The sequence below is a fragment of the Ovis aries genome, chromosome 23 (assembly GCF_016772045.2).
Source record: "Ovis aries strain OAR_USU_Benz2616 breed Rambouillet chromosome 23, ARS-UI_Ramb_v3.0, whole genome shotgun sequence".
Taxonomy (NCBI): domain Eukaryota; kingdom Metazoa; phylum Chordata; class Mammalia; order Artiodactyla; family Bovidae; genus Ovis; species Ovis aries.
This window is the reverse complement of record NC_056076.1, coordinates 22117928-22190016: the sequence shown is the minus strand read 5'-3', so window position 1 is coordinate 22190016 and position 72089 is coordinate 22117928. Positions and strand designations below refer to the sequence as shown.

Below are 72089 nucleotides of genomic sequence, written 5' to 3'. Positions count from 1 at the left end.
CAGCCGTAGGTTCAAGTCTGTTCTGCCACTCACTTCCTGTGTGACCTTAAACAATTTGTTTAACCTCTCTGACTTTCTTGATCTGTGAAATTGTCTAATACTACACATCTCTTGTGGTCCAAGTTAATGCCAAGATTAGATGCTGAGATCAGATTAAGAAACACGCAAGACTTTGGCCTCTCTTGGAGGCAGCTAGTGCGAGGCTGTGGAGCACTGAGCCAAGCGTCCTGCTCTGCGCTGCCCAGATTAGTGAACAATACAGTCAAGATGGCTAAAGGTGATCCCAAGAAACCAAAGGGCAAGATGTGTGCTGATTCCTTTTTTGTGTAGATGTGCAGAGAGGAACATAAGAAGAAAAACCCAGAGGTGCCAGGAGCCAGAGTGAGGAACTCCGCCCATGGCAAAGGTCATGAGGAAGGAGGCTTCAGCATACGCAAAGGCGGGATCGAGCCTCAGGAAACCCCCTGTTCCCGAGCATCTACCCCCAAAACCAGAGTCTGCCTACTTTACTGCTTTATGCTCTCACCTACACCTCTGACTTTATGGGGGGCTGTCCCCCACTTCTCTTGGAGAAGGGGTTAACCTATAGCTCCAGTTAATAAAAATTCCTGGGAGTGACAATGGTGTCTCAGGTCATACCTCTCTGCTGGCACACTAGCTTGTGTGACAGGATTATCCACACTCTTGCAACTATGTACATGATTGTTTACAACCTTTCAACCATAAACAGCACAGAGTTTGGAGTATTTTGAAAGTCTTAGTTAGCATTGGGTTTTTCTAAAGATAAAAATCATGTTGGTGAAGGGTTTTTCATTTATCGAGCCAATGTTTGCTGCTAAATCCCCTGCCCTTATACATGTTAATAAATATATAACTAGCATATAGGAGAAATAAGTATTAACCTTTAAGATTAATCATGTTAAACCTTAGGCTAAGTAAATTCCTTTCTTAATTGTAACCCACTACACCCTCACCGTATTGGAATGCAACTTTATCTGGTACCTTCGGTGCCTGGTTTAAGAAAAATCACCCTTGGAAAATAAGTTTTTTGGTTGACTGACCATTATCAGAAAGAAAGGATCGTAAAATGTTAATAGGCCCCCTGGCCTGAAGATGATGTAAAACCCCTAAAGACCTTTTTGTATACATTTATATGAAGCACCTGATTTTGATAAAGGTCAGGACTGCTGACCCCCATATGACTTTAAAATTTCCATTTGTCTCTATGTGTAAAAAAAGGTATATAAGCGAACCTGAAAATAAAGAAAACGGATCAGTTTCTGGAAAGACTGATTACCCCGTGTCATTCTTTCTTATTCTGTTTTTCTGGCTGAATTCCCATCTGGAGCGTGGGTGCTCACCAAGCCTGCTAATTTTGCCCTGGCTTTTTAAGATCCACGTGAGAGGGAGCCCAAGGAGGGGCACCCTCTGATATTCATGTGGGCGCCAGTGGCCTACGTAGGTGGTGCAAGCTTCTTGTCTCGAAACGTTATGGGTATCCCACGTAAACCAAGTTATTCAGCCTCTTTTTCTCCACTAATATTCCTACTACACTATTCCTTTCTAATCTCCCTCTATATCTTTAACTAAGCAATTAATTCCTAGGACGCTGACTCCGTCCCCACTTTGAATTACCCTGGATCCACTGGGGCTGGACCCCGGCACAGAGGTCCCTGTCAATCTTGCTGAATTTTCCAAGAAATGCTCCTAGAGGTGGAAGACCATGTCCAGGAAAGAGAAGTCTAAATTCGATGAAATGGCAAAGGCATGTAAAGTGCACTATGATCAGGAAATGAAGGATTACAGACCAGCTAGGGGAGGCAAGAAGAAGAAGGACCCTAAGGCCCCCAAGAGACTGCTGTCTGGATTTCTCCTATTCTGCTCTGAATTCCACCCCAAGATCAAGTCTACACACCCTGGCATCTCTACCGGAGATGTGGCAAAGAAGCTGGGCGAGATGGGGAATAACTTAAGCGAGAAGCAGCCATACATCAAGAAGGCAGCAAAGCTGAAGAAGTATGAGAAGGGTGTCGCAGACTATAAGTCTAGAGAGAAGTTTGATGGCACCAAGGGTCCTGCTAAAGTTGCCGGGGAAAAGGTGGAAGAGGAAGACAGAGAGGATGAGGAGGAAGAGGAGGGGAGGAGGAGGATGAATTGAAAACAACTGTTGATCTGTCTCGTGAATACCTTAGGGTAGGGAGTGCCGTGACTGACACACCTCTCACCCGAGATGTGTCTGTTGCCCTCATTAGGTTTAATTACCCGACTGGATCATGATCATATGGTAGTCTCTAAAAGCGCCCCAGCAGTTGTCAGTGGTTTACAGGAAGCGGCCATGGGTGTCCGGAGCACCTGGAAACTGTATCAAAGCTGTACATATTTCTAAACATTTTTAAAATGAAAAGGCTCTTGTGTTCCCCTCACCATGGGCACTTTGCAGTTGGTGTGACAAGGCATTTAAAGACATTTCTAGCATTTTTGTTTTAATTTGTAAGGTGGTGTATTAATTCTACAGTCATTGACTAAAAACCCCCGAGTTCTCAACTGTACATATCTATAGTTTGTAAAAAGAACAAAGCAACCGAGACACACTCTTGATGCTCCTTGCTTAATGTGGAGGCTGTGGGGGTGATGCCTGCTGAAGGGGCCGTAGCTCAGGGTATGCACTGCAGGGCTGGACCTGTGGACACTGCAGTGGGCATCCATTCAGCTTCGGGTTGTCTTGTTGTTTGTATATAGCGACATAGCATCCCGCTGCCATTCTTAGCTGTGGAAAAGGGGGGATGGAGTCAGCTAGCATAAGTGTTTTGGATCCTTTTTAGTTGAAGTGCGGTAGTTTTAAACTTTTTTTTTTTTTAAACAAACCATAGAACTCTTCATTGTCAGCAAAGCCAAGAGCCACTGTACCAGTGAAAGTTCAAGAACCTTCTGTACTAAACACAATCTGCAATCTTCTGGTTTTGTTTTGTTTTTTTTTTTTGGTATGTTTAGAATGCTGAAATGTTTTTGAAATTAAACAATATTACATTAAAAAAAAGAAACATGCAAGACTTTGGCATATAGTAAGTACTGGATAATGGGTGATGTTACTATATTATTCTTAGTATTTTTCAATAAACTGGTTATCTAGCACAATTATGGACGTTTATATTCTAATCAACAGATAGTTTTCAAATATGTATTTATTATTGTTGAAATATGCAGTATTAAACCATGGAATTTTTGCCCAAAACCAAAAGGAAACCCAATCAACTGGATTACTTATTTTTAAGGAATTGGAATATAGTGAAAATGCTTAAAGAGGAAATCATGTGAAGTCCCTGTTTTTAATAATTTGGGAGGATCCTCTGGACTCAGGGTTACACAAATAACCATTAATCATCATTATTATATAACAGATATGCAAAATTACAGAATAAGAGAGGGTTTTAGATAAGAAAATGTCAATTATTCTGTGATGTAGCCTTTTATTAAGAAGTCATCAAGCAGAATTCCCTGGCAGTTAAGTGTTTAGAATCCCTTCACTTCCACTGCAGGGAGCATGGGTCTGATCCCTGGGTGGGCAAATAAGATCTTGCATGCAGCAGTGGAGCAGTAAAAAATAAAAAAGAAGTCATCAAGATTTATTTTTAAGAGATATTGAGAATGTGGTTTGTATTTATTGAATGAAGGTCAACCTGAAAATCACAGATGCCAGAGTTTCATGTATTCTCTGATTATGTCTCATAATTTCCTAGCATGACAAAGATTATAAGCCTACTCTATATTTGAAGCAATTGTGTGTTAGGAAGCTTTAATTTGCCAATGTACACATCTAGTAACTTGTGTGAAAGTAACTAGTAATTAGTACATTAGCATTCCAACCTTGGCCTAACTTCAAACCCCTGTTGTTTTTTCACCATACTCTGCTGCCTGCCAAATTTTACAAGGGAAAAGACATAATTTTCAAACCAGTCAGGAACTCTGCTTATAAAATCATCTTACTCTCTCCATTATCAATCAGACAACCTTCTGGAGGGGAAAAAATGGCAAAGTTTGCAGAATAAATATACAGAATGTACTGTTTCTAGAATAGAAAGATTTCAAACTCAAAAAATAGAAGGTAAAAAATGCAACAGAATTCTGGTCTGAGACAACAATTCAATTCAAAAATATAACACCCTTTTTCCAGCTTATTATCTGGATTCATATGAGAGAGCTGCCATCCCAAACTAATTAGAATACTGTTCTAATTAGTAAGCATAAGTTAGCAATTTGATTACTTGCTAATTTGAATGAAGCATCAGCAAAAAGCACATGAAACCTGGATGCATAAATCAAGGGAATTTCTCCAATTTTAATGAATCATATCTTTTAGGAGATAAGCCACAGTTAAGAGTTAGTTTATGTGCCAATTAAGGAAGCTATAATCATAAACAATTTGTCTGTGCCTGGAATAAAATTTAATCAAGCTAGGAGCATTTCCTTTTCATCTGTGCAGAAAAAGTAATTTATGTAATTATTATCAAGAATTTGGAAAAAATAAAAAACACTGAAATGCAAGAACTAGGAGAAATTCAAACTGGATATCTAACATGGACTAATAATTTGATACTTCCATAGGTGCTACTAATAAGAAATGATACCAGCGGAGCCCTTGAAACACCCTACATAGCCCAGCAGACCAATGATAGATATTTATGAGTCTGCTGAATCTTGCAGAACACAGAGAATGAAGAAACTCAGAAGATTCAATTGATTTTATCACCTCAATATCCCAGGCTTTTCAAAATAATCCCAGATCCTTGTTTTAGGAATCATCTGCCTTAATTTTTCTATTAGGACCAAATAGTCATCAAGAGTCAGAAAGGTTGGTATAAAAGGGAATATAATATCTATAGGTAAAACACTGCAAGCTAAGGCTCAGTTAGAAAAGCCAAAAAAAGCATCCAGGTGCCTTATTTTTTTTATAAGACTGTGCCAGAAATCATTAACAGAAATGAATCATTTGGGAAATCTTAGCCAAAGCCATAGATTTCACTACAATTCCGTCTTCTCTCTTGAGTCTAGCTATATCATGCAATCCAATAATGAGGTTCAGAAACCATATTTTTCATCATTTGATAATGTACAGACATGGTCAATGTTTAAATGACTGTATTCATAGAAGCCAAATCATAGCACTCTGCCTCTGAACATAACAGGGACAATGAACTCTTGTGATATGAACAAGTGTGCTGAAATTTAAGGAGTGCCAGAATTCAATAACATAAGAAGAGGTGGTTAGGGCTTATGAAACCCCTCTCCCAGGGCTGCTTAGGCATTCATTTTCCTCAGTCTTCTTTTTTAAGTTACAAAAGCACTAAAGAATGTTTGGAAAAATGAAGAAAAATCATCGCACACAACCCTGACACCTTGCTTTTTTTTTCACCCAAAATACTTCTTGGAGATGCATTCATACTGGTATTTAAAGCGGTCTCATTCTTTTAATGACTGCATGTTACTTCAGTGTGTGGATGTAGCATAATTTATTTACCTAGTCCCTATAAAATACCAAGTCACTTGTTTGCATTTTTTTGTTGTTGTTGTTACTAAAGACTGCCACAACAAACATTTTGGTATCAACTTTATGTAGATATGAAAGTATGTTGATGGGATAAATTCCTAGAAATGGATATTCTTGAGTTGATGTTTTATGTAGTTAAAGTCACAGTGTCCATTCAATTTTACAGCCTGAACACATCACACTGGATTTTATACACAATAAATATTTTCCATGTTGCTATATAGCCTCCAAGATTAAACTTTTCAGTGGCTTTCAGCTTCTTATTAAGGGGAGACACTCAACCTTCCCTCTATTATTATGCAGTTCAACATTTCTCATTACTTGTTTCAATAAGTAATACAATGCCCTTCCTGTTGCACCATATCATAACCTGAGCCCTGACTCTCGCCCTCCTCTCCACTTATCTTCACACAAGGCATCCTCATTCTAGAATAATTCCAGGTCCCCATGACCCTAGAATTCCTTTCCTAAATGGCATAACATATACTACAATATGGATGGACCTTGAAAACTCTATGCTTAGTGAAGTGAACCTTCAATTGTTTGAAAACTATAAACAGTTTCCCAAACTGGTTATCGTCTTCAGAAATTTCAACTTTTAATGTAGCTCAAATCTGACTTTAAGCTTCCAGGTTTTCCACTTTGCCTTCAAAGCTTCCCTTCTTCACTCCCATATTCCATCCCAACACATTATAGAAACATTTCCCTAGAGCTTCATCTGTTACATTTAAATTCTGAGTTCATCTTATACTCATATTTGTATAAATATAGTAAAAGGGTGAAAACCAAACTCTTCACCAGTTATCTAAATTTTGCCTTTATACCATGTAACTAGATCCTTTGTGATATACATGCATCATTTAATAAACTTAATAAACATCAAAGAATACTATCTAGCTCTTTAAAAAAAAAAAAAAAGTAAATTTAAACACAACCATTTTACTGCCAAGCTGAGAAAAGCAATAAAGCACTTCATTTGGGAGTATTCCAATGGACTCAGCAAAAGTGAACTATCAACCAAGATTCTAAATAACCGGTCTTTGTAAACTTTATAGAGTGACAACAGTTTTTTAACATTTTCCCTCAAATGGTTAAACCAAATGGAAGAATAATTAAACCCATATTCCATTCAGGATAAAATGAACCTGTGGTTCACCTAATGATCAAGCTTCAGCTAATTAGTAAAAGTGGCCAGACCAGACAATGATAACCAGCCCAAAGGAAAAAAGAAGCCCATGATTAAGCAAGCAGATGGCCACCTGCAATTTACTGCTTGATTTGGATTGATGGCCCAACTAGGGAAGGCCTTTAGCTTAAGCTCTTCCCTTGAGAGCCCTGGATGGCTGCACTCCAGTGATTTGTTCAGGTCAGAGCCCTTCTCCTCCCAGGATTGCTTCCATAATTCATAAAATGTCTAATGTGTATATCAAACAAGCACAAACCAGGAGTCCACACTCCTTCCACATGGCATGCTAACTAACTCTTTCCATCAGCCTCAGGCAGGCAGAGTCAAAGAGGAAAAGCATCTTTTTATCTTCCAAAGATCCTGTTTAAGACGCAAAAAAGATTGGGAGGACTCATACCCTACTTAAATCATTTTGTATATATACCTTAAGCCAATGTTAGCAAAACTCTGTTGACTGCCATATGAAAGTAGAACCAGGCTTCAGGACAGGTAGAAATGGTGAACTCAGGAAATAAAAATGGTACTGATGTAAGATGGAGCCAAAAGCATGTTTCTATGTATTTCTCAACTTTGTTTAGAATAAGCACATCCTGTACCACTCATGATCAGCTCTAAAAGGAACTGTCCAACCAAGTAAAAAGTATCTGTTTACTAGGCTGCAGGTGGCTATAAAACAGAAAGATCTCAAACACCATGTATAGTTCTGACAAGGTTTAAGTAGAACATATACATCTTTAAGTTTTTCCTTTTTCACGCAAACATATATTTCTAAAAAAAGTGAAGAAAGAGACACGGATTGGGGAGGGGGAATATGGCTTAGTTTTCAACTCAAAAAACATTTAAATACATAAAAATTGATAGCTCTTAAAGTTAGTCTTAAAGTCAGCTCTTAAAGAGGTTGCTGCCATTGTGTCTTGGGGTTTCATTCTTATGTTTTCTTTTTCTAACTAAAGAGACAGAGAGATAGAGAGAGAAATCTGTATTAATCCTTTATAAGCCAGTTTTCCAATTACTATATCTTGTAGCTTCAGTATCCTTTTCATTAGCAGAAAGTTACTTTGCATTAAATTGAAGGTTTACAAATTAAAACTCAAATCTTTTTATTTTTTCCTAAATAACTCCATAAAGACGTTAAACAGGAAAAGGAAGTTGGGAGTTACGAATTGGGAGGCTATAAGAATTTTTTGTTTCTAAAGGATTGGCTGCAACTGCCAACAATTTCGTGGTTTCAGATGCTTTCAAAAGGAAGAATGTGATAATAGCTCCTGGGTGGAATAATTTTGGCTGTACTTGATTAAATCTAAGCTTAAAACTTAGAGAACAGCTTGGACTGCATTTTTTTTTTTTTTTTGAAGAAACAGCTATGCATTTCATCTTACTGTGGCCTTGCCAAATTCAGGGACTTTGGGGAGTCTGGCACTAGATTAGACACTAACAAAGCAAGCTAAATACCCTGGGTAATATGAGTTACATAACTGCAATCAACACTAATGACTGTGTGTCTCACTAAAACCCTGCACGTGTAATTTTGGAAAGGAGTCCTTTCCTTTCACAAAGGGCTATTTCATTAAGCTCCCAGAAAGTACTCAGTCCAAAAGAGAACAAGCGACAAACCCTGGACATATTCAGCTGGCATTTTTATTTGTACTCTAGTGTCTTTTTCTGCCGGTAAATTATTTTACACTTCCTAGAAATGCATCTAGAGTTTGCATCCAGTATCTTAAGCTTTGTTCTCAACATCACTTTCTGGTGGCTTCAGGAGATACAACTTTAGGATCACTGACAATAATTCTAGAATACTTAAAAAAAAAAAAATCAACTACATGTTGGGTAACTCCTGGAGTCTTCATTTTCCAAATTCAAATACAAACAATATTAAATACTAAAAAGTGTCCCCATGGGTTTCTGGTTATGGACAATATGGCATAACTGTACCCCTCCCTATTCTTTCTGCTAACCACCACTAAAATCCTGGGCCATTATACATAAAGAAACACATAAAAAGATGCTAAATATTTTTGAAGTAGTGAAAGAAAAGAATTCTATATCCATGAAAATATCCTTCAAGGATAAAGGGAAAATCAGACATTCTCAGATGAAAGAAAAGTAAGATAATTTGTTGCCAGCAGGCCTACCCTAAAGAATGGCTAAAAGAAGTTCTTAAATCAGAAAGGAAATGATAAAGGAAGGAAATCTGGACCATCGGGAAGAAGAACAAAAAAGAATAAAAATTTAGGTAAATACAATAGATGTTCCTTCACCTCTTGAGATTTCTAAATTGCATTTAATTGTTGAAGCAAAAAAGTTATTATTTGATGTGGTTCTTAATGCAAGTAGAGGAACTAGTTGACAATTACATTATAATGGAGGAGGTAAGGTTTCAAACTACAAAGACCAGTAACAGTAGATCATGATAGGTTACATATATGTAATACAAAGCCTAGAGCAAGCACTCAGAAACGTATACCAACACATACACTCAAAATACCATAGATAAATTAAAATGGAATTCCAAAGAATGTTTTAGTAACCCACAGGAAAGCGAAACAGAAACAGAGAACAAACAGAAAATGAAAAGTAAATGGAGTGCTTAAGCTCTAACATATCAACAATTACATTAATGAAAACAGTCTAAATTCACCACTTAAACAGAGATTGGCAGAGTGGATAAAAACCATGACCAAAGCTGCATACAATTTGGATGGCACTCAAGATCATGATGCTGAGTGAAAAGAATGTCCTCAGAAGTCCACATACTATATCTTTCCATTTATATAACACTTTTAAAACTACGAAATTAAAAATACGGAGAACAGACTAGCAGTTACCAGGGTTAGGGTTGGGTTGGGTGTGACTCTAAAGGGATGCTACCCCAAGGACTGCAGCCAGCCAGGCTCCTCTGTCCATGGGATTTTTCAGACAAGAATACTGGAGTGGGTTGCCACTGCCTTCTCCAGGAGATCTTCCCTGTAAAGGGACAGTATGAAGGAAGTCGTTATGGCAAAGTAATAGTTCTGTATCTTAACTGTAGTGCTGGTTACACAAATCTATACCTGTTATAGAATGGTATAGAATTGTACACACACACTGTACCATTGTCAGTTTTCTAGTTTTAATACCATATTATGGTTACATAAAACCACCAGTAGTTTCTGCAACTTCCAACCGATCTTAGCTTTTGAGGCTTTCCTCATAGCGAAGTCGGCAAAGAATCTGCCTGCAATGCCGAAGACCCGGGTTCGATCCCTGGGTTGGAAAGATCCTCTGGAGAAGGAAATGGCAACCCACTCTGGTATTCTTGCCTGGAGAATCCCATGGACAGAGGAGCCTGGTGGGCTGTAGTCTATGGGGTCATAAGAGTCAGACATGACTTAGCCACTAAACCACCACCATGGTTACAAAATCCTTTCATAGGCATACTTCAGAGATAATGCAGGTTCAGTTCAGATCACTGCAATAAAATACTGGCAACAAAGACAGTCACAAAATTTTTAGTTTCCCAGTACATATAAAAGGTGTGTTTATGCCATACTGTGGTCTATTATGTGTGCAATAGCATTATTTTTTAATGTACACCTTAATTTTAAAATACTTTATTGTTTACAAAAACAGAAATATGGATCAATGGAGTAGAATAGATAGCTCAGAAATAAATCCATACATTTATGGTCAATTAATCTTCAACAAAGGAAGCAAGAATATACAATGAAGAAAAGAGTCTTTTCAGCAACTGATGTTGAGAAAGCCGGACAGCCACATGTAAATCAATGAATTAGGAACACACCCTCACACCATTCACAAAAATTAACTCAAAATGGCTTAAAGACTTAAATATGAGACATGACACTGTACAACTCCTAGATGAGAATACAGGCAAAACATTCTTTGACATAAATCAAACCAATGTTTTTTTAGGTCAGTCTCTCAAGGTAATAGAACTAAAAGCAAAAATAAACAATGGTACCTAATCAAACTTATAAGCTTTTGCACAACCAAGGTAACCATAGACAAAACATAAAACAACCTATAAACTAGGAGAAAATATTTTCAACCAATGATACTGACAAGGGCTTGCTTAATTTCCAAAATATATAAACAGCTCATACAACTCAATAATAAAAAACCAAACAACCCATCAAAAAATGGGCAGAAAACCTAAGCAGACATTTCTCCAAAGAAGACAGATGGTCAAAAAGCATACAAAAAATGCTCAACTTTGCTAATTATTAGAGAAATTCATATCAAAACTACAATGAGGTACCACCTCGACCAGTCAGAATGGCCATCATTAAAAAGTTTACAAATAACAAATGTTGGAGAGGGCATAGAAAAAAGGACTCCTCCAGCACTGTTGGTGGGAATGCAAACTGGTATAGCCTGTATGGAACTTCCTTAAAAAATGGAAAATAAATGTTTCCATATGATCCAGCAAATCTACTCCTGGGCATATATCCAAAGATAACTTAATTCAAAAAGATGCATCACCCCAACATGCATAGGAGCACTATTCACAACGGCCAAGACATGGAGATAGCCTAAATATCCATCAACAGATGAGCGGACAAACATACGGTACATATATACAACGGAGTATTACTTGGCCAAAAGAAAAGAATGAAATAATGTTATTTGCAGCAACATGGATATTCCTGGAGATTATCATACCAAGTGAAGTAAGTCAAAGACAAATACCATATGATGTTACATATATAGAATCTAAAATATGACGTAATGAACTTATTTATGAAACAGAAACAGACTCACAGACACAGAAAGCAAGCTTATGGTTACCAAAGGGGAAAGAGGGTGGGGTGGGCATAAATTAGGAGTTTGGAATTAGTAGATACAAACTCTTATATATATAATATATAAACAACAAGGTACTATAGTATAGCACAGGGAACTATATTCAACATCCTGTAATAAACCATAATAGAAAAGAATATGAAAAAGAATATGTGTATGTATGTATAACTGAATCACTTCGCTGTATACCAGAAACTAACACAGTATAAGTCAGCTATACTTCAATTTAAAAAATACTTTATTGCTTAATAATGCTAAACATCATATGAACCTTCAACGAGTTGTAGCATTTTTTTGCCATAGTAACATCAAGATCACTGATCACAGATCACCACAAAAATACAGTAATACTGAAATGTTTGAAGTATTGCAAGAATTACCAAAATGTGATGCAGAGACACCAAGTGAGCAAATGCTGTTGGGAAAATGGCGCCAATAGATCTGCTCAATTCAAGACTGCCACAAACCTTCAATTTGTTTCAAATATATATATATGTAAAACTTAATATATGTATCTAGTTTCCCCAGTGGATACTGGGCTCCAAAATCACTGCAGATGGTGACTGCAGCCATGAAATTTAAAGACGCTTACTCCTTGGAAGAAAAGTTATGACCAACCTAGATAGCATATTGAAAAGCAGAGACATTACTTTGCCAACAAAGGTCCGTCTAGTCAAGGCTGTGGTTTTTCCAGTAGTCACGTATGGATGTGAGAGTTGGACTGTGAAGAAGCCTGAGCGCCGAAGAATTGATGCTTTTGAACTGTGGTGGTGGAGAAGACTCTTGAGAGTCCCTTGGACCGCAAGGAGATCCAACCAGTCCATTCTGAAGGAGATCAACCCTGGGATTTCTTTGGAAGGAATGATGCTAAAGCTGAAGCTCCAGTACTTTGGCCACCTCATGCGAAGAGTTGACTCATTGGAAAAGACTCTGATGCTGGGAGAGATTGGGGGCAGGAGAAGAAGGGGACGACCCAGGATGAGATGGCTGGATGGCATCACCGACTCGATGGATGTGAGTCTGAGTGAGCTCCGGGAGATGGTGATGGACAGGGAGGCCTGGAGTGCTGCGATTCATGGGGTGGCAAAGAGTCAGACACGACTAAGTGACTGAACTGAACTGATGTACTCATTGGAGGGAACTGGGTAAAAGGTACACAGGTCCTCTCTGTATGATTTTGCAGCTTCCTGTGAATCTAGTTATCTCAAAAGCAAAACAAAGAAAAAGCTTTACCTACATTCAAATCCAGGCTCTACCACTCCCTGTATGAATCTGAGCTCATCGACTAATCTGTGCCTTGGGTTTGTTCATCCATAAAATGCAACAACAGTATCTACCAAGTTACAGCAAGAAATAACTGAAACAATACATTATTTAAAAAATTACTGTATGAGTACTAAGTGATTATTCACATATTTCTAATTTTTCCTTTGCTGTAGAGCTAGGCAAGATCAAGTCCTCTTTTTACCTTTGATTATTTACATGATCTATTTCATGTCCAAATTATACAGCTATTATTAAGAAGCCATTATGACTAATAAATGTTTTAAGCATCTCATCAACACATCTAAGAAAACATCGGCCTGCAGGATGAAAGCAAAAGAACTGGACAACTAAGCATGGACAGATCTACCCTCTGACTTTATTCGCCGTCTCTTCTGGAGAATCAAAATACACCTCCCAAAGCACAAGATGTTTACTGTCCATATTATTCATCGAACAAAAGAAAAAAATCTTATTTCAGGTGGCACTAGTGGTAAAGAATCCACCTGCTGATGCAAGAGATGCAGGTTCGATCCCTGGACCGGGAAGATCCCCTGGAGAAGGAAATGCTAACCCACTCCAGTATTCTTGCCTGGAGAATCCCATGGACAGAGGAGCCTGGTGGGCTACAGTCCATGGGGCTGCAAAGAACTGGATACAACTGGGTGACTGAACACAACAGCACAGCACATTATTCACTGAACAAAAGGAAAAAAACATACTGTTTAATTGATCAAAAGCCAATTAGAAAACCTGACACATCTATAGCCAATCAAATCCAGAGGAACAGAATAGGGAGTCAAGAAATACATCAAATACACATGAAAATTTAGTATACGGACAAGATGTTATCTGAAATTGGTCAGGGAAAGATGGGCTATTCAATAAACTGTGCTGTAGCTATTGGACAGCCATCTGGAAATAAAAGGCTACATTCACACTTTGTATCAGGAAAATTCTAAATGGATACAAGACTTAGATGTGAAAATAAAGCAGTGTGATTACTAGAAGAAAACAAAAATTTCTTTTTAACCTTGAAGTGTGGAAGGTTTTCCTTCAGTTCAGTTGCTCAGTTCCTTACCATGATGACAAAGAAGCCACAGAAGAAACAATCGACAAAGCTGACTACATAAAATCAAAAAGTTCTGCATGGCAAAAACAAAATTAAAAAAACTCAAAAAAAAAAAGAGTAAATGAGGGAAAATATTCACAGAGAACAGTAAGATCAAAAATCATATTTAAAATTATATCTGGTTATTCCTATAGCACAGTTTGTAAGAGCAAAAAAATTGGGAACATCAGTAGAAAGCTGATTAAGTTGTTCAGTACATGTTTACATGACAGAATATTATGCTGTTGTGAAAAAGGGAAGAAGTTCTTTAGCTAATACGGACAAATCTCTATTATTAAAACTAGTATTAGTTTTTTTTAAAGCAAAGTGAAAACAGAATATACAGTGTGTTTCCTTTTGAGTAAAAGGGGTAAAATAAGAAATATATTGCTTATATGCATGAAGAAACTCTAATGAGACACTGCTGTTGTTTTTCAGTTGCTCAGTCATGTCTGACTCTTTGCAACCCCATGGACTGCAGCACGCTAGGCTTCCCTGTCCTTCACCATCTCCTGGAGTTTGCTCAAACTCATGTCCACTGAGTCTGTGATGCCATCCAACCATTTCAACCTTTGTTGTCCACTTCTCCTCCCGCCTTCAATATTTCCCAGGATCATATAACAAACCACTTATGTTGGCTATCCAGAAGGTAGGCAGATAGGTTAGAAACGAGTAGATAAGGTTAGAAACAAGTAGATAAAGAACAAATTTTCATTTTATACTTTTTGCTACTGTTTTGAATCACTCAAAAATTAATCTGTTCAAAAAATTGGATTAAAAACAACTCTTAAGCAGACTCAGAAAGGATTGTTTTATTCATTTTAACTTCCATTAAAAAGCATCCCAAGCAACTCATATAGACTGAAAATATTCTGATAAACACCTAATCAGAGACTGGGAGTCTTAAGATACTACCGAGAGCCCCTGGATCAAAGTGCCAAAAGAAGATGTCACACTCATTTCTCACTCAATCTAAAAAATTAAATTTACTTTAACATAGGGACAATAGGGACTACCCTGGTGGTCCAGTGGCTAAGGCTCCATGATCCCAATGCAGGAGGCCTGGGTTTGATCCCTGGTCAGGGAACTCGATCCCACATGCTGCAACTAAGACCTGGTGCAGTCAAATACATAAATAAAAATAAATATTAAAAAATAGGGACAATAATAAAAGTATTTAGCAAATTTTAAAGATATGAACAACTGAATTTTATAAAATTCTGAAGTCTAGAAACGCCACACTACTTAAAGAGACAAATTTTTTAAAAAAAGACAACAATGAAGGTAGGCAATTGGCAGAGGGGGGAAGCAACTTTTGCAATAGAAGATAAGGCATGGGAAATACCAAAGAGTTGCAGCTCATTACAGCAGCAAACTCAGATTTGAGGGAAATATTCCAACAATTTTTTGTCTATATACATATGTACTGTGTGGGATTATTTATCTATTTATTCATTTACTGATTTAGTCATTCATTTAGTCACTCATTCAGTCATTCACTTGTCCATTCATTCTGGACTGGCAAAACTTGTCCTTTCACTCTAAACAAAACAAATTTAAAAGCTGAAGGGAGGGAATTCCCTGGCAGTCCTGTGGTTAGGACTCCTTGCTTTCACTGCTGAGGGCCCAGGTTCAATCCCTGGTCGGAGAACCAAGATCCTGCAAGCTGCATGGGGCAGCCACATAAATAAAAAGGCTGAAGGGCATGACATTCTCAAAGCTTACAGACCTATAGAGCTAAAAATCAACTTAAAGAAGGGATTTTTTACAGAACAGTAACCTAAATTATAAAATGGAAGGGTAGCATGATTACAGTATTGGTAAGTGATCATAAAAAAGTGATCATTCCTAAAACACTAAATATTAAAGCAAGTGAGATTATAGGGCTTTCCTGGTAGCTCAGCAGTAAAGAATCTGCCTATAATGCAGAAGACTTGCAGGAGATGCGGGTTTGATCTCTAGGTCAGGAATATCCTCTGGAGAAGGAAATGGCAAACTACACCAGTATTTTTGCCTGGGAAATCCCACAGACAGAGGAGCCTGGCGGGCTACAGTCCATGGGGTTGCAAAGAGTCGGGCACGACTGAGTGACTAAAACAAGGACAGAGAGGTTATAAGTATACAGCACTCTCAAAGCTTCTAGTCAATTCTGTCTAAGTGTTAGTTATTAAATGACTTACTCTTAACTACAGAAAGAGCACACAACTTTTCCAAATTTAAATATTTTCCTTGAGAGAAGAAAATGAAGGAAAATTTATAGTGAATAACATACACTTTGGATAGAAATCTGATAATATATTAAAACTGGGGGTTAAACCATTTTTGTTATGGAGACACAAATTTAAGCCTGTATTTGTCAGCTGCAAACTAGCACATTGATAAAAGACTATGGACATTAATCTGCTCTGTTATATCCCATAATCCAAGTTGGGGTTTAGAGTTCCTCCTCCTTGCTCCCAAAATACTCTATGCTTACTGCACCTTACTGTCTTCTAGAATCCTGTTGGTGTCTCCACATCAGTCTCTAGATAGATTTTCAGAAGGCAGGAGGACCCTGTGTCTTCTATTTATTATAGTAGTTACACAGAATCTAGTAAAGTGTTTAGTTTGCTGATGATTAATAAATATTGTTAATTAAATATTTAAAAATTAGGTGTTGTAGCACATACTCACTATATTAATGATGTTGTTTCATAGCCCACTTTTTCATTTAGGCCAAAGTTCTTTGGGTTTATGTATCCATGACTTTTAAAAAGAGATTACAAACTTATAAGACTGAACAAGCATAACACAAATTGAAGCTTAAGAGTTTCACTGTAAAATTCTCCAAGGCTAATTCTCTTTCTGTTCATATAACACAGAGTTTACTCTTTTACAGCATCCTTGTATAATTCCATGGAAAGCATTTCAGATTATTTTGCTCCTTTGGATGTTATAAAATTTTTCTTTATAATTTAAATATTTAATGAATCCTCTAGATGTTGAAAATCCAAATTACTATGTTCTGAAAATGTTAAATGTTAGTGGGAATGAGGAATTTCACGGCAGGCTCCTCTGTGATCGTACAAAAGCTGCCCTACTTTATCAGGCCAAAAGGTGGCAGCATGCAACAGGACAGTGTCTCAAAAATCCTGTGCCTCTTTCTCCTGAGTATTTAGAACCACGGAAGAACTTTACAAATAGCTATGAAAAGAAGAGATGCAAAAGACAAAAGAGAAAAGGAAAGATATATCCATCTGAATGCAGAGTTACAAAGAATAGCAAGGAGAGATCAGAAAGCCTTCCTCAGTGATCAGTGTAAAGAAATAGAGGAAAACAATAGAATGGGAAAAACTAGAGATCTTTTCAAGAAAATTAGAGATATCAAGGAAACATTTCATGCAAAGATGGGCTCAATAAAGGACAGAAATGGGATGGACCTAAAAGAACCAGAAGATATTAAGAAGAGGTGGCAAAAATACACAGAAGAACTATACAAAAAAGATCTTCATGACCCAGATAATCACGATGGTGTGATCATTCACCTAGAGCCAGACATCCTGGAATGTGAAGTCAAGCGGGCCTTAGGAAGCATCACTACAACCAAAGCTAGTGGAGGTGATGGAATTCCAGTTGAGCTATTTCAAATCCTAGAAGATGATGCCATGAAAGTGCTGCATTCAATATATCAGCAAATTTGGAAAACTCACCAGTGGCCACAGGACTAGAAAAGGTCAGTTTTCATTCCAATCCCAAAGAAAGCAATGCCAAAGAATGCTCAAACTACCACACAATTGCACTCACCTCACACACTAGCAAAGTAATACTCAAAATTCTCTAAGCCAGGCTTCAGCAATACATGAACCGTGAACTTCCAGATGTTCAAGCTGGATTTAGAAAAGGCAGAGGAACCAGAGATTAAATTGCCAACATCCATTGGATCCTCGAAAAAGCAAGAGAGTTCCAGGAAAACATCTACTTCTGATTTATTGACTATGCCAAAGCCTTTGACTGTGGATCACAACAGACTGAAAAATTTTTCAAGAGATGGGAATACCAGACCACTTGGCCTGCCTCCTGAGAAACCTGTATGCAGGTCAAGAAGCAACAGTTAGAATTGGACATGGAATAACACACTGGTTCCAAACAGGGAAAGGAATATGTCAAGGCTGTATATTGTCACCCTGCTTATTTAACTTACATGCAGAGTACATCATGAGAAATGCTGGGCTGGATGAAGCGCAAGCTGGAATCAAGATTGCCGGGAGAAATATCAATAACCTCAGATATGCAGATAAAACCACTCTTATGGCAGAAAGTGAAGAGGAGCTAAAAGCCTCTTGATGAAAGTGAAAGAGGAGAGTGAAAAAAGTTAGCTTAAAACTCAACATTAAGAAAACGAAGATCATGGCATCTGGTCCCATCACTTCATGGCCAGTAGATGGAGAAACAGTGGAAACAGTGACAGACTTTATTTTGGGGGGCTCCAAAATCACTGCAGATGGTGGCTGCAGCCATGAAATTAAAAGGCACTTGCTCCTTGGAAGAAAAGCTATGACCAACCTAGACAGCATATTAAAAACCAGAGATATTATTTTGCCAACAAAGGTCCATCTAGTCAAAGCTATGGTTTTTCCAGTAGCCAATTTGAGATTTGGACTATAAAGAAAGCTGAGCGCTGAAGGATTGATGCTTTGAACTGTAGTGTTGGAGAAGACTCTTGAGAGTCCCTTGGACTTTAAGGAGATTCCATAGTAAAAGAAATCAGTCCTGAATATTCACTGGAAGGACTGATACTACGGCTGAAACTCCAATACTTTGGCCACCTGATGCGAAGAACTGACTCATCTGAAAAGACCCTGATGCTGGGAAAGATTGAAGGTGGGAAGAGAAGGGGATGACAGAGGATGAAATGGTTGGATGGCATCACTGACTGGACAGACATGAATTTGAGCAAGCTCCAGGAGTTGGTGATAGACAGGGAAGCCTGGTGTGTTGCAGTCCATGGGGTCACAAAGAGTCGGACACGACTGAGAGACTGAACTGACTAACTGAAGAACTTTACGGGAGACAGAGTGAACAAAGATTTAGCTACTTTATTAGTTCCAGCCAACTGGATGCCCCAAACGGTAGAGGTCACTGGATGATTTCAACCGTCTTACAGCTAGATCCAGTGCTACCACTGTTGCTATCACCTGCTTGTTAATTCACAATAGGTGTAACACAACATAAACTAGCAAGGTTCCTGCCAAGCCAGAGAGGAAAGAGGTAAGGAACAAGGAGCTTGGGAAAGAAATTGAAATAAAGGAAATCAAAAAATGCTTGAATATTCTAGAATACCTCTTATAAACACTTGTGATGACTTTTCAGTCTGTAATAATGAACACGATTAATATGCGATAAATTTTTACATTTACGATGCTAACCCTTTTTATATAACCATATTTTTAACATAGAGACTAACAATAATAATTTGATCAAACAACTACAAACAACTAGTGAGGGTTTTAATGTTGATTAATGTACTACTCATTTTTTGTACAAGTATATGATTTGGTAAAAACAGAAGAATTTATCCCACAGCATAAGTACTGTTTGACATTCAACATTTTCATGTATTTTATTATACTTGTAGGATGTTACTAGCATACGACCCTTTTATAGAATAATAAAATTATGATAAAATATTGGGCAAGTTAGATAATAAGGATAAACAATTACTTGTTTGGGTTGGTTTGGTTTGGTGTGGTTAGATTCAGTCATCAGCAGACTTTATTTCATTCTGCCATATCATCATCATGCTTACCTACATAAGCTGTTGATTAAGTGTCCTTGCTTTTAAAGATGTAAGAGATCCTGACATGCTCTCTATTTAAAGTTATTATTTGAGTTCCTAGTTACCACCCAGTTTCCTAGGAGACTAAGAAATCTGTTGCTATTTAAACACAAAGCTAAACTGACTATACTTGTTTAACTGCAAACTTGACTTGAGACCTGTTTAAAATTATATAAGAGGGTAGCCACTAAGCCTAGAAATGAGTCAAGTGTGAGGCAGGCTAGAACCTGAATCTCATCTGAAACTTGGAGATTTCTGTGGCGCATTATCTTCCCGTGTGCAGTTTCAGTTCGGACTCACCGTGGACTGTATGGTAGCCCAGAACTGGAAGAAGTACAATCACACATCACTCCAGGGCTACTATACAGCTGCCTGAGTCAGTGAGTGCAGGACCAACTGTTAAATCTTCCTGCACCCTAATTGTGTGCAAGTAGTCTAGACATGTTACATGTTTGTCAAAGTGATGATGACAGTAGTGATGATGTTAGTTTAGCTTGCTTAAAAAAAAAAGGAAATTTACCTTTTAAAGTAAAATAAAAATAAAGGGTAATAAAAACTTCCTTTTAAGGATCATTCCTAAAAAATAAGGACTTTTAATTTTAAAAAGAAATTAAGAGGATGATTACAACATCAGATTCATGTTGAGTCTGGCACCAACCTGCAAGATGCATGGGAATAAGAGGACAGATGTAAGTCAAGGAGATCAATTAAGAAGCTATTACTAGAAAGATAATAAAGGCTTGAATTAAAACAGTAAAAAGGAAAAGATGACAAATCTGAGCTATTTCAAATGATGAGTCAATATGACCAAAGTTTTTAAATGACCGATTTTTCCCACTCCCTTCCACTGACCCTAAAATTTCTACTTACTCATGATATGTGAGGGTAAAAAAATGCAAGAAGTAATTATTCTACTATAAAAATTCCACAATATAATAACTGATTTTAATAAGAGTAAAAATGGAGGAAGGTAGTCCAATTTGCTTTGGCTGTATGAATGTAGAAGCATTGGTGAACTGTCCATGACGGATGTCCTCACACCTCACAGGCTGGAAATTAAGATTTGGGGCTTGAGACTTTCCTGGTGATCCAGTGGCTGAGACTCTGTGCTCCCCATGAGTCTCACAGGTTCAATTCCTGGTCATGGAACTAGATCCCACATGAAATAACTAAGAGTTCACACTATGCAAGTAAGAGAGACCCGTTTGCCACAAGTAAGACCTGATGTAGCCAAGTAAATAAATATATAAAAACTATTTTGGGCTTGGTAGATACAATATTGGGACTACCCTGATGGCTCAGATCATAAAGAATCTGCCTGCAATGTACGAGACCTGGGTTTGATCCCTGGGTTGGGAAGATCCCCTGGAGGAGGACATGGCAACCCACTCCATATTCTGGTCTGGAGAATCCCATGGACAGAGGAGCCTAGCGGGCTACAGTCCTTGGGGTTGCAAAGAGTCAGATACGACTGAGCGACTAAGCACAGCACATATATAATTTTGTGATATAATAAGACATACATGTTTGGTCTTCATCCCCAGTTTCTGGCACAGAATGCCTAAATCCCCTGGAATTTCCCAAGTGGTGGGGTGAGAAGAGTACATTTTGTTACATAATATGCCCTTTCAACTATACCTGAGTTTATGCTAATTCCAACCACATGATCAGAGGACTGGAATTTTCAGCCTCACCCAGTGACCTCCAGGGAGAGGAGAGGAACTAGGGATTAAGTTATTAATAACTGACAGTGGTCAATAACTTAATCAGTTGTGCCTATTAACAGAAGCTCCAAAACTTTGGCCACCTGATGTGAAGAACTGACTCATTGGAAAAGACCCTGACGCTGAGAAAGATTTAAGGTGGGAGGAGAAGGGGACGACAGAGGATAAGATGGTTGGATGGCATCCCTGACTCGATGGACACAAGTTTGAGCAAGCTCCAGGAATTGGTGATGAACAGGGAAACCCGGTGTGCTGCAGTCCATGGGTTCGCAGACAGCCAGACACGACTGAGCGACTGAACTGACTGATGTAGCAGAAGCTCCATAAACACCCTAAATGATGGGTTCAGAGAGCTACTGGCAGGTGACACAACCCAACCTCTGTGGGGACAGAAGCTCCCACACTCAAGACCCTTCCTGACTTCCTTTTAAATACCTCTTCATCTGGCTGTTCACTTGTATTCATTATAATAAACCAGTATTTCCCTGAGTTCTGTGAGCCTTTAGAGCAAATTATTAAACCTGAGGGGGAGCTGTGCAAACCTCCAATTTATAGCCAAGTCAGACAGAAATGTGGATAAGCTGGGAACCCACTGCTTAAAACTGTTGTCTCAAGGTGGGGGCAGTCTTGTGGGACTCAAACCTTTAACCTGTGGGATCTGTGCCGACTGGGTAGTTAGGGTCAGAACTGAATTCGATTGTATTAAGTTGTTAATAACTAATGTTCGCAGAGAACTGGAGAATTGCTTGGTGTGGGAAACCCACATATTTGGTGTTCAAAGTGTCATGAATGGAGAAACCGTTTTCCTTTAGTAAACAAGACAGGAATGAAGATACAAATTGGGGGATCATTTATGTACAAGAAGAATGAGATCATTCTCCCAACAGAAAGGATATACATGGAAAGTGATGAAGAAGAGCTCAACAGAAGCCTGAGGCAGGAAGCAGGCAGTGAAGAGGAGCCAGCCAGGCACAGTGTGGCTGGAGCAGGAGAGAAAAATAATATCCTAGAAACTAAAAAAATAAATAAAAATAAAAAAGGATAGGCTATCAGTGACAAAAATACTAGAGTTCAGGAAGGATAAGGATTGAGAAGTCATTGAATTTGGTGATTATAAGATCGCTATCTTCTAAGATTCAACTTCATGGAAATGGTAAGAGAAAACTGGATTAATAGATAAGGATGTATCCTTATCTCCACGCTTCCATAATTCCTCCAAATTGTACTAAAATATCAATATTTTAAACATAAAAGTAAATTACAGCTTTAAAATTCTTCAGTATGCCCTATTTCCGTGGTTATTGTAATGTGCAACTCATTTGGGGATGTGTAAAAATGTGATAACTTTGGCTCTTGAATGGGTAAGCATTAGGTGTCTTAAATGTCACTGTAAAGAATGCCCCCATTGCCCCAACAGTAATGTCCAAAACATATTTTTGCTTTCAGTGTTTGTTTTTTGTACTGTACATAAAGCATAAATACAAAAAGTAGAAAGAGTAGTAAGCCACTTCGTCCAGTGCAGGATAAATGCCAAATGTGAAAAATCAAGGGATAATAGCAGAGACACTCAAGAGATTCAAAGAAAGCAATACTTCACCTTTAATATGTGTGGGTTTTTTTTTTTTTAACAGAAGTAAATAACATTTTTACATGAGTCATAACCCTAGTTTTCTTTAATTTCACTGAAAAACAAACTAAACAAAATAGAGTCCCTGCTTCTGCCCTGACCCTAAAGGGAGACAGGCCACCAGCTGTGTTAAATCGAGCTCCAGTTCAGACCACTGACAAGTACTTTTTGGTATCCCCTGACATAAGAACAGCAGAACTATTTTCAAGGATAAATATGTCCTCTTAGAAGAAGCCATCAACAAAAAAGAAAATATTCCTGGGTTTGATCATACTGTCCTAGAGAAAGAGAAAACTGATTCAGCTGCCATTATTTCCCTTTCAAAGGGCAATTTTGAAGGGATTTGTCAATCTATTAGGCTTGGCAACTAACCAACCAGACAATACAAACAGAAGCCCCAAACCAAAGGAAACTCAATCTGGTCATAATTGCTTTTCTGTGTTTAAGTAGCTCAATTTCCCATTTAAAGGTAAGACCACTTGGTCATTTTCACCACCACCAAACCACCAATGCCACCATTTTTGGTTTTTTCTATTCTAAATTCTTTTACTTAATATGAACATCAGGCCCCTGCACAGCTAAGGATTTCCCTCTCCAACATGAGTTCACTGGACTACAGCTTATAATTTCTGATTTATTTTTTCTTTTAATGAACTCAATGCTTTTGTGACAAGGGATAGAAAAGCTTTTATTATTTAAATTATTCATTCAAGTTACTCCACCAGGCCTCCAGCTGACATTCCCAATAGACTCTAGGATCTAAGAGAACAAAAATCAGAGACATTATGAAGGAATGAGGCTGAAGCTGAGACTCCAGTACTTTGGCCTCCTCATGCGAAGAGCTGACTCATTGGAAAAGACTCTGAGGCTGAGAGGGATTGGGGGCAGGAGGAGAAGGGGACGACCGAGGATGAGATGGCTGGATGGCATCACCAACTCGATGGACGTGAGTCTGAATGAACTCCGGGAGTTGGTGATGGACAGGGAGGCCTGGCGTGCTGCGATTCATGGGGTTGCAAAGAGCTGGACATGACTGAGTGACTGAACTGAACTGATCCACCCAGAAACTAAAGTAGTTCCTGGTGGAAATCTGGACACAGATCCATTAATTAATGGATCAGAATCCACATCTGTCTAACTCTGAAGTCTACACTCTTATCTGCCACATCACAATTTCCCAACCTAATTTGATCATGAGAATCATTTGTCATATTTGTCAAAAGTATAAATTCATTGAATCACCCCTATGCATGGTGCTCAGTCGCTAAGTTGTGTCCAACTCTTTTGTGATCCCATGGACTGCAGCTCACTAGGGTCCCCTGTCCGTGGGATTTTCCAGGATTTTCCAACCCACTGGAGTGGGTTGCCATTTCCTCCTCCAGAAGATCTTCCCCCTGGAATCGAACCTATGTCTCCTGCATCTCCTGCATTAGCAGGCATATTCTTTACCACTGAGCCACCTGGGAATCCAAACAAGGTTTAGCACCCTGAATCATCCTGAGGTATTCTAATTGAAGGCCTAGTATTATGTATTTTTAATAAAGACCCTAAATAATTATTACCAGCAGGCATATCTAGGGACTGCCCTGGCAATCCAATGGTTAAGACTTTGCCTTCAAAGCAGGGGGTTCGGGCTTGATCCCTGGTTGGGAAGATAAGATCCCTCGTGCCTCATGGTCAAAAAAAAAAAAAAAAAAAACATAAAACAGGCAAATCCAGACCCGCAGAAGTGTTTCTTCTGCCAGCTTCCACACTGCTTATCAAGTCAATCTCTCCTTCCCCAAATACCAACAATACACATTCATTGAGCACTGTTCTCAATGTATTCCAATAGCCTTATGAGGTAGGTAATTTAACTATACCCATTTTTCAGAAAAGGAAATGGAGGCATAGAAAATTTAAGAAGCTTGTACAAGGTCACAGAGTTAATCACTGAGACAGCAGGGATTTGAACCCAGTCTTACTCCAGAAGCTGAATTCATAACCATTACAGTATTCTGCATATACCCACTTGTCCCAACCTCCCCAAAGTGCTGGTTTCCTTTGGGTAACACTTCCACATCTGGTAATGAAAGTCAGCTTGTACCCTCTGCATGTGTGGGGGCTAAATCGCTTCAGTCGTGTCCTACTCTTTGCTGTCCCATGGACTGCAACCTGCCAGGCTCCTGCATCCATGGGATTCTCCAGGCAAAAATACTGGAGTGAGTTGCCAAGCTCTCCTCCAGGGGATCTTCCCAACCCAGGGATCAAACCCAGGTCTCCTGCGTCCCTTGACTTGGCAGGTGGGTTCTTTATCATTGTGCCACAAATCTCAAACTGATAGATTATAAAAATAAAAATAATTCCACCAAAAGGCACTCAATTGGCTTTTTTAGTATAACCAAAAGAAATAGCCATTTATAAGGAAAGTTATTATCTGCAGTGGTATAATCCCAGCCACAAAAACACAATATAAAATAATGAAATTGTAAAAGCAAGACAAATCCAGAAGAAAGCAAATTGAATTGGGCCTCCTGAAGATGTTTTAAACATAAGTGTATTTTGGTGTTCAGAAAGCCTGGAGGTAATGTGTGTGTGTACACCCCTGTGCTCAGTTGTGTCCGATTCTTTGCGACCCCATGAACTGAAGCCACCAGGCTCCTCTGTCCATGGGATATTCCAGGCAAGAATACTGGAGTGGGTTGCCATTTTCTGCTCCAGGAGATCTTCCTGACCCAGGGACTGAACCCTCATCTCTGCATCTCCTGCATTAGCAGTGTATTCTTTACCACTGAGCCACCTGGGAAGCCTCCCCAGAGGTAGTATACAAATCAGTCATTTCCCATCATGCTGCCTAACAAAATTAAAAGAAATGACTTTATCATTAGATGTTGCCACAGAAAAAAATGAATATTCAATAAGTTCACTCTTTTGTAAAAAAAAAAAAATTCAATTAAACCCTCAATTTCTTTCTAATAATGATTACTACAACAACAAAAGAATTTAGGCAAATAATACAAGTTTGAGACAACCAAATTAGATTTTAAACACAACCAGTTTAACACAGATAATGGTTATAAGGAAATGACATGAATGTCTTTTAACATCCAAGACCTACAGCTTTAAAAAAGAAAAGCTTCCCCTTCACTCTAAAGTTTCCTACCCATAAAACCATTAGAAAATATTTCATTCAGCTTATTCAGCAGAGTTGTCCTTTTAGTTACTTCCTGAACTTCCAGATGTTCAAGTTGGATTTAGGAAAGGCAGAGGAACCAGAGATCAAATTGCCAACATCCATTGGATCCTCAAAAAAGCAAGAGAAGTTCAGAAAAACATCTACTTCTGCTTTATTGACTATGCCAAAGCCTTTGACTCTAAAGTCACAAACTGTGGAAAATTCTTCAAGAGATGGGAATACTAGACCACCTGACCTGCCTCCTGAGAAATCTGTACACAGGTCAAGAAGCAACACTTAGGACTGGACATGAAACAACAGACTGGTTCCAAGTCAGGAAAGAAGTATGTCAAAGCTGTATATTGTCACCCTGCTTATTTAACTTCTATGCAGAGTGAAAAGGAAAGGAAAGTGAAGTCACTCAGTCGTGTCCGACTTTTGTAACCCCATAGACTGTAGCCTACCAGGCTCCTCTGTCCATGGGATTTTCCAGGCAATAGTACTGGAGTGGATTGCCATTTCCTTCTCCAGGGGATCTTCCTGACCCAGGGATCGAACCCAGGTCTCCTGCATTGTAGACAGATGCTTTAGGTCTGAGCCACCAGGGAAACCACATCATGAGAAATGCTGGACCAGATGAAGCACAAGCTGGAATCAAGATTGCTGGGAGAAATATCAATAACCTCAGATATGCAGATGACACCACCCTTATGGCAAAAAGTGAAGAAGAACTACAGAGCTTCTTGATGAAAGTGAAACAGGAGAGTGAAAAAGTTGGCTTAAAACTCAACATTCAGAAAACTAAGATCATAGCATCTGGTCCCATCACTTCATGGCAAATAGATGAAACAGTGGAAACAGTGACAGACTATTTTGAAGGGATCCAAAATCGGTGCAGATGGTGACTGTAGCCATGAAATTCAAAGATGCTTGCTCCTTGGAAGAAAAGTTATGACCAACCTAGACAGCATATTAAAAAGCAGAGACGTTACTTTACCAACAAAGATCCCTCCAGTCAAAGCTATGGTTTTTCCAGTAGTCATATATGGATGTGAGAGTTGGACTACAACGAAAGCTGAGCACCAAAGAATTGATGATTTTGAACTGTGGTGTTGGAGAAGACTCTTGAGGGTCCCTTGGGCTTCAAGGAGATCCAACCAGTCCATCCTAAAGGAATTCAGTCCTGAATATTCACTGGAAGGACTGATGCTGAAGCTGAAACTCCAGTACTTTTGACCCCTGATGTGAAGAACTGACTCATTTGAAAAGACCCTGACACTGGGAAAGATTGAAGGCGGGAAGAGAAGGGGATGACGGAGGATAAGATGGTTGGATGTCATCACTGAGTCAATGGACATGAGTTTGAGTAAACTCCAGGAGTGGGTGATGCACAGGGAGGCGTGGTGTGCTGTAGTCCATGTCAGTTACAAAGAGTCAGACACAACTGAGTGACTGAACTGAACTGAATCCGTTCATTTATAAAGTCATTGCACTTTTTGTTTCCTAATCTTAGAATGTGTCTTTCTTTGCTGAATCACCCCTAAGGCAGAACAGAATCCTGGTGGAAGATACTTCTGAAGTGGCTGGCAGGATTAAGAGCTAGGATAAGATTTGTATTTGTGGATAATTCGTAAAGGGAAACAAATGTAAAACAATAGTAAGAGCCTGTCTATGGCTTTAACTCTGTTCCAGGCATGGTAAATGCAAGAATGTGCAACTCAAGGGCTCTGATATAGAGGCAAAGAGAAACAACTCAGTAAATAAGGCTTTTGTTTACTGTCTTGGATGCTACAAATAAGCACTGTCTTGTTCTCTAAACAACACTGAATGCAATGCTAAGTTGGTGATATAATAGTAACAGTAATAGAATTTAATAGTGTAACAATTATTCTGGATATTCTGTATTAATGATTTGGCATCTTGGAGTCATGGAGCCACGCTAATAACCAAAGTTTTAACAAACACCTCCAGGCACTCAGAAATCTATCACAAATTCTGCAATCAAAAGCATCAACTGTCTGTTCTGTTTCCCACTCCCACTTTCAATAGGAAACATCCCCACCTAGCTGGCTGCTTCTCAGCACTATAACAAGGTTTAGTCCCAACTCTCTCTACTTCTCCCTGTAAGTGACCCCAGGTGGCCCCCTGTGGGATGCGACACCTCCCATCCTCTGGGTATCTGAGCAGTAAACTCTTCTTTGAACGGTTGCTGTCTGTGTGTCTGTCAAAACTTGATTAAAATAAATTTTGGATTAAATAGTCCAAGTACATTATTCAAAATGTTCCTCTCTGAATGTGTCTTTGAATCCTTCCATTACTATCACTAGTTGTGGTATTGTTAAAAGGTAAACTGACTGAGGTTCTTGAAAATTTTGAAGAGTTTCACTGAGCAAGTGAAGTAAAAGTTGCTCAGCCATGTCTGACTCTTTGCGATCCCATGGACTATACAGTCTGTAGAATTCTCCAGGCCAGAATACTGGAGTGGGTAGCCTTTCCCTTCTCCAGGGGATCTTCCCAACTCAGTGACTGAACCCAGTTCTCCTGCATTTCAGGCAGATTCTTTACCAGTTGAGCCACAAGGGAAGCCCAAGAATACTGGAGTGGGTAGCCTATCCTTTCTCAAGGGGATCTTCCTGACCCAGGAATTGAATCAGGGTCTCCTGCATTGCAGGCAGATTCTTTACCAACTGAGCTCTCAGGGAAGCCCTTCTTTGTGCAAACACTGAAGCAAATCAGGCAGCACCAACTGGAAATGGCTGGGAGCTTTAGAGCAGATGTGGAAGCAACTCATGGAAATTGATGCTTAAGCTTAAGTGATGGCCTCATTTGAGAAAGCCTAGTTGGCTGGCTGTGATAAGTTGTTAAGTTTGTTTCTTAATCTTGAGGCATTTACAAAAATAAACTCTGGCTTAGGTTTTGGTTTGCCTATATAGGCTACCAAGCTGGTTTTAGAAAAGGCAGAGGAACCAGAGATCAAATTGCCAACATTCGCTGGATCATGGAAAAAGAAAGAGAGTTCCAGAAAAACATCTATTTCTGCTTTATTGACTATGCCAAAGCTTTTGACTGTGTGGATCACAATAAACTGTGGAAAATTCTGAAAGAGATGAGAATACCAGACCACCTGACCAGCCTCTTGAGAAACCTGTATGCAGGTCAGGAAGCAACAGTTAGAACTGGACATGGAACAACAGACTGGTTCCAAATAGGAAAAGGAGTACGTCAAGGCTATATATTGTCACCCTGCTTATTTAACTTATATGCAGAGTACATCATGAGAAACGCTGGACTGGAAGAAACACAAGCTGGAATCAAGACTGCCAGGAGAAATATCAATAACCTCAGATATGCAGATGACAGCACCCTTATGGCAGAAAGTGAAGAGGAACTAAAAAGCCTCTTGATGAAAGTGAAAGTGGAGAGTGAAAAAGTTGGCTTAAAGCTCAACATTCAGAAAACTAAGATCATGGCATCCGGTCCCATCACTTCATGGGAAATAGATGGGGAAACAGTGGAAACAGTGTCAGACTTTATTTTTGGGGGCTCCAAAATCACTGCAGATGGTGACTGTAGCCATGAAATTAAAAGATGCTTACTCCTTGGAAGAAGAGTTATGACCAACGTAGATAGCATATTCAAAAGCAGAGACATTACTTTGCCAACTAAGGTCCATCTAGTCAAGGCTATGGTTTTTCCTGTGGTCATGTATGGATGTGAGAGTTGGACTGTGAAGAAGGCTGAGTGCCGAAGAATTGATGCGTTTGAACTGTGGTGTTGGAGAAGACTCTTGAGAGTCCCTTGGACTGCAAGGAGATCCAACCAGTCCATTCTGAAGGAGATCAGCCCTGGGATTTCTTTGGAAGGAATGATGCTGAAGCTGAAACTCCAGTACTTTGGCCACCTCATGCGAAGAGTTGACTCACTGGAAAAGACTCTGATGCTGGGAGGGATTGGGGGCAGGAGAAAAAGGGGACGACAGGGGATGAGATGTCTGGACGGCATCACTGACTCGATGGACGTGAGTCTGAGTGAACTCCGGGAGTTGGTGATGGACAGGGAGGCCTGGCGTGCTACAATTCATAAGGTCGCAAAGAGTCGGACACGACTGAGTGAATGAACTGAACTGAACTGATATTGGCTACCAAGGCATTAGAGCCACCTCAACCAAACACCACCTAAACAACTTTTAAAATCCCTGTTTAATTACTTTAACCAGCACCAATATTCTCGCTTGCGTATTTCTATACTAGTCATTACTGATGAGACAATGGAAAAACAAAACCCCTGCCCTCACTGAGTTTATACTGTAAGAGTTACAGTTATAAGTGAAGTGAGGAAGCTCACCTTTTATTTCATTTGAATCTCTCACTTGTCTTACCAGTGTTTCACATATAATAATATTCAATAATTATTTGCTAAATGAAAGAATGATCTGTTTTCCTTTAAGCATCAGAAGCCATTTTCTCCATCTTTATGACTGAAGAGTGGTTTACAGTTAAGTTTATCTCACTTGATGAAGATCATAAAGTATAGCACGGTTAAATGACACATAATTCAAGCAGTTGGACTTTACTGAATGAATAGCTTTACTCACCAATCACCAGTTTATGAACAAGTGGGTCTTCACAGGACACTGAATCTGATGATGCTGTGGCCATAACTTTCCAACCTCCAGAACTGTAAGAAGTACATTTTTGTTGTTTATAAGCCACTGAGTCTATGGTATTTTTGTTAGAGCAAAATAAACTAAGACACCATGTAAGTGGAGACTGTCAACCAAATCTCTTAAAATGATCAGTTGCCATCCCACTGGGCATTTAAAACAAGTCCTGGGAATTTCTTGTAAATCCTTAGCCTACATCTCTTGCAACTAAGTCATTGGTTTTTATTTTAAATGTCCGTGCCATCTTGTAAGGAATGATAGGGATTTGAATTTTTTTCCTAGGGTCTCACTTTCTTACCAATAAAGGCCCATTACTTATCATAAGATTATCTACTGAAGTAGATGTTCTTGTTGCACTCATCTATCTGTCCCCTTTTTCTGTTTTGTAACATAAACCTAATCTCGCTCACCTTCCCCAGACTGTATCTCTCAGGAGAGGCTGGCCTCTCCTCAGCTCTGGGAAATGAATCTCAATCGGCCAAGCCTATTTTGGAGGGCTCAAGCTGCAGGTGTTACTGGTGGTTAAGAATCTGCCTGCCAATGCAGGAGACGTAAAAGGACATGGGTTTTATCCCTGGATCAGGAAGATCCCCTGGAGGAGGGCATAGCAACCCACCCCAGTATTCTTGCCTGGAGAATCCCATGAACAGAGGAGCCTGGCGGGCTACAGTCCATAAGGTCACAAAGAGTTGGACACAACTTAGCAACTTAGCATGCATACGCTCACCTTGGAGGCCTCACTCCCTTGTTAGTAATAGGCATAGACAGGTGAAGCAATTTTAACTAATGTAACATGAGCGACTAAGGTCCGACTAATCAAGCCTATGGTTTTTCCAGTAGTCATGTATGAATGTGAGAGTTGGACTGTGAAGAAAGCTGAGCGCCAAAGAATTGATGCTTTTGAAATGTGGTGTTGGAGAAGACTCTTGAGAGTCCCTTGGACTGCAAGGAGATCCAACCAGTCCATTCTGAAGGAGATCAGCCCTGGGATTTCTTTGGAAGGAATGATGCTAAAGCTGAAACTCCAGGACTTTGGCCACCTCATGCGAAGAGTTGACTCAGTGGAAAAGACTCTGATGCTGGGAGGGATTGGGGGCAGGAGAAGAAGGGGACGACAGAGGATGAGATGGCTAGATGGCATCACTGACTCGATGGACATGAGTCTGAGTGAACTCCGGGAGTTGGTGATGGACAGGGAGGCCTGGCATGCTGCGATTCATGGGGTTGCAAAGAGTCGGACGCGACTGAGCGACTGAACTAAACTGAACATGAGCGAAAATCTGCTGGGGGGGGGGGGAGCGGAGGCAAGGTTTTCCTTAGTCTTAAAAAGAGAAAATATAAGGGTGACCCCTTTTCCTGCCCCTGGATGTCATCTATAATCTGGAACAGAGACCACTTTAGGACCAAAAGGGAAGCCAGACTGGAGAGCAGGCCAACATGCTTAAACATGAAGAAGCAAAAAGAAGAAAGGGACCTGGGTCCTTGACAATGTTGTCAAGCCATTGAATTAACCAACCCTGTGGATGACCTGACCTCCATATACCTAGCTATGTTAGGTAATAAAAAGACTTAAACATTAAGGATATTTAGTCAGGTTTTCTATCACTGCAACTAAGAGTATTCCTTCTCTCTCAATAGTTGTCCTCCTAAATAGTAGGCTTCTCAGGTATGCATAACAATGCAATGATAACTGCCTATATTTTCTCCTATGTTCAAGCTACTCTTCCTCTTAAAATGCAGAGTCTATTTCAAGAGCCTTCCCATGAGTCTAGTCCTGCCAACAGAATACATAAGTAATATAATGTCAGTTCCAGACCTAAGTCTTAAGAGAGCAAGCATCTTACCATCTTCGTTCACACTGTTGGAAACCAGGACCCCTGTCTCCCTCTTCGCTGAACATACGGTAGGCAAGGCACAAGCGGGGAACCTGGAAGAAGATTTGATGCGTTGTAAGAACTGCAGATAAGCTTATTCTCTCCTGATTGGCACGGTAGCAAGGCAGCAGCAGACATGTTGCATTCACTCATGGTTAACCCAGCGGACACAGCCGCAATGCATGCCAAGGGCTTTTCAGGTGGTGCTTATATAGGCATGATGCACACGTGCAGTGCTACAAACAATTTCAGCCGTTACATAAACATGCAAAGTTATTATTTACAAAACGTGGGGCGAGAGAGCCTGATCACTGCCATCTTGGCTAATCTGCTCTTTCCCTACAACCAGGTAAGAAAGTCTAGGCTAACTCCCAAACTACGGGCCACTAGGAGGAAACTTTATGGAGGAGACTCAATTGGCTCCAGCCAAAAGGCAGCAGCACCAAGACCACAACAAGGTGAGTGACATCATCCTGGGCCTTCCAGTCCCAATTAAGCTAAGTGGACTGACACCTCATAAAGCACCTCCGCTAAGCCCTGTCTGCAGGCCGGACCACAGAATTGTGAGCAATAAAACACCTGCTATTTCAGTCACTAAGTATTGGAGTAGTTTGTTAGGCAGCAACAGCTGAAGTATAAAGCTGTGTTATTTGTTCTCTTGCTTTGTAAAATTGTTCTAGTCTGTGCACTATGATTAGGAGTTATTTAGCGAGCCACTCTGAAAGCTAATGAGTATTTTTTCTTCAAATATGTGTTTCCTCTTAGCTCACAAGAGTTGTTTCTCTCCATGTATCACCTTGTACTAACATTTACAAAACAATTAAATACAAATAAAAGGGGAAATAATTGTGACAAATGAGTTGATATCCTTCTCTCACAAATACAAAAGAAAAATAGCAACACCTCAGTTTTAAAAACGGGAAAAGCCATTTCTTTGAAGAACTACAAATGGTCAGTACACATATGAGGAAAATACATTAACTCAAGCTCACTAATTTAAAAGAAATGCAAATGAAAACATGAGGTATCTTTTTTTAATTTTATTTTTAATTGAAGGATAATTGCTTTGCAGTGTTGTGCTGGTTTCTACCAAGCATCAACAAAGAGGCATCATTTTTTAATCTACTGCATGGCCAAAGAAAAACCTAAACACTAAGACTTAAAGCCAGTGAAAAATGGAAAAAGTTCCTTATTAGAGGCGCCAAGTCGGGGACCCCTGTCCTGGAAATATGGCGACTTCGGCATCTCTGGCCACCAGTTCCCTGACTTAGGGGAGAGTCTACGGCTGTAATGTGGGCAGAAACGGCTACCGCACAAAGTAGTTGTAAGGCTACACGATACGCACAGGGAAGAGCACTATAAATGGTTGTTACTTTTTGTTCAGCTCAGTTCATTCACACGTTCACTTCTGTCGGCAGTACTGGAAATGCACAGGAATTACAGGAAAATTCGAATTATTTTCTGAAAAACTGGAGGTGAGATAACTCGGGAGTGACAAGACATCAAGTACGGAGACGACCGAGGCGATGAGCGGTGCCGACTTCCCACGGCGACCCCCGCCCCTAGAGCATCCTTGACCGGGCGTCGACGTTCCTCGGGTCTAGAGGCCACCACGGGAAGGCGGTGGGAGGACCAGATCCACGCGCTGATTGGCTGCCTGTGAGCACAGGGCGGGGCGGACGGAGGCTCGGGAGAACCGGCGAGCGGAAGGCCGCGGGCGGGTACTTCCGGTCTTTGTGGCTCTCTGCTGCAGGTCCGCGGCTCGCGCCCTGGCCGCTCCCGGGCTTCGCGGTGAGGGACTTGGGACCCGAGGCGGAGGGAGGGCGTGGAGGGCACTCGGCCCCGGCGGCAGGCGCGGGGTGGAGGATCTCCGGTGCTCCGCCTGCCCATCCCTGGGTCTCGGCATTTTGGGGCGGCATCGCCGAGTGTCCTGGGGACGCAGGGGAGGCCAGCAATTTAGCCTCTGCTTTCGGCAGAAAGAGCAATTATTCCCCCTCCACGGTGACTTTTAAGATGATGCGATTTAAGCGAGGTATAAAAATAGACTAGTGCGACGGGGCTGGTAAATAAACTACAGATTTGTAGGCTAAATAGTCTGTTCTCTAAAGTTAACTGTAGGTTAGGTTAGGGTTAAATTGTACTGATCTGTCCTAACTAATTCAAGGGCATACCCTTCCATCGAAATTCTCTCATCCAGTAATCAGATCATGATCGATCTACATTATGAAATTTAAAACACAAAGTATTAGTTGCCATATTTCACTTTTTAAAATGTTTACTCCCCTATGAGTTCTAAGCATTTTGAGAGTTTAGATTAACGTTTTTGCTTTTGTGTCTCATAATATCTGACGTGTTTTTGAGCACGTGGTAAGCATTTAACAAATACTTCTTGGTTAATTCCTGGGTAGACTCTTAGGAGTAAAAACCTTTGTATCCCAATACCTGGCCCAGGACAGAGCCCATAATAAGTGCCTCAGTGTTTGTTGAGGAAGTGCATGAGATAATAAATTTGATCAAATGGCAACTGTCCAACGATGTTTTCATTAAAATCAACTCATGTTTAATATGAATTTTTAAAAATGTTTTATTACTGCCTTAGATGAAAAGCACCATAATTTGCCATGCTGCCGCTACTGCTAAGTCGCTTCAGTCGTGTCCGACTCTGTGCGACCCCATAGACGACAGGCCACCAGGCTCCTCCGTCCATGGGATTCTCCAGGCAAGAATACTGGAGTGGGTTGCCATTTCCTTCTCCAATGCATGAAAATGAAAAATGAAAGTGAGGTCGCTCAGTCGTGTCCGACTCTTAGCGACCCCATGGACTGCAGCCCACCAGGCTCCTCCGTCCATGGGATTTTTCAGGCAAGAGTACTGGAGTGGGATGCCATTGCCTTCTCCATAATTTGCCATAAGTAAAAGATAACTAAAAATAAATTTTTAAAAAGCGTATCAAATCCTAGCTAGATACGGTTACCCATGGAAATCTGAAGCCTATATTTTAAAGAGAATTTTGCAAGTTTTACAGATGATGTTAAAGACAGGCTGTTCTCCCTGATGCAATCAAGATTGAAAGAGAATTGAAGAGGAAATGTCCCAATATGTAATTCAAGTCAGTGCTGCTTTCTTTTGCCTCTAAAATAATTCCTCATAGTATAAATGTGGTAGGAATTCTATAGAATGAGAGACATTGAATGAGGTGAGTGATTTTTAGTTTTGTCCCTTGTTTATTAGTTACGGTCTCCACCCTGATCCCACTGCATATGTTATTCCAGTGACTGATCTTTATTATTACAAGTTCTTAGAGATTTTGTTTCATCACTGTAATTTTAACAGTGCTTTTATATCCTTCAGGAAAGAAGAGATTAACCAAACTGAAATACAGGACACAGTTTTAGTGAGCTTCACGCTAAGCTGTTTCAGCCCAGAATGGCTCTGGAATCCAGAGCAGTTTCAACCCCAGTACCTCAGAATTCTCAGGAACAAGAGCTAATACTGGTGAAAGTAGAAGAAAGCTGTTCTTGGGGTCAGAAACTTAAGCAGAATGGGAGTACCCGATCCTGCCAAGAATTGTTTCGCCAGCAGTTCAGAAAGTTCTGCTACCAGGAGACACCAGGGCCCCGGGAAGCGCTGGGCCGACTCCAGGAGCTTTGCTATCAGTGGCTCAGGCCTGAGTTGCACACAAAGGAGCAGATCCTGGAGCTGCTGGTGCTGGAGCAGTTCCTGAGTATCCTGCCGGAGGAGCTGCAGATCTGGGTTCAGCAGCATAGTCCAAAGAATGGCGAGGAAGCCGTGACTCTGTTGGAGGATCTGGAGAGGGAATTTGATGATCCCGGGCAGCAGGTGGGAACAGGGAGATGTGATATGTTGTGGGGAAAGGAATGTACAGACTCGAGCATGTGGCATCATAAGAATGGGATGAGAATTTATCTCCACTGAACCATAACCCTGAAGTGACTACTAGGGCCATACCCATCTCTGTCCTTCGTAGTTCTTTTGTCCCTATCCCTCATCCCAGGAGATGTTTTTGTTAACCCCTGAGAGATTTTTACTAAGCATTTTCCCTAGGGGTTTTCTCACAGAACTAACTATATTTTACTGATTTCAGGTCCCAGCTAGTCCACAGGGACCAGCAATGCCTTGGAAGGATTTGACCTGTCTTGGAGCAGCCCAGGAGTTTACGCATATTCAGCGCCAGCCTTTAAAGAAACAGCTGAAACCCTGGGAACCTTGCCTTTCCCCCAAGAGTGGTAAGAAATAGAAACTCATCTGGAAACTTATCAGGCCTCTGGTCTCGAGGATACGGAATTAGCTACATTTTACAGCACACTCCACAAGAACCTCATCTTTATTCTAGAAAGGAGGTGCTCACTTTTGCAGCTTTGTATTCAGCAGTCCTGGTAAATTACAGTTAGCCCTCCCTGTGTCAGTTTGCCTGTCCTTTATTCATTTATTCCTTCATTGCTGCTGCTAAGTCGCTTCAGTCATGTCCGACTCTGTGCAACCCTATAGACAGCAGCCCACCAGGCTCCCCCATCCCTGGGATTGTCCAGGCAAGAACACTGGAGTGGGTTGCCATGTTCTTCTCCAGTGCATGAAAGTGAAAAGTAAAAGTGAAGTCACTCAGTCCTGTCCGACTCCTAGCGACCCCATGGACTGCAGCCTATCAGGTTCCTCTATCCATGGGATTTTCCAGGCAAGAGTACTGGAGTGGGGTGCCATCACATGTTGTATTGTGGTGGGCAGTGGTTCTCTATTTTCAAGGAATGTTTGGGTCTAGATGGGGTAGTTGGCAAGCACAAAGGCAATTATAATACAGTGCCAGGTAGTAAATTATAGAATAAAAGTAGATACTGGGTCCTACTACATATAAAGGCACCCAAGTCAACTTTAGAGGTTCAAGGAGTACTTCCTGGAACGAGAGACATCTCAGCTAAGACATGAACTGTGAGTAGAGGTAAGCTGGGTAAATAAGTGGGAGGAGGAGCTTCCACACTAAAGGGAAAAACTGTTTCTCTGCTCACAACACTTCTGATACCGGATATGTGGGGTCTTCCCTCCTGTTAAGCTCTTCTGACACTAACTACCCAGAACCAGTGCAGACCCCACAGGTTAAGGTTTCAGTCCCAAGAAACTGAGTCCTCCCCTGCCCTCTGTCAGATACTAGTCTCACTTCTCACATGTAGTGAATCCCCAGACTACCCACACTTTTGTCCAGGTTGGCTGCAGATTGGAGATTCCACAACTGCATCCTGAGGTTTCATAATTTGCTGTTCACCATTTCCTGTTCATTGTAAGGATACTGATGACCAGCCAGATGAAGAGGCGCACAGGGCAAGGTCCAGAAGGGGCCTGAGCACAGGTGCTTCTCTTCCTGGAGTTCAGGATGTGCCACTGTCCCTGAAGCTCTCTGAACCCCTTTATTTAATGTGTTATGGAGGTTTTGTTAGGCATGATTAATTACATCATTGACCATTGGGGATTAATTAACTCAGTCTCCAGCCCCTCTCTTTGGTGTTCAGGGTGGGACTGAAAGTTCTGACCCCCTGGTCAAACTGGAAAACCTTTGGGAACCAGCCCTCCATGCCCTCTAAGAGTCAACTCATTAGTATAAGCTCCAGTATCCTCTCCTCTCCACCACAGACCAAACTGCAGGGGTTTTAAAAGCTCTGTGCCAGGAACTGGGGTTGAGGCCAAATATATATTTCCCACATAATAATGTCACATAAGCAAGGGCCACAAGGTCCTAAAGATGAGAGAAGACAACCCATTCTGGAAATTTCAGGTAATTTGATTTAACTTGAAGAGAGAATTCCTAGGGAAGAGAGAGAAACTAGAGGGGAAATTGGCACACAGGTTGTGAAAATGTGTCTGTCATCCTAACTGGTTTATACAGTGCAGTGGGGTTCAGCTGAAGGGTTTTAGACAAGGGAGTGACATGATCAGACCTGTGTTTTAAGACTCAGTTGCAGAGAGGAGAATGGATTTGAGAAGGGCAATGCAGAGTCTGGTTAGAGACAGTTGTATCCAAGTGGCCACAGGGAATAAATGAGGATAGGGTGAGAGGTGGGGAACATCACAGCTGAAAAAATACATCTGATGATATAGTTTAGTTTGGGACATTTTGGTGTTTGTGAATTATTTATAAGTAACATGGCCAACTCGCATTGGATATGAGAGTCTGGAGCTTAAGAGAACTGGGTTAGAATTGGCGATCTGGGGAGACATTAATATGTAGCCTAAGTAGTGACTGACGATGAGGAGGTAGTTGGTGGACTGAGGACATGTGAGAGCTCAGGACAGAACTCTGAGGAACTCGTGTTCAAGTGACTGACCTTGAATCTGAGAAGGAACAGCCATAGAAATCAGGCTAATGTGTTTAAAAGAGAGTGTCTCTGGAAGAAAGGTGTAGTCCGCAGTATCAATGCTACAGAAAGGCCAGCTAAGGAAGATCCAGAAAGTAGCCATTGGATTTAGCAGCTATGAAGTTGGTGATTTTGACGAGGGCAGGGTGGAGGGTGCATAGGTAAGGCAGACACCAGATTACAGAATGCAGACCAGTACAGACTGTTGTTTGAAGAAGCTTTACTCTGAGTGGGAGTGAGGTTGCATGAGGGAGATGTATAGCCAAGGAGCTTGATTTAAAAAGATGAGAGAGACTTGAATTTATTTAAGTGGTCAGGAGTCAGCGGAGAAAGATCAAGACAGTAGGCATGAAATAGTGGATAATTGATTTATTGAAGTCTCAGAGGAGGCAGGAAAGGATAAATTTCAAACTATGGATGTAGGCCTTAGTATTAGAATGGAGGAGGGACCCTATTTTGACCAGTAAAGAAAAGGTACATGCAGACAGCTATATCTTGTGGGCAGGAGCATCTATTTTCTCTAACGTAGAAAGGGAGTATTGAAAGTGACTGGAGAAATAAAACATTATTTTTTGTTATTACCATTTCAGGTTGTGAGAATAATGAATTGGCAACAAAGGACATATCAGGAGAGAAATCACAGAGACTTTCCCAGGAGCCTTCATTTGGAGGATTCAGTGAACACAAAAGCAGTTTAGAGTGGCAGCAAGGGAGTGCTCCAGGGGAGACATTGAGAAGATCCCCTTCCCAGGGGGCCAGTTTTAGTCCAGTAATCTTCACACACAAATCGCTAGGAAACAGAGACCACCCCGAGCCCCAGAGAAACCTGATTCTAAGCACAAACTCTGTAACGTATCAGAGATTTCCTAAAGAAGAGAGACCTTACAGGTGTGACATCTGCGGGCACAGCTTCAAACAGCATTCTTCTCTAACACAACACCAGAGAATCCATACTGGAGAAAAGCCCTACAAATGTAACCAGTGTGGGAAGGCCTTTAGTTTGAGGTCCTATCTTATTATTCATCAGAGAATCCATAGCGGTGAGAAAGCTTATGAATGTAGCGAATGCGGGAAGGCCTTCAACCAGAGCTCAGCCCTCATTAGACATCGGAAAATCCACACCGGTGAGAAAGCTTGTAAATGTAACGAGTGTGGCAAAGCATTCAGTCAGAGTTCCTATCTCATTATCCATCAAAGAATTCACACTGGTGAGAAACCCTACGAGTGTAATGAGTGTGGGAAAACCTTTAGCCAAAGCTCAAAGCTTATCAGACACCAGCGAATTCATACAGGAGAAAGACCTTATGAATGTAACGAGTGTGGAAAAGCTTTCAGGCAGAGCTCAGAGCTGATAACCCATCAGAGAATACATAGTGGAGAGAAACCCTATGAGTGTAATGAGTGTGGAAAAGCCTTCAGCCTGAGCTCAAACCTCATCAGACATCAAAGAATTCACAGTGGAGAGGAACCTTATCAGTGTAACGAATGTGGCAAAACCTTCAAAAGGAGCTCAGCCCTTGTGCAGCATCAGAGAATCCATTCCGGGGAAGAGGCTTACATATGTAGTGAGTGCGGCAAGGCCTTCAGGCACAGATCAGTCCTCACGCGCCATCAGAGAGTCCACACTGTAAAGTGACTTGTGAATACATTGAATACTGTAAATATTTCAGTCAGGCTTCTATCTTTGTTTGTCAGAAGGGTTTCATTTACTTTGGAGTAAAACTCCACGGAGGTGGTTATGAAGTACCAGGTCTCAAGTCATCTGACTACACAGCACTTCCCAGTGCTCATGCACATTGTTCCCTGAAAGCTTTCCTGTGACTAATCAGAACAGCAGGCAGAACTGTTGCTTCCAGCTTTTCTCTTGCCATTAGGAATCCTCAGGAAATGTGGAAAATGGGATTATAACATTTAAATCTCATTTTCCACGAGACTTAAAGAGGGCACAGCAATCCAAACTCTTGTCAATGCATCTAATGATCCATGGGCCAGATTTGGGGGATGTCATGGAGAGTATGAGGGACATTTTCTCAGGAATGCAAAAGGTTTTACTGACCAGTTAAGACCAGTGGCAGGGCAGCAAGTCATGGGGAACAGTTTCATCAGTGACTTATTGAGCCCAGGGCAGGCCGGAAGTGAGACAGTGAAGAGAAAATACAAATTACATTATCCCAGCAGTTATTTTTTGAGTGGCTGCTATCAGGCACAAGGGGTACAGTGGACAGTAAGCCTGTCTGCAGTTTCATGGACAAGGCAAATAGGCAGTGATACTGGTTCCATAAGTGCTTGTGTGATGTTAAGGAGTACCTGACCCAACCTTGGATCAGGGAAGGCCTCTGAAAAAAATTACCTGAAGGATAAGTGGGAGTTAGCCAGGGAGGTAGGCCACCAGGAAGAAAGTCTGGCACATCTGAGAAAAGGAAAAGGCTGTGTTAAGTAAAGCATGGCTGTTGAGTTCCTTCTGAAGTAGATTCCTGACTATAAAAGAAACATCGATGTAGCCAGTCTTATTTACTACAGTGTCTGCAGTTAAAACATGAACCAGTGGAAAAGTTTGTCAATAAAACCTGGAGTCTTTGGAACACAGGGCAGTAAGGAGCTTTGTCTTGGTTTGTGTGATCTCGGGGTAAAAGTTAATAGGTCATTTCCTTGTCCATTGGGGGGCCAGAAAGAGCCCAGTCTAGCAGAGTCCTGAGTTTCAGCTCTCCCTTGCAGGCGTAAGGACTTCTTTGGTGCTCTGGTCAGACCTCAGCTTCTAGCTCCCAAGGCTCTGGGCCAGAAGCTGCCATGTTGCCCTGTTGTCTCGGGCTGTGCTTCCACAATAGTGTGCACGCCCACCTCAGGTGCTAAGAAATATTTGTCCATTGAGGGTCTCTTTTTCTTCTCCAAGCACCTCACATATGTTCAGTTCTGTCTTTTTATCAGAAGTATCTCAAAGTCTTGGGAAGTTTGTCAAAGACCATGCTAAAGGGAAGTAACACTACCAGTCATGGTCCATCCAGAGACTGCCCTCTTGAGGGACCCAGCAGGAAATGTCTCCTTAGACAGGTGCTTCTCAGCACAATGCAGAAGGGTAGAGTTTAGTTAGCAACAGGAAGACATGTTGCTTAAAGCTTCTAATAGGTCAGAGGTATAACACACCTTCCCAGCTGGCATTAGTGGTAGGGAACCTGCCTGCTAGTTCAGGAGACATGAGATGCAGGTTCAGTCCCTGGGTCGGGAAGATCCCCTGGAGGAGGGCATGACAACCCACTCCACTATTGCCTGGAGCATCCCATGGACAGGAGCCTTGGTGGGCTACAGTCCATAGGGTCACGGAGTGGACACAACTGATGTGACTTAGCACATCACACCTTAACCAAAGATACAAACCTTTGGGAATCTCATGCCCTGTACATAGGAAAAAGGAGGGTTTTCATGAGGATAAATAGGGAAGTAATGCTCCTACTGGGGCGTGAGCTTGTACTAACCAATAAGAATGGTGGGAGGGCTACAGCCCAGGTTTGGAAAGAATGTAAAGAAGGATCAGTTCCATGTAACAGAATAACATGATAAAGCGATTCAACTCCTGTTCCTCTTCACAGAGGCAGACCCAATCAAACAAACTGGTAGAACAAATGCTAAGTAGGAATTGCTACAACATATTTTACAAAAGGCAGATACTCTTCATAGGGTTCTTAACGTATATTGGTAAGAAACATAATAGGTACGTGCAAAGGCTTTGTATAGATGTGTTACTTCTCAGACAGCCCATATTTTACGGATGAGATGAATGAAGGCTTAGGGTCATGGCTTACTCAAGATCATGTAGCTACAGAGTGGTGAGGTCAGACTGGAAACCTAGGCAGTAGGAATCCAGAACATGTCCATGGAGCCACTTCTCTGTACCGTCTCCCCATGAAAAGGTCCCGGTAGAAGAAATAGTACTGAAATAGGCAAGTCACGAAAGTATCAATGACAATGGACAATAAATGTTAGCCTTGCTAGAATTAAAGATGTATATTAAAGCAAGAGTTAAGGTGGCACTTTTTTCCCTGTCATAAAACTTAACAAAGATTCAGGGAAATTGGGACTCTGATGCTGCTGGTGAGGTGTGAATAGACGCTGTCTGGCAATCAATACCAAAAGCCTTAAACGTTGCCTTTTGTTAAAATTCTACCTGGAAATGTATGCTTCAGAAACCATCATGAATGTATACAGAGTTGTTAAAAAAAAATGCTGCTGCTTAATAATAAATGACAGCATATCTTAAGTAAAAACACAAGACTGTGTACAATATGATTCATTTAAAAAATACATTTATGCATTGAAAATACTGGAAATATATATAAACTGATTTGCCATACTGGTTACATCTGAGTAATAAGATTATAGGTGATTTAATTTTTTCTTGTGCTTGTGTCTTCCAACATTTCCTACAGTAAATATCTCAAACTTCTAAAGTTAGAGGAAAAAAGGTTTAAAAGGGAATGGAAGCCTAGGATAGTTGAAAAATACCAAGAAAAGCACGTGCTTTCTATAGCATCTTTGTACATTCTGAGTCCCAGGAGGTTAGTTAACTCATTAACTATCTGTGACTTCCTCACTGGTAAATGACAATGGCAGATGTGTTCACCTCACTAGTGTACAAAAAAGTCTGCAAATTGTAAATTTCTGTGAAGAACAGTAGCCTTGACATGAAGACTTCTGTTCTCATTGGTGCTTTTCCATGAATTTTGCACCACTGGCAAGTCACCTCATAACTCTGGACCCTTAGTCCAAAGGAGCTGAAGTAGGTGATCTCTTTAAGAGTTAAAGCTTCAACAGTCCTATGGTTATGAAATGGTGGGGGATGGGCACTAAATAAGGTAGATGCCAAAGGTAATTGTTTTTTCCTTCATCAGAATTGCTGGAGGAAAAGTAACCCATCTGTTTCTTTTCTGCTCAGAGCCCTCATTTCTTGGGGTGGAGAGGCAGTCCACTGTTTACCCTAAACAGATCCTGCACAAATTCTTAGATTTTAAAAGATGTGGAATGTAGGCACAGTGCTTAATATATTTTCTACCTCTCCCTCATGTCCACAGGCTAGTTAACACTGTCTAGATGAGAGAATTAGAAATTTAAACACATCTGACCTTGGTCTTAACTCCCCTGTGAATAGCTTTGCTTCTTTTACCCCTTGAAGTGAATCCTCAGAGCAGGGAGACTTGCCAGTCATTTCCGTACAGAAGGAACTCATCTGGAGATCATTTCTGCAAAGTCAAGAGGGAGGGTGAGTAGCTAGACCCACCCCCTGCTTTCTGATTGGCCAGAACCAGACACTGCTGCTCAGTAACTTTATCATTCACAGCTGTCTCCTTGGCAGGCATGAATGATGGCAGATCTAGAGGGCCATGGGGTTTTCCTTCACATGTGATTGTATTAAGGACCTGCTGAGAGGAGAGGGGAAAGCTGCGGCATTCTCCCAGACTCTTGCTCCCAAGGCAGGTGGGGAAGTGTCCTGATTCTGGTGGATGCAGGGCATGTGTGTTCAGAGGGGACTTGCTCTGATTCCCACGTTCTCTCAACCACAGTGCAGCCCCAGATGTCCCCTCAATTTTGTGGCTTCACCTGATGAACTGCATCCCCAGGGACTAGCTAGCGTCTCAGACATGTTTTGGCCATGGAATCAAAGGTGAGATCACCAGCTCCCAGCCTTCCACAGCACCTTCCCCTGTTCCCCCAACATGTCTCCACTTGTCTTATTGTGCTTATTACTGAGTGATCAATTTCAAAGCAAAACCTAAAACTCAAATTTTATTACAAGACATCTTGCATTACATTCTCATACTAAATAGCTGAAGTATAACAACAAGGTCCTATTGTATAGTACAGGGAACTATATTCAATGTCCTGAGATAAGTCATAATGGAAATGAGTATTTTTAAAAATATATAGATATATAACTGAATCACTGCTGTACAGCAGAAATTAACAATATTATAAATCAACTACCAAAAAATTTTTAATGAACAGTTGAAGTATATATTCAAAAGGATAAATGTTAAAAATCAGTTACTAAGAATGATTCAACAGACAAGATTATTACCAAGAAAAAATATATATGTGTGTATATTATATATATTAAGGTTGGTGGGTTAAAAAAAAATGAATAGAAAGTACTCTAAAATGTTAACAATGTTTCTATGGATGATGGGATCCTGGGTGATTTATACTTTCTCATTTCTATGCTATCAACATTTACAGTTCACAATCAGGAAAAGATATTCAATGGTATTAAAAACATGAAATCATTTGATTGTCACCTACAGGAAAAGGCAGCTCTATCCATCTGAAAAATCTTTTTAGATATCTGATTGACCTCACTAGTGATCCTACAGCCTCTGGACACAAAGGCTGTCCCCTCAATCCCACTTCCCCTGTTACCCACAACAGCTTTGATCACCATGTCTTCTCAGAAGTGACAGCATCAGGAAGGGAAACTGGGGTATCCTAGAAGAGGACTCAGACTTTCTCTTAGGTATTAACTGCCCTCAACAATTACTGGTGAGTTAATTACAACTGACAAAAATTAGTGAAGTAGAGTTTTGAGGAATCTGAGAGGGTAATTCAACAAATACTCATTGACCTCAAGTAGCTTAGCATCTGTGAGTCTGATGAAGAGGAGGGCAAGCAGGGAATGAGACATAGTGGAGCCTGGGAAGACCTCCTACGTCCATGTTCCTGTCAGCTTCTCATTTCTGGGCCCCAGGGTCATGAGACACGAACAGTCCAGTCCACACTGTCCCTCTAGCATCCAATATGTACTCCTTCCTAGATGTACAAACATGTCTTTTTCATGCATCACAGCCAAGTCTCCCATCACACTAATTTTCTGAGTACTTCAAGAGATTGGGATTGGCCACCCAACTCAGTGACTAAATAGGAAGCGAGGAACCAACACCTCTCCTGGCTTCTGGACCAGGAGCCACAAGAACAAATTGTTGCCAGAGAGAAGTCAGAAGAAGGGATGGTTCCAGATCCTCTCTTCATGCCATGGAGCATGCAATAACCTCTGCATGTAACATTCTCTTCCTTCTCGCTTTGTTCTGGCTAACCTCTACCCACCTTTTATGTCTGAGATTTCATCACATCCAAGAAGCCTTTGGTGACTCATGGACCAGGTTAGATATCCCTTGCCATCCATGCATTTCAACAGAATCATATATGCACACACACACATATACATATACTCACATATATGAATATGTGTATATGTATTACTGAATATGCATATGTATGTAAGGGCTTCCTTGGTGGCTCAGTGGTAAAGAATCCGCCTGCAGTGCAGAAGCCGCAAGAGATGTAGGTTAGATCTTTGGGTCGGGAAGATCCTCTGGAGGAGGAAACAGCAACCCACTCCAGTATTCTTGCCTGGAGAATCCCATGGACAGAGGAGTTTAGGGTCACAAAGAGTCAGATATAACTGAAGCGACTGAGCATGCACGCATGCATATGTATATAAAACTCACTAGCCCTTAACTCAAGAGCAATGGCCATGTCTGCCCCTGATGAATGGCGCATATCAGGCGCTCAGTAAATAAGCAGACCTCAGCAAGAAGGCCAGGGGTGAGAAGAGAACTGACATGGGAGGAGAATGAGTCACCATTCCCCAGATACTACTAAAGTGATCCAGGGCATAATCCAACATTTCACAACCTCACAACAGAACATTTCAGAGAACTGGATAATTTGGCATGTGCCTTCACCTGCCAAATACAAATGCACTTGCCTGGGCGGGGATCCTTGCCATTGGAGGCATCACCTCCTAGACCATCTTATAAGGAGCTCTCTCAGGATTTCTTCCCTAACCCCAGATTTACTGTGAGGGTGCCCATTCGACACTTCAACAAACATCCTTCTGTGGATCTACTCTTACAACAGTCCATTGCACTGGAAGGACAAGAATTCTGCTCTCAGAAAACCTTTAACTTCTGTGGAGTCTCACCCCCAAAGTGAGTTCCTAGCATTTCACAATTGTACAACTCTTACCCAAAGAGTTACACTCTGGTGTGAGTTCTCTGATGCTGCATGAGGCCTGATCTATGCCTAAAGGTCTTCCTACACTCACTGCACTCATAAGGCTTTTCCCCAGTGTGGATCCTCTGATGCTGGGTGAGGGCTGAGCTTTGATTGAAGGATTTTCCACATGCATTACATTCATAAGGTTTCTCTCCAGTGTGAATTCGCTGATGTTCCATAAGGATAGAGCTTCTACCGAAAGCCTTACCACATTCAGTACATTCATAGCCTTTGTCTCCAGTGTGAATTTTCTTATGCTGAATAAGGGCTGAGCTCCGGCTGAAAGCTCTCCCACATTCACCACATCCATAAGGCTTCTCTCCAGTGTGAATTCTCCGATGCCGGATAAGCTCTGAGCTGCCCCTGAAGGCTTTTCCACATTCACAACATCCATAGGGTTTTTCACCACTATGAATTCTCCGATGTCTAACAAGGTCTGAGCTCAGACTAAAGGCTTTGCTACAATCTTGACATACATAAGGTCTCTCTCCAGTATGAATTCTCTGATGTCTAATCAGCTTTGAGCTCTGGCAAAAGGCTTTCCCGCAGTCCAAGCACTCATAGAGCTTACCCCCAGCAAGAATTCTCGGTTGTGTTATAGCATTTGAGTTCGGGCTGAGACTTCCTATACTTTCGTTACATTCCAGGAAACTCTTTTCTGTGGAGATTTTCTTGGTGAAGCTTGCCAGGCTAAAATGTTTTTCCTGGGAAGGGAACTGACTCAGTTTGTTCCCAGAAGCACTTCCTTTCAGCTTCTCAAAATTGTCCAGACCTCCTAGAGCTTCTTCAAGTATCTGTCCTGAAAGAGTTTCCCCAGGGAGTCGTCTTGGAGGTATTGTGGTTGCTGATGCAACACATTCAATAATTTCTTGCTTTGCTGTCAATACTCTGTCAGCCACCAGCTTGCCATCTAAAAATGTGAATAGAAAATGCAAGTGTCATTTGCTCCCCATGCTGGAAGAAAAAACTTACTATAGTGAGAATAGAAAAGAAATCAAGTGAAATAGGTATTTACCTATTAGAAGGAAAACTCTTAAAAATTAGCTTCCAAACCTAGAATTAAGAGAAGTGACTTGGTTTCAGTTTTATTAAATAAAAAAGAAAATGGTTAAAAAAAAAAAAAGAAAAAAAAAAAAAAACAGAGAAGTGACTTGGGGTAGTGAGAGGTGCCTGTCCCCAGAGAGTAATATAGACTAGAATGAGTCAGCCTGGGAAAGAAGAGATAGTGAACAGTGAAAGACATTAGCTAAAGGAGATGGTGGTAAACAGGAGTAGCAGTGAGAGAGCAGGATGCTGGGAGACAGTCCTGGGTTAGAGGAGAAGGTGTGTTTTTAGGTAATGAGGGAAAGGAAAAGAGAAGATAGGAACAACTAGGCCAAAGAAAGATGTCTGAATCTTGAATCTAGTCCTTCTAGAAAAACAGGAGAGGAGAAAATACAATTAGAAAACATTTCAAGGTTTAGGACTGAACAGAGGTAGGCGGTACAAGGGCTTCCCAGGTGGTGCTAGTGGTAAAGAACCCATGAGCCAATGCAGGAGACGTATGTTCGATATCTGGGTTGGGAAGATCTCCTGGAGGAGGACATGGCAACCCACTCCAGTATTCATGCCTGAAGAATCCCATGGACTGAGGGCTACAGTCCATAGAGTCTCAAAGAGTCAGACACGACTGAATCAACTAAGCATGCACACACACAGGTGGTGCAAAGATAACCAGCAGATTCTGGCAAGTTCTTAGTTGATCAAATAATTACAAACAAAGAGAATATGATATGCAGAGCATAATAAAAGGACTCTTGTGATTCCTAACTCACTCAGGGTCTGGTGGGAGTCTTCCATGTTCACTTTTTTATTGATAAATGGTCAGAGAATGTTGGAAAGGAGAGGCAGATATGACTGCCTGGTGCCAAACCTTCAGCTCTCACACAGCTTGCCCCTCTCGTTTCTAGATTCCTAGTAACTCAAAACAGAAGGCTACTAAATGATGGCTAAGGTAACTTGAATTATTCTGCATGGAGAAAATCTGAAAAACTGTTACTTTCCACCTCCTCAAAGTCCTCTAAACTTATATGCATTCTACAGATCAGGAAATGACGTCTCAGAGAGGCTATATCATTGATATGTCTTGTTGCTGTTGTTTAGTTGCTAAGTTGTGTCTGACTCTTTGAGACCCCATGCACTGTAGCCTGCCAGGCTCCTCTGTCCATGGGATTATTGGAGTGGGTTGCTACTTCCTTCTCCAGAGGATCTTCCTAACTCAAGGATGGAACCCAGATCTCCTTCTTGGCAGGCAGGTTCTTTATCACTGACCACCAAGGAAGTTCACTGATGTAAGGTCACAGAATAAATAATTGGTAGAGTTAGGATTCAACCAAAGATGCTTCATGTCAAGGTTTACAGTTTTCCCTCCATGTCATATGCCTTCCTTATTGGAAGGAAGCATAGTCCATTCTAAAGGAGACCAGCCCTGGGTGTTCTTTGGAAGGAATGATGCTAAAGCTGAAACTCCAATACTTTGGCCACTTCATGTGAAGAGTTGACTCATTGGAAAAGACTCTGATGCTGGGAGGGATTGGGAGCAGGAGGAAGAGGGGACGACAGAGGATGAGATGGCTGGATGGTGTCACCAACTCGATGGACGTGAGTTTGAGTGAACTCCAGGAGATGGTGATGGACAGGGAGGCCTGGCATGCTGCGATTCACGTGGTCACAAAGAGTCAGACACGACTGAGCGACTGAACTGAACTGAACTCATGGCTATAATTGCATTGAGGGGAAAAAAAATTTTTTTTAACATTTTTGTTTTATTTTTTAAAAAAGCATGTTTTTATAGGAAAATAAATACCTTTTCTGATATTCTTATAGTTTATGATACTTCAAACACAATGGTTACCTGACCAAAGCAGAGGGCTATCCAGCTCCTCTTTCCTTCACTCCTTACCAGAAATCACAGATGGACGACACTGCCTCTTAGATTAGGCTGGAACACTCAAATTCACACTGTTCTTGGATCTTAGACAGAAACTTAATCAAGCCTGTGCTTGTTTGAAAAGGGAAAAATTATAAATAAAAGCATAATATATAAAAAAAGGCTGAAGAATAATAAGCACCAACTTGGTTAAAGTCAGAGAAGTAACAACCGAATGAGAAATTTTCTGAAAGTAGTAAATAGATCAAATTATTAAAGAGTATAAAGTGGCAATAAAATTTTATAGGGACAAAATTAGGGCTGTGAACATTAGAACAGCTACATAATTTACAGGATTTAAAATACCTCTTACTCCTTGGAAGGAAAGTTATGACCAATCCAGACAACATATTAAAAAGCAAAGACATTACTTTGCCAACAAAGATCCAACCAAAGTCAAGGCTATGGTTTTTCCAGTAGTCATGTATGGATGTGAGAGTTGGACTATAAAGAAAGCTGAGTGCCAAAGAATTGATGCTTTTGAACTGTGGTTTTGGAGAAGACTCTTGAGAGTCCCTTGGACTGCAAGTAGATCCAACCAGTCCATCCTAAAGGAAATCAGTCCTGAATATTCACTGGAAGGACTGATGTTGAAGCTGAAACTCCAATACTTTGGCCACCTGATGAGAAGAGTTGACTCATTTGAAAAGACCCTGGTCCTGGGAAAGACTGAAGGCGGAAGGAGAAGGCGACAGAGGATGAGATGGTTGGATGGCATCACTGACTCAGTGGACATGAGTTTGAGTAAACTCTGGGAGTTGGTGATGGACAGGGAGGCCTGGCTTGCTGAAGTCCATGGGGTCGCAAAGAGTTGGACACAACTGAGTGACTGAACTGAACTTAACTGAAAATACCTCTTCAAATTCTGTAATTACATGAAGTCAAATCATGAGACCAGTAAAAAGTCCTGACCTTAGATGTATAGATCAGGAAAAATATCAAAACTTTTATTCTTTCAACTATATATGTTTATTATATAAAAATATTAGGATAAACAGTTAACTAGAATAATTTATGGAAATGAAAGATTGAAAGTAGAATAACAAATGACTACTTGAATATTTAGAAATATTTGTACAAAAATTAGCCAAATCTAATTAATATCTCCCAGGAATGAATGATAATTCACAATCAAGCCTAAAGTCCAGAGGCTGGAGGGCAGAGTACAGATTATAGGAGGCACTCTGGAAGGGAAATAAGCTACAGGTTTCCCTATAGAAAAGCTCTTCTATATAACATCCCTTCACCCCACCCCACTACTTCCCTATCTTTTCAATACCCTGTATGGTCTAAAATCCTCTTACCTAGGGACTCAGCCTTAATTGCACAGGGGTCCTGTGGTCATGTATGGATGTGAGAGTTGGACTGTGAAGAAGGCTGAGCGCCAAAGAATTGATGCTTTTGAGCTGTGTTGTTGGAGAAGACTCTTGAGAGTCCCTTGGACTGCAAGGAGATCCAACCAGTCCATTCTAAAGATCAGTCCTGGGTGTTCTTTGGAAGGAATGATGCTGAAGCTGAAACTCTAGTACTTTGGCCACCTCATGCAAAGAGTTGACTCATTGGAAAAGACTCTGATGCTGGGAGGGATTGGGGCGGCGGGTGGGGGGGGTGGTGGTGGCAGGAGGAGAAGCGGACGACCGAGGATGAGATGGCTGGATGGCATCACGGACTCGATGGACACAAGTCTGAGTGAACTCTGGGAGATGGTGATGAACAGGGAGGCCTGGTGTGCTGCGATTCATGGGGTCGCAAAGAGTTGGACACGACTGAGTGACTGAACTGAACACTATAAAGATGATGCTCCATTGCCCACCAAATCACCTTCACCAGTATGGTGCCTCCTTCCCTCAGCTGCTGCAACTGTTGGCTCCTAATGACCTACAGCTGTCCCTTTCTCTGGAGACTTTCCCTGGCAGATGAAAGCCACCCGGCCTAGGAAATTACTCCACCCTCACCGCCCTCTACCCCAACTCAAGAAGGGACAACTCAGCAGTACAATTATGCTCCAGGGGGATCCCTCCAAAGCCCCACCACATGGATTAAGCCAAGGCTAGGTTTCTTGATCTTGCCCCTTCCTAACCCTACCTCCTTCCTAACCCTAGCTCTCTCACTCCATCCGGAGTTCTCCTGAAGAGCATGTTCTCAGCAAACCACCTGCACTCAAATCTCCAACTCAGATTTTTCTTCTTGCAAGACATACTATTAGGCTAGTGAAGAAGCTACAGGAAAATTATATTATATATTATATATTATATAACGAGGGTGTAAGATTGTAAAAATGGCGTGATGACTCTAACAATCCTGGCAGAGTAGATTTCTCCAATGTACCTCAGGACCTAGGTAAAAGATGTGAAATGATCCACATTAATCCTTCAGAAGTGGAGGTGAAACCCTCATGACTGAATAAGAGATCAGCATAATGAGATTCATCGGGAATCCAGTAAAGGCCATTCAAGGCCATATACTTAGGGACCAGGCATAAACGGAGGATGAGGAAGGCTGGAAGATGGAATCATTGTGGCTATAAGTTGATTGAGTCAACAATGTAATATCACTGTGAAAGAGCAAACAATAAAAAGATGCGAACTACAACACATAAGAGGGGTGTGAATCTACCTTATAAATTAATCAGATCTTCATTAGGGTATTTTATTTTTTTGTCCCTGTAGTTCAAATGAATGTGGAGAACCTGAAGCATGTCCAGGGGAATGACCAGAGAGATGGAACACAGAGTCAGAGGCAGTGAGACACTTAGTTAAAACAAAGTTAAAGGGAGATGTACTCACTGCCTTCAAGAATAGGTTGTGTTTTATGAGGACTCTGCTGGACAAATAAAATAAAATGGAATTAAAATTGAAAGTAGTTTATATCGACCCAGAGAAGAAGTTTAAGATTGTTTTAGTTGGCTGGTCTGCCTGCCATAACACAATACCATACACTGGATGGCTTAAACAATAGAAATTTACTTTCTCACAATTCTGGAGGTTGGAAGTCCAAAATCAATGTGTTGACAGGTTTTTTTCCCCCCAGGTCTACCTCTCCATGGCTTGCAGTAGCTTTCTTTCCACTGTGTCCTTATATGGTTGTCCCTCAATTTGTGTTATGTCCCAATTACCTCTTTTAAGGACATCATCATATTGGATTAGAGATCACCCTAACAATCCCATGTTAACTTATTTACTACTTTAAAGGCTCTATCTCAAACACAGTCATATTCTGAGGTACTGGAGGCTAAGGTTTCAACACAGAAATTGGGGGCAGGGGGACATAATTCAGCCCACAACAAATATCAGAATGAAAAAACCAAGAAGGACTTTAAAAATTACAGGACAGTCTCATTCCTCAAGACCTTAAAATAGAAATAATCTATTCTAACTGATTTAGACATTTGCCTACTTTAAGGCAGAGGACTCGAGGAGATGATTATTAAAATCCACTTGAATGTAGTTCCTACTGGATGCAGAAGATGGTTCACTTGGCAAATGATGTGTCAGGGGAGCTGGAAGGGAGTTTCTCAGGAGGTTTCAGTGTATAGATGCATGAGTTCCTTTGGTGAACCGCCAAAATCTGAGAGCTAGCCCTTGACCTTGTGGCCTCATAAACCTAACCTTATCATCATACAATGAATAGATTTACCTCTTGGGGTCAACTCTCATTAGCCAAGCTCATGAAACTGAGCAGGAAAACCACAATAAGAACGAATGAGTAATGTAACTGTCACACAGACCAGACTAGACTAATGTACTTTTTTATTATAGCTAAGTTTCATGGGAACTTAATAAGATTGTTTGGTAAAGATGAAATCAGAAGGGTAGGTAGGTGTAACAAACTTATTTATGAAAACAAGTTAATAAGCCTGATGTATGTGCTGCCCATAGGGACGACTTTGCCAATAACATAATCAAAGCCCCCTGGTCAGCTTCAAACCCACCTTTCGATGCCCTGCCTGTGACACACTTCTCCCGGGCCGACTGACACGATGTGAGCTTTAACAGTAGAGGGGGCCAGACAGACACTGGAGGAGGAAGAGGCTTCCCTTCCTGATTCTGGTGTGCTCTCTCTGTTTCCCTGCAATGTGCAAGGCACCATCCCTCAGGGTGGCTTTCCAGCAAGTTCCGTGTCATGGCACCTCCCCATGGGGGGCTCCTGGCACTCAAAAGGGTGGCTTCTCACTGAATTCTGTCCCCTAGAACACAACACTCTCCCCCAGCCCATGAATGGCTGTCCTCAAACCCCAAAGAGCAGTGTCCCAGCAAGCCTGCCAGCAAGCACTTCTGGGAACATCTCAGTGGGCCACAGCTGTGCCCTCTTCAACAAGGTCTGGACCTCACCTCTGCCAGGGGAGGGAGAGGATGTGGCACCCTCTTGCAGACTGGTTCCTTTCTGGGGTGCTCTACCTCAATCCTGGAGACTCCCTACATGTGTTATTCCTGTATACTTAATGGGGATTTTAAAAACTAATTAGTAATTAATCCCCTGTCATAGTTAATAATTCTTAATGCTAAACTTTCCCTGTTAAAGCTACCATGTAATTTCTCTTACTGATACATTATTCGTCTTCATCTTAGGGATTGCCTTGACAGTAGGACCATAATATTAAAAAACCAGAATACTAGTCTTTGAATATTATGGGTACTATTAGAGAATTCTATTAGAGACCTTAATTCTTTCTAAGTTTCTTTTTTAGTTTTTTTAAAAGCAATTTTAATTGTTTTTTATTATGCTGGGTCTTCGCTGTTATATGTAGGCTTTCTCTAGTTGCCGTGAGAGGGAGCTACTCTCTAGTCACAGTGCACAGGCTTCTTACTGGGGTGGGTCTCATGTGGTGGAGCATGGGCTGCAGTAGTTGTGGCGGACGGGTTTAGTTGAGGCAGGTGGCATCTTCCCTGACCAAGGATGGAACCCATGTCCTCAGCACTGGCAGACGAATTCTTTACCACTGGACCACCTGGGAAGTGCTGAGACCTTAATTTTTAACCCAGAATTAGAAATCATGTTGGAATTTCAGATTCTAGGCAGAGCCAAAGGAAGAGTATTTCTAGGTAAGGGGGCTTTTCCACAACATTTAATGACAGTCACAAGCAGCAGTCATTAACAAAATGCCCCATGCCACACATTTACACCTTCACCTCCATCCTCAACCCCACATGGACTGTGGCCCCTCACCTCTCTCACAGAAAGCCTAGCACTCCTGAGTCTCATTCTTGCCTCGCTTTTCCAAGGGCTGGAGCTGGATACTCAGTGACTTCAGTGCTCCCACAGATGTCATTTCCTTCCAGGTCATTCCCTGGCCATGAGCTGTGTCCTAGGAGTAATCAAGTACCAACACTATGATTCTGAGGACATACAAGAGGAAAATCCCTAGAATAAAAGGGCAGGCCAGCCAGAGTCAGAAACTCAAGCAAATGATTAGATAGAGAACAATAAAGCTAATAGCTCTAGTGACTTGATCCTAATAGACTAATAATAAGCCAAAAGACAAAAATCTTTATCATTCTCTGGTAGCCCAGTCAAGTCACTCAGAATGCCTTTCTCATTAACCTACAAACAGTTAAACAAGCCAACAAAACACCTCCTTACCTGTTGTCTTGGCTCATCGAGCTCCTTTTCCAGCTCCTCCAACATCTCCACAGCGTCCTCTCCGCTCTCTGGTCGGTTCTCTCGGAACAAGGCCTGCAGCTCCTCAGGCAGGATGGCCAGGAACTGCTCCAGCACCAGCAGCTCCAGGATCTGCTCCTTGCTGAGCACCTCGGGCCTCAGCCACTGACAGCAAAGCTCACGGAGCCGTCCCAGTGCCTCCCGGGGCCCCGCGGAGTCAGAGTAGCCAAACTGCCTGAACCGCTGGCGGAAGTCCTCCTGGCTACAGGCATTTCCCTGACAGTCAAAGTCCTGCCCCCAAACACAGTCTTCCTCTTCGACCTTCACCACGGTGAGTCTTTCCTGCCCTTTTGGAGCACAGTAGACCAAGGCTGTAGACTTCCCTGCCATTCTGGGCAGAGACAACCTGAAGAGGCTGCCTAGCCGAAGCGGTGGAAAGATGGAGGTCTGTGTCTAACGAGATTTCTTCTGAGTTCTGATGCTCCAGGGAGCTCCTGAGATGGACGATGCTAATGTCACACAGGGGGAAAAAATATGTTTAGAATATAAATTCAGCTATTTGAAGACCAGGTGCCACAGAGCATAGCATAGCACTGTAAAGAAAACTGACGAGAAGGGAGCTTTCGTATAAATGATACATTCATAGATGATTCAGGATTTTTCTCAGGATGTGAAACAGAAAATGTTAAGTATCACTGAAATAAATTCAACTTTTGGTGACCATGTTAGAGACAACATTGCAGACGGTAAGTAGTGCTCATAGATCATGGAAAGCAGGAAAAACACTCTAGTGTGTTATTACTCCTCAGAATAACAAGCACCATTTTACTGAGCACCTACTAGATGCCAAGCACCTGCTAGATACTCAACATAATTTAACTTCCCTAAGAATTCTGCAAGGACAATCATAATTGTGCCCATTTTCCAAATGAGGCTGCTGAGAATCATAAAGGGACCCAAGACACACAAACCAGTAAGCAGCACAACTGTGCTCAGCAACCAGAGTATTTATTAGCTCTTTCTATTAAGCCATGGGGTCTCCCCAAAGAGGGGCTTCCTGAGTGACTCAGTGGTAAAGAATCTGCCTGCCAATGCAGAAGACTTGGGTTCAATCCTTGGGTTGGGAAAATCCTCTGGAGAAGAAAATAGCAACCCATTCCATTTATTCTTGCCTGGGAAATCCCACAGACAGAGGAGCCTGGCGGGTTGCAATCCATGGGGTCACAAAGAGTTGGATACGACTAAACAACAACAACTCCCCAAAGAAGAGAATCTGCACTTAATAAACCTACCTCGGGCCAGGCATTTTACAAATACAATTTTATCGGAAAGTATAAATAACAGTAACAGGTATGCATTATCATCCCCACTTTACAGATGAGGAAACTGAGGTTCTCAAAAGCCAAGTAATTTGCCCAAGGTCCCAAACTGGTATACAGCAAAGTCAAGACATGAACCTAGGAATAGCCAACTCTGATGCACTGGCTTTTTAAAATTACAGAATGCCCAGGACAATCTAGGTTGACACTAAATTAAGAATGAGGGTGAAACTGTTAAAGAAAGGTCATGGAGAATGGCCACAGTGATGTACATAAAAGGAAGGTTTATTCTTGACTTTAAATCACAAGGTTCTGAGACAACACAAAGAAAAGAGGAATGGATTCCTTCATCCATTATCTCAACAATACTTGAGCTCTATGCTAGGCAGTGTACTGATCAGTATTCTCAGAGTACGAAGGTCTGTTTTCAAGGACTCCTAGTTTAGTACACTGAAACCATAATCACAGAAAACTAGTCAATCTAATCACACAGACCACAGCCTTGTCTAACTCAATGAAACTAAGCCATGCCATGTGGGGCCACCCAAGATGGGCGGCTCATGGTGGAGAAGTCTGACAGAATGTGGTCCACTGGAGAAGGGAATGGCAAACCACTTCAGTATTCTTGCCTCGAGAACCCCATGAACAGTATAAAAAGGCAAAATGATAGGATACTGAAAGAGGAACTCCGCAGGTCGGTAGGTGCCCAATGTGCTACTGGAGATCAGTGGAGAAATAACTCCAGAAAGAATGAAGGGATGGAGCCAAAGCAAAAACAATACCCAGTTGTGGATGTGACTGGTGATAGAAGCAAGGTCTGATGCTATAAAGAGCAATATTGCATAGGAACCTGGAATGTCAGGTCCATGAATCAGGGTAAATTGGAAGTGGTCAAACAGGAGATGGCAAGAGTGAACATCGACATTCTATGAATCAGCAAACTAAAATGGACTGGAATGGGTGAATTTAACTCAGATGATCATTATATCTACTACTGTGGGCAAGAATCCCTTAGAAGAAATGGAGTAGCCATCATGGTCAACAAAAGAGTCCAAAATGCAGTACTTGGATGCAATCTCAAAAATGACAGAATGATCTCTGTTTGTTCCCAAGGCAAACCATTCAGTGTCACAGTAATCCAAGTCTATGTCCCAACCAGTAACACGGAAGAAGCTGAACGGTTCTATGAAGACCTACAAGACCTTTTACAACTAACACCCAAAAAAAGATGTCCTTTTCATTACAGGCGACTGGAATGCAAAAGTAGGAAGTCAAGAAACACCTGGGGTGACAGGCAAATTTGGCCTTGGAATACGGGATGAAGCAGGGCAAAGGCTAATAGAGTTTTGCCAAGAGAACACACTGGTCATAGCAAACACCATCTTCCAACAACACAAGAGAAGACTCTACACGTGGACATCACCAGATGGTCAACACCAAAATCAGATTGATTATACTCTTTGCAGCCAAAAATGGAGAAACTCTATACAGTCAGCAAAAGCAAGACCAGGAGCTGACTATGGCTCAGATCATGAACTCCTTATTGCCAAATTCAAACTCAAATTAAAGAAAGTAGGGAAAACCACCAGACCATTCAGGTATTACCTAAATCAAATCCCTTATGATTATACAGTGGACCTGAGAAATAGATTTAAGGGACTAGATCTGATAGATAGAATGCCTGATGAACTATGGACAGAGGTTTGTGACATTGTACAGGAGACGGGAATCAAGACCATCCCCATGGAAGAGAAATGCAAAAAAGCAAACTGGCTGTCTGGGGAGGCCTTACAAGTAGCTGTGAAAAGAAGAGAAGCAAAAAGCAAAGGAGAAAAGGAAAGATATAAGCATCTGAATGCAGAGTTCCAAAGAATAGCAAGGAGAGATCAGAAAGCCTTCCTCAGCGATAAATGCAAAGAAATAGAGGAAAACAACAGAATGGGAAAGACTAGAGATCTCTTCAAGAAAGTTAGAGAAAAGGGAACATTTCATGCAAAGATGGGCTCAATAAAGGACAGAAATGGTATGGACCTAACAGAAGCAGAAGATATTAAGAAGAGGTGGCAAGAATACACAGAAGAATTATACAAAAAAGATCTTCACGACCCAGATAATCATGATGGTGTGATCACTCACCTAGAGCCAGACATCCTGGAATGGGAAGTCAAGTGGGCCTTAGGAAGCATCACTACGAACAAAGCTAGTGGAGGTGATGGAATTCCAGTTGAGCTGTTTCAAATCCTGGAAGATGATGCTGTGAAAGTGCTGCACTCAATATGCCAGCAAATTTGGAAAACTCAGCAGTGGCCACAGGACTGGAAAAGGTCAGTTTTCATTCCAATCCCAAAGAAAGGCAATGCCAAAGAATGCTCAAACTACCACACAATTGCACTCATCTCACGGACTAGTAAATTAATGCTCAATATTCTCCAAGCCAGGCTTCAGCAATACGTGAACCGTGCACTTCCTGATGTTCAAGCTGGTTTTAGAAAAGGCAGAGGAACCAGAGATCAAATTGCCAATATCTGCTGGATCATGGAAAAAGCGAGAGAGTTCCAGAAAAACATCTATTTCTGCTTTATTGACTATGCCAAAGCCTTTGACTTTGTGGATCACAATATACAGCCCCAACCATGAACAAAGATTAGATTAAAGATTTCCATAAAGGCCTTACAAATAGCATGGCTCTGCCCATCAGAGCAAAACCCAGATTTCCCCACAGCCAGTCCCTCCCATCAAGAAGCTTCCACAATCCTCTTATCCATATCCATCAGAGGGCAGACAAAATGAAAACCACATCACAGAAAACTAACCAAACTGATCACATGGATCACAGCCTTGTCTGACTCAATGAAACTATGAGCCATGCCATGCAGGGCCACCCAAGATGGACGGGTCATGGAACAGAGTTCTGACAAAACATGGTCCACTGAAGAAGGGAATGGCAAACCACTTCAGTATTCTTGCCATGAGAACCCCATGAACAGAATGAAAAGGCAAAAAGATTTGATACTGACAGATGACCTCCCTAGGTCAGTAGGTGTCCAATATGATACTGGAGAAAAGTGGAGAAATAGCTCCAGAAAGAATGAAGAGGCTGAGCCAAAGCAAAAACACCACCCAGTTGTGGATGTGACTGGTGATGGAAGTAAAGTCCGATGCTGTAAGAACAATATTCCATAGGAACCTGGAATGTTAGGTCCATGAATCAAGGTAAACTGGAAGCTGTCAAAGTGGAGACAGCAAGAGTGAATATCGCCATTTTAGGAATCAGTGAACTAAAAGGGACCAGAATGGGAGAATTTAATTCAGATGACCATTACATCTACTACTGTGGGCAAGAATCCCTTAGAAGAAATGGAGTAGCCCTCCTAGTTAACAGGAATCCAAAATGCAGTACTTGAGTGCAATCTCAAAAATGACAGAATGATCTCTGCTCATTTCTAAGGTAAACCATTCAATATCACAGTTATCCAAGTCTATGACCCAGCCACTAATGCCAAAGAAGCTGAAGTTGAACGGTTCTATGAAGACCTACAAAACCTTCTAGAACTAACCAAACAAGAAAAAAAAAAAAGTCCTTTTCATCATAGGGGACTGGAATACAAAATCAAGAGATACCTGGAGTAACAGGCAAGTTTCGCCTTGGAGTACAAAATGAAGCAGGGCAAAGGCTAACAGAGTTTTGCCAAGAGAACACACTGGTCTTAGCAAACACCCTCTTCCAACAACACAAGAAATGATTCTACACATGGACATCACCAGATGGTCAATACTGAAATCAGATTGATTATATTCTTCACAGCCAAAGATGGCTCTATACAGTCAGCAGAAACAAGACCAGGAGCTGACTGTGGCTCACATGATGAACTCCTTATTGCCAAATTCAGACTTAAATTGAAGAAAGTAGGGAAAACCACTAGACCATTCAGGTATGACCTAAATCAAATCCTTTACAATTATACAGTGGAAGTGATAAATAGATTCAAGGATTAGATCTGATAGAGTGCCTGAAGAACTATGGACAGAGGTTTGTGACACTGTACAGGAGACAGTGATCAAGAAAAACAAAATGCAAAAAGGCAAAATGGTTGCTTGAAGAGGCCTTATAAATAGCTTAGGAAAGAAGAGAACCAAAAAGCAAAGAAGAAAACAAAAGATATGCCCATCTGAATGCAGAGTTCCAAAGAATAACAAGGAGAGATAAGATAGCCTTCCTAAGTAACCAATATAAAGAAATAGAGGAAAACAATAGAATGGGAAAGACTAGAAACGTCAAGAAAATTAGAGATACCAAGCGAACATTTCATGCAAAGATGGGCACAATAAAGGACAGAAATGTTATGGACCTAACAGAAGCAGAAGATATTAAGAAGAGGTGGCAAGAATACACAGAAGAACTATACGAGAAAGATCTTAATGACCCAGATAACCATGATGATGTGATCACTCACAGAGTCAGATATCCTGGAATGCAAAGTTGGAATGCAAAGATGGAATTCCAGCTGAGCTCTTTCAAATCCTAAAAGATGATGCTGTGAAAGTGCTGCACTCAATATGCCAGCAAATTTGGAAAACTCAGCAGTGGCCACAGGACTGGAAAGGTCAGTTTTCATTCAAATCCCAAAGAATGTTCAAACTAATGCACAATTGCACTCATCTTACATGCTAGCAAAGTAATGCTCAAAATTCTCAAGGCTAGGCTTCCACAGTATGTGAACCAAGAAATTCCAGATGTTCAAGCTGGATTTAGAAAAGGCAGAGGAAGCAGAGATCAAATTGCCAACATCAGCTGGATCACAGAAAAAGCAAGAGAATTCCAGAAAAACATCTATTCCTGCTTCTTTGACTATGCCAAAGCTTTTGACTATGTGGATCACAACAAACAGCGGAAAATTCTTAAAGAGATGGGAATACCAGACCATTTGACCTACCTCCAGAGAAATCTGTCTGCAGGTCAAGAAGCAACAGGTAGAATTGGACATAAAACAACAGACTGGTTCTGAATTAGAAAAGGAGTACATCAAGGCCATATACTGTCACTCTGCTTATTTAACTTATATGCAGAGTACATCATGAGAAATGCTGGGCTGGAAGAAGTACAAGCTGGAATCAAGACTGCCGGGAGAAATATCAATAACCTCAGATAGGCAGATGACAACACCCTTATGGCAGAACGTGAAGAGGAACTAAAAGCCTCTTGATGAAAGTGAAAGAGGAGAGTGAAAAAGTTGGCTTAAAGCTCAACATTCAGAAAACAAAGATCATGGCATCTGGTCCCATCACTTCATGGGAAATAGATGGGGAAACAGTGGATACAGTGTCAGACTTTATTTGGGGGGCTCCAAAATCACTGCTGATGGTGACTGCAGCCATGAAATTAAAAGACGCTTACTCCTTGGAAGGAAAGATATGACCAACGTAGACAGCATATTGAAAAGCAGAGACATTACTTTGCCAACAAAGGTCCATAGTCAAGGCTATGGTTTTTCCAGTGGTCATGTATGGATGTGAGAGTTGGACTGTGAAGAAAGCTGAGTGCCTAAGAATTGATGCTTTTGAACTGTGGTGTTGGAGAAGACTCTTGAGAGTCTCTTGGACTGCAAAGAGATCCAACCAGTCCATCCTAAAGGAGATCAGTCCTGGGTGTGCACTGGAAGGACTGATGCTAAAGCTGAAACTCCAATACTTTGGCCACTTGATTCAAAGAACTGATTCATTTGAAAAGACCCTGATGCTGGGAAAGATTGAAGGCAGGAGAAGAGAATAACAGAGGATGAGATGGTTGCATGGCATCACCGAGTCAATGGACATGAGTTTGAGCAAGCTCTGGGAGTTGGTGATGGACAGGAAGCTTGGTGTGTTGCAGTCCGTGGGGGTGCAAAGAGTCGGACATGACTGAGGGACTGAACTGAACTGACACTTCAGTGGGTTATTTGAGTAATACCCATGCATGTGTGCTCAGTTGCTTCAGCCATGTCCAACTCTTTGTGACCCCGTGGACTGTATCCTGCCAGCCTCCTTTGCTATGCCCTCCTTTAGGGGATCTTCCAGATCCAGGGTTTGAAGTGGCATCTCCTGCATTTCCTTTACTGCAAGTGGATTCTTTACTGCTGAGCCACCGAGGAAGCTCAAGCAATACCTATCATCCTCCACAATGAGATTATAAGCCACATCAAGATTTTTGCTCCCCATGGCATCACGGACTCGATGGACGTGAGTCTGAGTGAACTCCGGGAGATGGTGATGGACAGGGAGGCCTGGCGTGCTGCGATTCATGGGGTCACAAAGAGTCAGACACGACTGAGCGACTGAACTGAACTGAACTGTGTCTCCATCACCCAGTCCAATGTGTGGTACATAGTAGGCGTTACATATATAAAAGAAAGAGTGTCATACAGTTAAGAAAGGAGAGTTTAAAACAGGCAGTGGTCAACATTGTTAAATGCCTAACTAGATCTGAAAAAGTCCCCATTTTTCATACTGCAAGGAGATAACTTAGCTCACAGGAAAAGCACCAGCTTTGGAATCAGGTGACCCCACAATGTGGAATCATAATGCAGCCTCTTACAAGCTATGATATTAGTCGCCAACTAAACCTTTCTGAGATTCCATTTCTTCTCCATTAAAAATGGAGTCAACAGTGCTTTCATCAGAGTTATTACAGGAATTGGAATAACATAAACATTTAGTTTTGCTTGGTATATTAAGCATTTTTTAAATTCTGATGCTTTGACACCTAGGGCCTTGTCAACACTGGAGGGACTGCCCTTTCCAGGGCTAGCAGATTTCAAGAGATAGCAAACTTGCCTGCAGGTATGCCTTTTACATACCAAGCAACCAATCCAGAGCCCCACACACCCACCACCTCCTCCAGGGAGCTTTCTCATCCAGGACCACCATTCCCCTGCCCTAATCACCCCAGGATCAGGTATCAGACAATCAGGGACAACCCCTATGCCTCAGAGCCCTGTCCCTACTTTGAAATTATTCAAAGTAGCCAATCCTAAACCTGATGACCTTGCCCTGTTTCTTGCCACACAAGACACAATAAAGGCTCCTGCCCACTTTCTGCTCATATCACCTCCTAACTGACCCTGGTGCTTCCCCAAGTGGCTCTGTGGGCCAGGCATTCCCCTGTTCTTTTGGGACCTGTAACAAACCACCTTTTCTCACCAATCATCTCCTGATCTGTTGACCGCCCCATAACTAAATAATAATAAAAGTTGCATTTTAAAACACTTGGCCCAGAGGAGATTCTCAACACATCGTGCATACAGCACTCAACATAGTGGATAAGGGAAACGCAAATTTCACGTCAGAAGGCATGGGTTACAGAATAGGCTTCATTGGGGAAACTTGCTGAGTGGTGAGTAAAAAGAGCACATGTCCCCTGATTCTCCAATTATCCCATAGAAAGGAATTCTGGTGTTTTTTTTTTCCCCCTCTCCTTTTGTTTTGGGCTTTTGTTCTTTGTGTTTTTTCGGCTGTGTGCAGCATGCAGGGTTTTAGTTCCCTGACCAGGGATCCAATATGCCCCTTGCACTGAACCACCAGGGAATTTACGGAAGGTAATTCAAGGGAGTGCTCTGGGCAGAGGAACCAGAGATCAAATTGCCAACATCCGCTGGATCATGGAAAAGCAAGAGTTCCAGAAAAACATCTATTTCTGCTTTATCGACTATGCCAAAGCCTTTGACTGTGTGGATCACAATAAACTGTGGAAAATTCTGAAAGAGATGGGAATACCAGACCACCTAACCTGACTCTTGAGAAATCTGTATGCAGGTCAGGAAGCAACAGTTAGAACTGGACATGGAACAGACTGGTTCCAAATAGGAAAAGGAGTACATCAAGGCTGTATATTGTCACCCTGCTTATTTAACTTATATGCAGAGTACATCATGAGAAACGCTGGACTGGAAGAAACACAAGCTGGAATCCAGATTGCCAGGAGAAATATCAATCACCTCAGATATGCAGATGACACCACCCTTATGGCAGAAGGTGAAGAGGCACTAAAAAGCCTCTTGATGAAAGTGAAAGAGGAGAGTGAAAAAGTTGGCTTAAAGCTCAACATTCAGTAAACGAAGATCATGGCGTCTGGTCCCATCACTTCATGGGAAATAGATGGGGAAACATTAGTAACAGTGTCAGACTTTATTTTTTTGGGCTCCAAAATCACTGCAGATGGTGACTGCAGCCATGAAATTAAAAGATGCTTACTCCTTGGAAGGAAAGTTATGACCAACCTAGATAGCATATTCAAAAGCAGAGACATTACTTTGCCGACTAAGGTCCATCTAGTCAAGGCTACGGTTTTCCAGTGGTCATGTATGAATGTGAGAGTTGGACTGTGAAGAAGGCTGAGTGCCGAAGAATTGATGCGTCTGAACGCTGGTGTTGGAGAAGACTCTTCAGGGTCCCTTGGACTGCAAGGAGATCCAACCAGTCCTTTCTGAAGGAGATCAACTCTGGGATTTCTTTGGAAGGAATGATGCTAAAGCTGAAGCTCCAGTACTTTGGCCAACTCATGCGAAGAGTTGACTCATTGGAAAAGACTCTGATGCTGGGAGAGATTGGGGGCAGGAGGAGAAGGGGATGACCCAGGATGAGATGGCTGGATGCCATCATGGACTCAATGGACATGAGTCTGAGTGAACTCTGGGAGTTGGTGATGGACAGGGAGGCCTGGCGTGCTGCGATTCATGGGGTCGCAAAGAGTTGGACACGACTGAGCGACTGAACTGAACTGAAATATGAGAAAGTAGCCTTGTCAGCAAGGGGCATAAAAGTCGATTGCTTTGGACCAGAAGTGTGAATTTAAGTGTCAGCTGTTTTTGGAGTTGTCTAAGGGACCCAATTGCAGGCCGGAAGCACCTCTGGGAGATGAAATCCTGGTCTCAAGTAGCTCTTAGTCCAAGAAACCCAAGGAAGTCCAGGGCACTTCTGGACATTCCTGCTTGCTGCAGTATAAAGTATCTACCTTGTCTGCTTAAACTGTAACAGAAAACACTAATTGAGCTTTCACTGTAGTGTCAAGCATCAGCTACCTGTTCTAAGTGTCTTCATTCATCTTTATAGCACTCTATATTCTAGTTTTACAAAAGAAAAACAGAGAAGTTTTGTACTTTGTCTCAGTCTCAAGGCTAGTAAGTAGTCTGGATTTTGAAACCAAACGGTCTGACTCGAGTCCATACTCGTAGACCGGTACCCTGCTGAACTGCCCTTTCACATCTGCCTTCTCCACTAAACCAACTGCACTTTTGAGGACAGCCTGTGTTTTCATACATTTTTCTAACAACATTTATTGAGTTCCTATTTTGTGCGGGCACTGGGCTAGGCACTGAAAGAGGTATAAACAAGACAATGTCCTTGCATTGTGGTTGTTGAGTTGCTAAGTCGTGTCAGACTTTTGCAACTCCTGTGACCACCCCCCCGCCCCCACCCATCCCATGGACTGTAGCCAGCCAGGCTCCTCTATCCATGGGATTTCCTTCTCCAGGGGATCTTCCCAACCCAGGGATGGAACCAGCGTCTCTTGCACCTCATGCATTGGCAGATGGAGTCCTTACCACTGCTCCACATGGGAAGCCCTTACCACTGAGCCACCCGGGACTGAAATACAGTAGGGAGAGGCAGATGTTAAAAAAAAAAGAGCACGGAATTACCTGATTTAATCGTGTAAGAACTACAAGGGGGAGAGCAGAAGTGCTCTGAGAGTGGCTTGTTTAAAAAAAAAAAATCTAACCTATAAATCTAACCTAGACTGGGGAAGTCAAGAAGGATGGCTGAGATAGGACACAAGAACGAACTCCGGGCGAGTGAAATGGAGGGAAGGATTCCATCTGCGCCCCTGTGACTCCTCCGTCAGCGGCCAGGCACACAGGAAGCGCTCGGTTAGTGCTCGCGGAGTCCAGGGATGCAAAGGCGGGTGGATGAACCGCAAGCGGACAAACCCATGGAAGAATGGACCGACCGACGGATGCGCCGACGGACGGAAGGGCGGGCGGCCAGACGGTACCGTTGAGGGGCGGCCCACTTGGTAGAACCGCATGCTCTGCCTGGGGCCTAGGCAGGCCGAGGCCGCATAGGGCGGTTTAGGAACCACCCGGGGCCGGGGGGCCGCACCGCCTCACTCACCCTTCGCTCCGCGGGCGGCAGAGACTGACCCCAGGTGAAGGGCAGAATGACCTCGGGCGGCGCGCGCCGGAAGTAGGGGGCGGCACGCCCCTCTAGGCCGCCCGGAGGACTGCAGCTCTGTGGCGGGCGCGCGGCGGGGTTCAGAGAACCATTAAGGGGACGGGGGAGAAGGAGGGGTCTCTGGGTGGAACCTGGTGGGGACAGCCCCAGATCGAAAACGGTTGACTGGAGACTGAAAGACGAAAATAGAGATAGAAATAGCGATAGAGCTTAGTGTAGCATCAAGGAGATAAAAATAGAACGGACCATCTGTAAATCTGGGGCAGAGGACCAGATCACATTCGCACACCGCGAACACGCTGTCTGCAAGGACAGTTCTCGAAGCTACAGGGCGGAGAGTAGGGGAAGGGGTCTTACCCCAGCGTGGCGAGAGTGTAAAGTGCAGAACCACCCCACTGTCGACTGCAAGGGCTTGGGGATCCGGGACTCAGCAGTAGAAGGTCACTAATTTTCTCAAAGACTGCGGTACTCAAGCTGAGCCTTGCCGCAGACGGAGTAAAATGGAGATTTAGGAGTTCAGTGTTTCCTACCACGTAGGGAGCTTCAGGAGCGAGAGCACAGCGGTGGGGAGCTCAGGGCCCGCTGGGGAATTAGCCCAGCATCTTGGTTGGCTGGATCCTAGGCTAAGGGATGGGTTGGGATCGGGTTTGGAGAGTTTCAAATGCCCTGCTAAGGAATCAGGAATGCATTTAGTTAGCGGTGCAAGCCATTTACGTGTGACATGGCCAGAATTGTAATTCTGGGGAGTATCTGACAGTGCTTTGTAGACAGGATTAAAGGACAAAAGAGATGAAAGAGGACAGGCGGTTAAAAATGTAAACTTAGCAAGATTTGTGAGTATCTGAAAATATGACTAAAGATAGGGAAGAGACATTACCAAGAGAGATCTTGTGAGAAAAGAAACAAGGAATTATAAAATACTAGTATCAGGGAATGAAGGGGTAGAGCTGGTAGAGAAGAGGAGCTTCTCAGGGAAGCTGGGCCCAGCTAGTTCAAACATCATGAAAGCCAGGAGAGCTCTCAGGAGAGGGAACAAGTGACCAGGAGATGCTACAGAGAGCTGGAGAAGATGCTAAGATGATGCTAGAATTAAGGCAAAGGACAGAAGAAGGGCCAAAGAGATGTTACCTATGGAATGTCCTTGCCTGGGGTTAAGAAGTATATGGTAAGGCCCTGAGAATAGATAATAATTCCTTTCGAGAAATGTGATAATGCAGGAAGGAAATAGGAAACTCGGTCGAGGCAACAGGATTTTAAGGAGTTTGTTTTCTAAGGAGATTAGAGACCTAATTATATTTGTAGAATAAAGAGTGAGTGGGGAGAAAAATTGGAAGATAGAAGAATAGAGGAATAGTTGATGGGGAGAGAATAAGACTGGATAGGTCTCAGGAAGTAAGATGAAACACTATAATAAAAGATGGTACATTTAGTCTACGTTGTCATGCTCTGAATGTAGACCAACCAAGTAGTAGCAGTAGGTGATGCTCATTTTAGAAGTAAATAAGTGCACTGTTTACTGAATTGTCACAAACTGAACACACTTGTGTTACTAGCACTCAGATGAAGAAACAATATTATCCATCCTCAGAAGTGCCTACTGCAGTCTCATCAAGCCACTACCCTCTTCTGGCCCTAAAAGATAGAAACTACCCTAGAGGAGGGCATGGCAACACACTCCAGTATTCTTGCCTGGAGAATCCGCATGGACAGAGGAGCCTGGCAGGCTACAGTCCATGGGGTTGCAAAGAGTTGGACACGACTGAGCAACAGCATAGCATACATACACTAAACCCTTAACATGATAGGTTAGTCTTGCCTATTTTTGTACTTTATGTAAATGGAACTCGATATGCACTCTCTTAATTCAGCCTTCATTCAACACTGTGTGTGAAATTCATATTGCTTTCTGCAGATGTACACTGTACATTCTCATTTCTAGTAAGAATATATTGTGTGATTATGCCAGTACTCAGACATTCTATTATTGGTGAACATTATTGAGAATTAAGTATTTAACTCTCTAAATACATTATTTTTGGATGTTAAGCTAACCTTGTATTGCTAAGATAAATTCCACTTGATCATGATGTATAATTTTTAATATATTGATGGATTTAATTTACTCATATTTGATTGAGAATATTTGTGTCCATATTATTAGAGATATTCATCTGTAGTTTTCTTTTCCTGTGATATCTTTGTCTCACTTTGGTATCAGAGTAATTAATGGCCCCTTTTATTTTCTAGGAGAGATTGTGAAGGATTAATATTTACTTCCCTGATAGCTCAGTTGGTAAAGAATCCACCTGCAATGCAGGAGACCCCAGTTCAATTCCTGGGTCAGGAAGATCCGCTGGACAAGGGATAGGCTACCTACTCTGGTATTCTTGGTATTTCCTTTATGGCTCAGCTGGCAAAGAATCCACTTGCAATGCAGGAGACCCTGGTTCGATCCCTGAGTTGGGAATATCCCCTGGAGAAGGGAAAGACTACCCACTCCATTATTCTGGCCTGGAGAATTCGGTGGACTGTATAGTCCATGGGGTCCCAAAGACTCGGATGCGACTTTCAATATTCTTAAACTGTTTGATAGATTTCACTTGTGAAACTGTCTAGGCCTGTGCTTTTCCTTGTTAGAAAAATTTTTATTATGAACTCAATTTCTTTACTTTTCATATATTTATTGTTTTTATTTCTTTTTCAGTTTTAGTAATTTATATAATTCTAAGTAGTTTGTCCATTTCACTTATGTTGTATAATGTGTTTGCATAAAGTTGTTTATAATAATCCCTGGTTTGGTTTTGTTGCTAAGTCATGTCTGACTCTTGCAACACCATGGACTGTAGCCCACCAGGCTCCTCTGTCCATGGGATTTTCCACGCAAGAATACTGGAGTAGATTGCCATTTCCTTCTCCAGCAGATCTTCCCAACCCAGGAATCAAACCCAGTTCTCCTGCATTGCAGGCAGATTCTTTACCGACTGAGCTATGAGAGAAATTTTTATAGGATTAGTAGTGATGTCCCCTTTTCTTGGCTTTTGTTAATCTCTCTTTTTTCTTTAGTTGATCTAGTAAAGGCCAGCTATATACTAACAAAAATACCAATTTTTGTTGGTATTTTCAAAGAACAAAATTTTGGTATTTTGGGGGGGGGGGGCTAGGTCGCAACCTGTGCCGGGTCTTAGTTGTGGCACACAAGCTCTTTGAGTACTGACTCCTTTACGATTTATCTCTTTCCTCTCAGATTTTTACTGTAATCAGCAAGGGAAAATCATCCATCTATACTTTACACCTTTTGCTTGATAATATCCTCAGTTAACTACCCAAGCTCATCACTTACAAGTTTTATTTTCTGTCCAACAGTAGAATATGATTCAGTCAAGTTCCTGCTACTTTATAAAAAGTATCACCTTTTTCTCCAGCTTCCAATAATGTTTTCTTCATTTCTGAGATGTCACCAGAAGTTTTTGTTTGTTTGTTTTGGTTGTTTTTTTTTTTTTTTTTTTTTGGCCACACCACATGGCTTGTGAGATCTTAGTTCCCAGACCAGGGATTGAACCCCAGGCCCCAGCTGTGAAAGAGCCAAGTCCTAATGGATGGACCACCAGAGAATTTGCCCCCACCAGAAGTATTTTTAATACTCGTTATTTCTAGCAGAATTCTGTTCATGACAATATATGTATTCTCTAAGATGACAGAGGATTCTGCTTCTGAGCTTTTCATTTCCTCTGAGCGCTTGCCAGAGTCACTGTTAATGTCCATATTTCTACCAACAATCTCTATAGGGAGAGAACACCAAGGTCTGGGACTTGCCTGGCCGTCTCCTGGTTGACTCTGCACTTACTGCAGGGGGCATGGCTTCCATTCCTGATCAGGGGACTAAAGTCCTGAATGCTGCATGGCACGGCCAAGGAATGCCAGCAACCACCTGAAGTTAGGAGACGGGGGTGGAACCAGTCCTTCCCTAGAGCCTTCAGAGGATCATGGCCCTTGCTAACACCTTTGATTTTGAGTTTTAAGCTCCAGACTGTGACAGAGTGTATTTCTGTGGCGTTAAGCCACTCAGTTTGTGGTACTAGAAATGGCGTGCTGAACAAACACCTAAAAATGTAGATGTGGCTTTCAAACTGGGAAATGACCAGAAGCTGGAGTCCTGAGATTGATGATACCAAGTCTAGAAGGCCTTGAAGAGATTGTGTCCATACAAAGACCTGTATGCAAATGTTCATGGCACCTTTATTCCTAATGGTGAAAAAAACTATAGATAACCCAAATGCCTATCAACTGGTGAATGGATAAACAAACTGTGATGTGTACATCCAATGGAATATCATTCAGCAACAAAAAGGAGGAGTGGGCTGCTGATACAGCAATATAGCTAAATCTCAAAATAATAATGCTTACTGAAAGAAGTTTGAGTGCAAAAAGGAGTGCATTTTGTTTGAGTCCACGTAAATAACTCTAGAAAATGCTAACTATAATAACAGAAAGCAGAATAGTGGTTGGGGGCTGTGGCAACAAAGGGAGAGATTACCAAGGGAAGGAGGAAACTTTTGGGAATATGTTCATAATTTTCATTATGGTGATGGTTGTATACGTAGGACAAAACTCACCAAATTGTATACTTTAAATATTTGCTGATTATTGCATGCCTGTTATAACTCACTGTGTTTTTTTTTTTTTTTTAAAGCATCTGCACTCCCTACTTGGAAGTGCTGGACCCAAACAAGGAGTCCTTACATTTGGAAGTGCTGGACCCAAACAAGGAGTCCTTACATTTGTTCTTACATAATGTTCCTTACATTTCATCAGGGTCTCATTTACATCCCTG

General features: G+C 41.6%; 2 protein-coding genes and 1 pseudogene across 5 annotated transcripts; 2 read left to right on the top strand and 1 right to left on the bottom strand.

Moving 5' to 3' along the window:
* Positions 1-251: 251 nt before the first annotated feature.
* Positions 252-2277, top strand: LOC101116879 (high mobility group protein B3-like; annotated as a pseudogene).
* A 32214-nt stretch (positions 2278-34491) lies between these two features.
* LOC101110376 (zinc finger protein 397) lies at positions 34492-43389 on the top strand. 4 transcript variants are annotated; one of them, XM_060405334.1, is made up of 5 exons: positions 34492-34559; positions 35368-35487; positions 36120-36608; positions 36874-37015; positions 39721-43389. In XM_060405334.1, the coding sequence occupies exons 3-5, from the start codon at positions 36195-36197 to the stop codon at positions 40764-40766; spliced, it is 1602 nt and encodes a 533-aa protein (XP_060261317.1). In that variant the 5' UTR covers positions 34492-34559; positions 35368-35487; positions 36120-36194; the 3' UTR covers positions 40767-43389. The 4 variants fall into 4 exon arrangements, with proteins under 4 accessions (XP_060261317.1, XP_060261318.1, XP_027816869.1 ...); XM_060405335.1 differs by having other exon boundaries at positions 35368-35877; XM_027961068.3 differs by having other exon boundaries at positions 35368-35964.
* LOC101116620 (zinc finger and SCAN domain-containing protein 30) lies at positions 39485-71813 on the bottom strand. The gene is given in 4 exon segments (XM_060405336.1): positions 39485-48080; positions 55305-55443; positions 55719-56245; positions 67616-71813. Coding segments are annotated over 3 exon segments (1479 nt in total). The 5' UTR covers positions 56127-56245; positions 67616-71813; the 3' UTR covers positions 39485-47148.
* Positions 71814-72089: the final 276 nt, after the last annotated feature.

Coding starts and splice junctions, on each gene's coding strand:
- LOC101110376 (XM_042239393.2), top strand. CDS start 36,195: ATGGCTCTGGAATCCAGAGCAGTTTCAACCCCAGTACCTCAGAATTCT. Junction 36,609..36,873: donor TTGATGATCCCGGGCAGCAG/GTGGGAACAGGG, acceptor TACTGATTTCAG/GTCCCAGCTAGTCCACAGGG. Junction 37,016..39,720: donor TTGCCTTTCCCCCAAGAGTG/GTAAGAAATAGA, acceptor TTACCATTTCAG/GTTGTGAGAATAATGAATTG.